Source organism: Schistocerca nitens, chromosome 1 (assembly GCF_023898315.1).
Source record: "Schistocerca nitens isolate TAMUIC-IGC-003100 chromosome 1, iqSchNite1.1, whole genome shotgun sequence".
NCBI classification, from domain to species: Eukaryota; Metazoa; Arthropoda; class Insecta; order Orthoptera; family Acrididae; genus Schistocerca; species Schistocerca nitens.
In genome coordinates, this window is record NC_064614.1 from 1253192737 (window position 1) to 1253264825 (window position 72089).

Genomic DNA, 72089 nt, shown 5'->3' on the forward strand with positions numbered 1-72089 from the left:
TTTCAGCATTTCGTATAATTACAGACCGCATTCGAAAATTAAAAATGCTGTCATATTGCATCTTTAGGAGGTATAATCATAGAGTGCAATACAGTAGGCCAAGTACTAGAGTTAGAAACTGAATATATTTCATGAGGCAACGTAGCTCATGGCGTGCAAATTACACAGACCATATTCGTCGATTATTCGAAAATTAGAGCACTGAACGACTTCCAAAAAACTTTACACATAATTGTAAATCTTTGCGAAAAATTTGTGGCTGACGCCTCTCACAAAGTAATAAGAACAAAGTTTATCGCTTAGTTTTTCGCTGCTCATGCAGTAAAACTTGAGCATTAGGTATGGCGTTGTAATATATTACTCCTTTACCACTAACATTATTTGCATCACATTTTGTTGACCCTGATAATATTTACATATATCACAGAATGTACCTTATCAATGTCCGACACGTAATTCACGAGATGTAACGTCATTAGTACTAATCTTCGTGAACCATTACCTTTTGGTAACAATGGAGCACAAATGATCGTACTGTACGTATCCAGTATTTTATAATGACAGCAGTTACGAGACTTCCAGAAAACTTCAAATACAATTTCAAACATTTACTCAACTTTCTCTCGCTTACATGCTCAACGACAAATATCTATCACAGTGACTCATTTGTAAACAAATGGGACGTGTGAATCGGTGGTGTGGGAGGAGGTAGTTTACTAATATATATCTGTTCAGCAGGTCTCGTGCGAGTGAAACTACGCACACTACAGTTCGTTCAGAGGCGTACGACTTATCATCCTTCTCACGCTGTCTGTAAATGGAACGCGCAGGTACCTAGTTGTATAGCCCAACTGAATCTACTCTCTGCCGCGCACCTTGCAGTGTTTCGCAAGGTGTAGGTGAAGAGACAACTTTGTTCAACGCAAACAATGATGATTGTTCCAATGCGTCATTACGCAGCAATATAAACGTAATTTAATCGTTAAAATATAAACAAAAATATATATAAAGCGCTTACCATAATGTCAGTACAGTTGTTAAGGTGGTTCCTGTAGGGTTCCCATTGTTACGTTATGTGAAAACGGCACTCTGCTGTTGCTAGGCAACATTCTTCTGCTCTAGCGCTCCGAAAGTACGCTTCCAGCACGGTGCGAAGATATCGTCTCAGGCAATTTGCAGAATTTCTTTTTCACTGCTGCGTATCGGACTCTACAAATAAAGGTACTGGACGCACTTCTTCTACTTTATACCTTATTAAATATATTACTGGCATTTTCGGACTGTAAGGCGCGAAATACCGCGTGTCAAAGGATACTTTCTTGGACGGGAGATATTTGCGTGTGAGAAGTCACTGGGATGTTCGAACTAGCACAGAAAGGGAAATACCAAACAATAATAGCTTCGATACCGAAAAAAAATGAGGCCGCATTGTATTGTGCGGAGAACATTTTGGTACATTCCCGAAATTTAGGGAAACATGATGCCTTTCTTCGAGTAATGGCATATGTTAAACGAATCAGTGGGTCAAAATGCGACATAGAACGTTATTTTGTCCTAATTTGGCATCATTCAGCTAACATTGTTTGTCTCTGAGCATCGTCTTCGTAATATTTCGAAGTGGTGTTGAAATTATACTCCGTCGTTTAAATACTATTGTAGCAACACTCCGGTACTAGCATTCACTGTGCGCTTTGTTTGTGTTTTGCACTACACATCCATTAATGTGATTGAATCTGCAACTTTCAAAATGTATCTCTTATAGTTTAATATCAAGATTCGGCAAGCCATAATCTCCCGAACGATGAGTGAGTGTGTGTGAGTGGCCCATGTGCTTGCGTTAGTATGTAAATGATCTATGTGCTCGCGTTCGTATGTGTGTGTGTGTCTGTGTGTGTGTGTGTGTGTGTGTGTGTGTGTGGGTGGGTGGGTTGGTGTGTGTGTGCGCGCGTGTGTGTGTGTGCGTGTGTGTGTGCGAGCGAACGTGTATGATTCAAAATTCGTTTGTGGCTGAACCTGGATTTTTTAATTTATTTTCATATCTCTATTTAATATAGTTGTCTCTCAGCTTGCGATATTTAGAAGAGGAATCGTATTAGTCAATAATTTCCCCATATTCCAGGTCTCGTTATGTTCGCACAGATCGCTTTTAAGAACGATACCTTTAGCGTAGCACGGTGGCTCAGTGGTTTTAGGGGTTCATATAAGAACATAACGTCGTTGAAACCAGGTCGAGAAAACTGAATTTCGCAGAGCTAGAGAAACAACTGGAGGGGAGACAAAAAAAAATGGTTCAAATGGCTCTGAGCACTATGGGACTCAACTGCTGAGGTCATAAGTCCCCTAGAACTTAGAACTACTTAAACCTAACTAACCTAAGGACAACACACACATCCATGCCAGAGGCAGGATTCGAACCTGCGACCGTAGCGGTCGCTCGGTTCCAGACTGTAGCGCCTAGAACCGCTCGGCCACCAGCGGCCGGCAGGAGGGGAGACAGGAGACCCCATAAAAACACAATAAAAAATTAAAAAACAGACAGGGAAAATTTAATAGCAGCGTGGCTCAACAATTTTATAGATCCATAGAAGGCCATAAAGCCGTTGAAGCCAGGTCGAGAAAAATGAATTTCGGCAAGTGCGAGAAGGGGAGGAAAAGAAGGGGAGGAGTGTGTAGGAATCACCATAAAAATAGAATAAAAAGTTAAAAAATAATAAATATACAGAGAGAAGTTATGTGCGACTTAAGGACCCAATGTGCTCCGGTTTCAACCCTGGTTGGTCCTATTATTTTTTTTATGTCTCTTGTCACTCTTTACACCTCTGGCAATGTTTGTCGATTGAAAAATGCCGTCCAGTACCATGGTTCGGAGTACACGTTGAACTGTAAACTGCAGGCCGCCTGTAATTGGCTGGCCAAGCCAATTCTAGAACATATCACCCCCGACAGGACCATACCTAGTTAAGCGCAATGTTGGTCAAACCAACATTTGGGTTGTTGTCAACTTTACATTACTTAACCTATTCTTCAGCAAACCTAGGCTGAGGATATGTCGGCAGTTATGGACCATGAGCCCTCAGTGATGCGCATATTCCTTCCATCAACTGCCGACTGCACGGTGGAGCTGAAGGCCTTCATTATTTTACAATATCGAGATGTGCCTTTCGAAATATTTTTAGTAGTATGGGGTATTGAAATGTGGCAATATACGGTGAGATTTTATATTTCTTTGAATTTTAGGTGCTATATTAGTCACTTTCACAATTTCAATAAACTGAATTTATGGATATGCTCCTGTATATTTTTGTCTTTCCTGCCTGTTATGGTGTTATTTTCTTGCGTGCATCACACTGTATGCTTAAAGAACATGGTACTCGACTATATGGTAGTCATTTGTATACCTTCCCTCTTGTTGCTTCGATTGTCCTCCTAATAGTATTCAGTTCACATTTATTTTAGGATATGTCTAATGATTTTGGTTCTTTTCTACAATTATTTTTCAGCCACCGGAAAGGTAAAGTTGCACAAACTGTTCTATCATGAAAATTATGTCAAGGAAGAACTGAAACTTCTGTACTTATCATGCAAAGTGTGTCACATGTCTATATTCTGAAAGTGCAATACCAGCAATAGAATAAGACAACCGCTGAATAATGTACACGCTTTTATATCTCCATGGCAAGCAAATCAGTATAATTGTGTTTAATGTGAGAAATACTTTAACAGACAACTGATTAACTGGACAACAATCAAGAAGGACAGAGAAACTCAGCCATAGAAACAGGAGGAATATCGGAGAAACTATCATGCATAGAACAGAACACTGCAACGTACAAGAAAAGAATGGACCCAAGGTTCCCAGACGTCTCAGAACGATTTCAGTAAACACCATATAAAATTTCTCATAACGAAAGCTCATGACATTCGATCAAAACTGGTATGAATAAAAAAGTCCGCCAGCTACGTGATCCTGCGAAGTGCATAACGCTACTGTAGATGGGACTCTCCTAAGAAATACGAACTTCATTTTATGATAACGGGCAGCATAATTTTAACAGCCTTATTGAAACACACAGAATAAGATAGTTCAGCAGGGCAAACTATGTTGCTACAGAAATTTCAATACTTGATCTGTAAACAGCATGATTAGTTTATGCAGCTGTGCGCGATTGGAAACTCACAAATTTTGAGTTACCGAGGCCAGTTTCTATTTAACGCGGTCATTGTTACAGGCAGAAGTTAGCAACGATCAAACCCGATATCATTTTCCACTCTCATCATTTGAAAGTTAAAATATCTTAAATGAAATTCCGAAGAAGGCTCAACAATAGCGCGATTGTTGTATGAGTTAGTCATTGGTGGTTACATTACTGCGTATTTACAGTTTACTTTGTGTGTGATGATTTTATATACGCATTTCCTGTATACTATATAGGGTAACTATTTGTTACCTACTGCTATAGATATGAAAGATATGTTTCTGAAACCGAGGGCACCTACTTTTACGATTAGAATTTTGCTGCCGTTACATACCGAAACTCGTTTACATATGTGTACTTTCAGTTGTTTATTTATTTATGGATTGATTTAGCCTTTCAAGACTATTCAGACTACACATCCTATAAAGTTTTGACACTAGACGCAGCACGTGTGCTGTACCTAATTGTAATAGTAACGACAGTAGGGATAGTTATGGATATGAATACATAGCATTATGGCAATGTCAGTTGTATTAACACTGCGTTAAGTAATTTTCTGCTAGTGTAACACTCCTGTCAGGTGGGAGTAGTACTCCTCTCGTTATATGAATGATGTCCTCTTACTCTCATACATTAAATCAGTGTTTCTGTCTGACTGCTAACACCGAACCAGCTTACTTCATCCCAATTTCATATTTGTATTTCTTTTTACCACGCCTGCCATTTTAAACAGACCAACTTCGTCCCTTTCCCATAGTAGTTAACTCGTAGGTGAAACAGTCAATCTCACTGCTGCTAAGCGTTTCTCGTACTACTCCCACTGTCCTCTCCCATGAACCATATACGTTGCCGCTGGTGGGGAGGCTTGCGTGCCTCAGAGATACAGATGGCCGTACCGTAGGCGCAACCACAACGGAGGGGTATCTGTTGAGAGGTCAGACAAACGTGTGGTTCCTGAAGAGGGGCAGCAGCATTTTCAGTAGTTGCAGGGGCAACAGTCTGGATGATTGACTGATCTGGCCTTGTAACACTAACCAAAACCGCCTTGCTGTGCTGGTACTGCGAACGGCTGATAGCAAGGGGAAACTACAGCTTTATTTTTTCCGAAGGCATGCAGCATTACTGTATCGTTAAATGATGTTGACATTCTCTTGGGTAAATATTCTGGAGGTAAAATAGTACCCCATTCGGATCTCCGGGCGGGAACCACTCAGAAGGACGTTGGTATCAGGAGAGAGGAAAAAAAAAAAAAACTGGCGTTCTACGGATCGGAGCGTGGAACGTCACATCCCTTAATCGGGCAGGGAGGTTAAAAAATTTAAAAAGGGAAATGGATAGGTTAATGTTAGATATAGTGGGAATTAGTGAAGTTCGGTGGCAGGAGGAACAAGACGTCTGGTCAGGTGAATACATGGTTATAAATACAAAATCAAATAGGGGGAATGCAGGAGTAAGTTTAATAATGAATAAAAAGTAGAAGCGCGGGTAGGCTGCTACGATAAGCATAGTGAACGCATTATTGTAGCTAAGATAGACACGAAGCACACACCCACCACAGTAGTACTAGTTTATATGTCAACTAGCTCCGCAGATGACGAAGAGATAGGAGAAACGTGTGACGAGATAAGAGAAATTATTCAGCTAGTAAAGGGAGATGAAAATTTAATAGTCATGGGTGACTGGAGTTCGGTATAAGGAAAAAGAAGAATGGGGGCAAGGAATGAAAGAGGAAGCAGCCTGGCAGAATCTTGCACAGAGTATAACTTAATCACAGATAACACTTGGTTTACGAATGATGAAAGAAGATTGTGTACGTGGTAGAAGCCTGGAGACACTGGAAAGTATTAGAGAGATTATATAATGGGAAGACAGATACTTAGGAACCAGGTTGTAAATTGTAAGAGATTTTCTGGGGGAGATGTGAACTCTGACTATAATCTATTGGTTATGAACTGCAGATTGAAACTGAAGAAACTGCAAAAAGCGGGGAGTTGAAGGAGATGGGACCTGGATAAATTGAAAGAACCAGAGATTGTGGAGAGTTTCAGAGACAGCATTAGAAAACGATTTACAAGAACATGGGAAAGAAATACAGTAGAAGAAGAATGGGTAGGTTTGAGTGATGAAACAGTGAAAGCAGCAGAGGATGAAGTAGGTAAAAAGACGGGGGCCAGTAGAAATCCTTGGGTGACGGGAGAGGTATTGAGTTGATTGGTGAAAAGAGATAACATAAAAATGCAGTAAATGAGGTAGGCGAAAAGGAATACAAACGTCTCAAACATGAAATCTACAGGAAGTGCAAAATCGCTAAGCAGGGATGGCTAGAGGACAAATGTACGGATATGGAGGCATTTATCTCAAAGGGTAAGGTAGATACTGCCTACAGGAAAATTAAAGGGACCTTTGGAGAGAAGAGAACGACTTGCATGAATATGAAGAGCTGAGATGGGAAACCTGTTCTAAGCAAAGAAGAGAAAGCAGAAAGGTGGAGGGAGTATATAGAGGGTCTATAAAAGGCCGATGTACTTGGGGGCAATATTGTGGAAATAAAAACGTAGATGAAGGGGAAGTGGGAGATATAATACTGCGTTAAGAATTTGAGAGCACCGAAACACCTAAGTCAAACAAAGCTAGAACTAATGATAACCTTGGGAGTGCCAGCCCACACAAAACTCTACCATCTGGTGAGCATGATGAATGGGACAGGCGAAATAGTCTCAAACTTAAAGAAGAATATGTAATAATTCCAATCCCAAAGAAAACATGTGTTGATAGGTGTACAAATTACCAAAGCACCAGTTTAATAAGTCATGGCTTTAAAATACTAACACGAACTCTTTACAGAGGAATGGAGGCGATACTGAACCTGGTCATGGTCAAAGAAGAGAGGATATACAGTGTAGATTGGCGATGGCAAGGAAGGTGAAGAAGAGCAACTTCTTGACATAGATTATAGATTTAAGTGTCAGGAAACCTTTTCTGAAACTATTTGTGTGGAAATGAAATATCGATGATAAATGGTTTAGACAAGAAGAGAATAGAAGCCTTCGAAATGGGGTGCTACAGAAGAATGCTGATGGTTGGATGGGTAGATCTCGCAACTAATGACTATAAGAAGGGATCGGTTGGTAGGACATGTTCTGAGGCATCAAGGGATCACCAATTTAGTATTGGAGGGCAGCGTGGAGGATAGAATAGTAGAGGGGGACCAAGAGATGAATACACTAAGCAGATTCAGAAGGATGTAGTTTGCAGTAGGTAGTAGGAGATGAGGAAGCTTGCACAGGATAGAGTAACTTGGAACCCAGTCTCTTGACTGAAGACTACAACAACAAAAGCAACAACACTCCCACTGTACAGGGGTGTTATACTAGCAAAATATTACATAACACACACTTAATAAAGCTGACGTTACCATGATACCATACATTCAATTCGTAACTATTGTTACTGTCTTTATTGTTATTATTATTGTTAGGTATATCACGCATCCTGCGTTCACTATCATAAGCGTAAAATGTATGACGGTAAAATGAACAGTCACGAGGTCGGATCTCGGCCGGACCACGGACCTTTCAGTCCATTTTAACCAAACCTCTGCCTCTCAACAATGTGCGGAGTCCGAGAAACCACAAATGGTTTGGGTTTCATGTTAAACTGTAGGTCCTCTTTCACCGGTTCGATGACTGGGGTGGATTAATGACACGCAAGTCGCCCAAGTGGTGACGCAAGTCGCCCAAGTGGTGTCCAACAGAAAGACTTCCAGCAGACCTTTGACCTACAACAAGTCATTATTATTATCACCATCTGTATACATAATTATGCTCATACGGAACACACAGAGCTGGAATCCTACGCACGACTGTACGTTTTCTTTTCTGTAATGGGACTGTAGACGTTTTCTCTGTCGCTTTGGAAAGAGTCTTCAAGGAGGACTTTGGCGACATAATATGCGGGGAGCTTGTTCAAATACTAACATGATAACACCACTACTTCTAGAAGCAGTATCAAAATAACACTACCACAAACCGTTCTCCAGCCATCAGCGGTAGCTGTCTCACAACCATATCAATCGTAAGAGAAAGCGTAATTAAGGTATAGTTTAGCGCGTTTACTTGTAGAAATTAAGACCGTCAGTTTCTGTTCTGTTGCTGTAGATATCACACAACTTTCTCAACAAGCTTTTCACACTACATAACACAGACAAAAAATGTGGATGTATTATCCGTTCATGGCGAATGTCGGTAAGTTGTCAAAGTAGCGGTCTGGTTGTGTGCTCAAAACCAGTATCCTGATCGTGTTAACACCTCACTATCTGCCTTTACAAATATTATTAAAAATTTAAGAAACTATAAGTTTTAAAAAGCGAAGTGCAACATCGAAAAAAAAAAAAAGAAAGAAGAATACTTGATCAGAGAAATGTAACTGCCGTTTTAGCAGCAGTAACACACAGCCCTTACTTCATTCGTAGCAGCTTGAATGTGCGAGTGAGATCAGCTAAACGGGTATTCTTAGACTCTGTTACATTCCAAACGCCTTTCATCCTATACACACTTCGCTCCATCAACAATTCTATGACAGTGACTTACAAACTCTCTTACACTTCCCCGACTAGTGTGTACGACGCAAAAAATTGGTGCCGCATGCTCATGAAAGATTTTAGATAAATGAATAAAAATAGACTTGGCATGTCAAAGTGTAGTGCGGTATTTTCAGTAATCGCATCAGTGGTCTCTGGTTTTTTGATTGCGCATTAAATAGCTACAAGTATACGGCATGATTCCGTGATGACACTACAAATTTTCGGGGTGATGGAGATGTGTAAATGTATAAATTTGTACACGGGATGTTCATTTACACTCGTAAAAGCAATAACAACAGTAGCTGCTGAGGGAATGTATACATAGGTTTGTTTGACCTGCGGGAGAAAGTCATGGACACGTCTACACAGTTGTGGAATCGAAGTAAGGACACTTCAATCGACGCGCTGCAGCTTTGCTGCCACGCTTTTCACGTATCGCGCTTTCGAAGACCGTGGTCCATTTCTTCGGCAGGGGACACTGGATGTCGAAAACTATGGTAGGCCTACGATTACGTTATAGCCCCAGTCCTTCGCACCTGAGCTTTTCTAGCGAACCAGCGCATATACTGGAGAGCGATCGCATTAAGACGTCAGTAAGCACCTGAGAAGGAAGAGCAGCTGTCTCGTTGAAATATTGTGCAGCTTTCACAGAATTATTCGAGATGACGCCCGTAAGCCATTGAAACAGTTATTACGTCGGAAAAGTCTCATACAGCATGCCAATCAGTGATAGAACATAAACTATGCAGAGCACCGTGTTTAATTTCACAGATAAACCAATGAGTGACGCTGTCTTATTAATGTTAGAGGAACTAAATTTTGCGCCCAATCCAAAGACTTTGCCCATCAAGGACACACATAAGTGAGTGTCTCAAGGCTGGCAGCTCCTCCCTCTTTCCTGTTCCTATTAACCGTTTCTTGGAGAGAACGAAAACATTTGTATGGCAAGGACGGGATTGAAACTTAAACATTTTTTTGGAGCGTATTGTTGTTTCAAGACCAGAAACATACCCAAAATCCGTGTCTAGGTTTCTGAATGAAAAGCTACGAACCATTCATGTTTATATTCTCGGTTGTGCGTATGAGACTTCGAATGGAATTAGATGGCTTTTGGTCTGCAGATGACCATACAGTCAAACGATGACCATCTACATCTGCCAAAACCCTTATCATCCGGTGTGGTCTGCTAGATTGTGGAAGGAGAGGTTTAAGATCTCCTCATCCACTTTCTACCCTTTTTGTTTCCTCTGTCGCTCCGTGGTAGTGATAGGCTTTTCGTGCGGTTTTTCTTCGCGGTCCCTGTCACTTGCGAATGCCTCCTATAATTAGTGGGCTGGAAGATGCGGAAACATGGCCTGGCACAGGTGTTGCCTTGCTTCCTTCCTGGCTTGTGAGAGGTGGTGCTCTAACACAACTGGAACTCGATGCACGTAAGAATACTGAGCCCAGCACACGAACCAACGACGAGTTGCACAAATATGTTGATAAAGGTTTTGCGTTTATCCAGAGAGGTAGTAATTTAAGTAGATAAATAATACATTGATTATGATTCAAGATATGAAAACGAAGTGTCCTTGCAGGTTCCGTTGTTGGCTGCCGAAATACAACGAGGCACATGTTTAAAGAGAAGTTGATATTGCTGTTACGATGTGCTAAGAAACCTGTTAGGCTGTACCGCGGTGGAAGTGTGTTTTATCAGCTCTACATATCGATAAACAACACAGTGCAGCATCTGTAAGTACCCCTCTGATCCTAATGTCTTGAGTGAATGATGCGTCTAACTGCCACAGTACACACAATTTCCCACATGTAAATTTACCTAATGGACTTATATTTACCATGTTGAACTCTGTTACTAATGATCTTGCGGTCTTGTGATCTTAATGATAAGTTGTGAGTAGCTAAGAACTGAATTCAAAATATTTTTGCCTCTGTCAGGTGATTATTTCTCCATTTTGTGAAACAGTTTACAAGTGTACTTTGCAAAGTTTTAAGTGGTTACAAATAATAGTGAGCTCCGTGGGAATGTGCCAACCCTTCATCCGTTCATTGTACAGGTAAACAGAAAGAATCTACACAGCAATGTGCCCGTTCATTATTTTAAACATTGTACATTATTCTCTTTTGTTATAAGATTTTGATGTTGTACTGTATTCCTGTGGGAGAAGTTAGGATGTGGATGTTCTTCCGTATGCTTTTTATAGACGAGGATTTCGTCTCATTCATTTTCAGGTTTAGTTTGGAAGAACGTGTTAAGTTTGCTTTGATACCTAAGTTATTCTTCGATGAAACGTTTTGCTCTTCTGCTTACTTGAGTTCTTCGTGTAGTCGTCAATCCTAGGATGTGCAACCTCTCCTTGTGGTGTCAGTTCTGTTCACTATTAATTTTTCATTGGAGAGCTATACTTGGAATCAAAATGAGATTTTCACTTTGCAGCAGAGTGTGCGCTGATATGAAACTTCCTGGCAGATTAAAACTGTGTGCCCGACCGAGACTCGAACTCGGGACCTTTGCCTTTCGCGGGCATGTGCTCTACCATCTGAGCTACCCAAGCACGACTCACGCCCCGTCCTCACAGCTTTACTTCTGCGAGGACCTCGCCTCCTACCTTCCAAACTTTACAGAAGCTCTGCCCGCGAAAGGCAAAGGTCCCGAGTTCGAGTCTCGGTCCGGCACACGGTTTTAATCTGCCAGGAACTTTTATACTTTGAATGTTCGCCTAACTTTTGTAACTAGTGCTGCACTGCTCTGCAGATGAGCTAACTCCATTTCCGGTTTAGAAGTATTTATTTCCTTTCCTTGCCTTCAAGGCATGACTCATAAACGTGAAATATTATTATGCGTTTTAAATTCTTACGTTGATTGAACCGTTTCCCTTGTCTATCTCTTTGTAAAATTTTCCTGATCTGTGAAAGTGAAATTATTGTGCACTGTTTTCTTACCTTTTCTTGATGATGAAGTTACGCTGAACAGGAAAATGTCGAAGATAAGTGACTGTTGGTTGGTATATGGTGACCTAGACCTAATTTGTTGTTGGTGTGATGAATAGCAGATAGCTCTAAACGAGGAAAAATGTAAGTTAATGCCGATGGGTAGAAGAAGAAAAAAATGTTCAAATGTGTGTGAAATCTTATGGGACTTAACTGCTAGCGTCATCAGTCCCTAAACTTACACACTACTTAACCTAAATTATCCTAAGGACAAACACACACACACATTCCCGAGGGAGGACTCGAACCTCCTCCGGGATCAGCCGCACAGTCCATGACTGCTGCGCCTTAGACCGCCGCTAAAGAAGAAGAAACCTGTAACATTCGGATACAGTATTACTAGTGTTCTATTTGACAGAGTCAAGCGGATTAAATATCTGCCATAACGTTGCGAAGCGACATGAGGTGGTAAGAGGATGTGAGAAATGTGGCGGGGAAGGCGAATGGTCGACTTCGGTTTATTGGGAGAATTTTACAGAAGTGTGATTCATCTCTAAAGGAGACCGCAAACAGGACACTGGTGCGACCTATTCTGGAGCACTGTTCGAGAGTTTGGCATCCGTACTAGGTCGGATTGAAAGGAGACATCGAAGAAATTCAGAGGATACCTGCTAGATGTGTTACCGGCAGGTTCAATAAGCATGCACGTGTTACGGATATGCTTCGGGCGTCCAAGTGGGAATCCCTGGAGGGAAGAAGACATTCATTGCGAAAAACATTACTGAGAAAGTTTAGAGAAGCGGCATTTAAAGCTGATTGTAGAACGAGCCCACAGCCGGCAAGATACTAGAAATTAAGGTTCATTCGGAGGGATATAGAGAGTCGTTCTTCCCTTGCTCTGTCTGCGAGTGTAAGCGGAAAGGAAACGACTAACTGTGGTACAGGGTAATCTCCGCACGCTTTTTACGGTGACTAGCGGAGTATTTATGCTGATGCAGATAATAGAGGTATCTACTAGTTTACATCGTAATCTGAGTGGTAGCCCAAGTTAGAACTGTAGTACTCCTTATCGCACTCTGGTCCTTCAGTACCGAAATTTCCGCCATGTTGATGCTCCTGTATTGTGTGTTAATGCAAAAAAAAAAAAAAAAAAAAAAACACTTCATTAAAGGGAGGCCACCATTTGCTGAATTTCATGTTGCGGAGACTATACGCAGAACCTTGCTAGGGCGCCACTGAAATCTTAAATTGTGTATTCTTTCTTTTGCCTGTTTGAATCGCCAATGTTTGCCTTATCGTAAAGACAAATTTTCCAGTACTTGTGCCTTTCTGTAATTCGTCTTGTTGTTAAATTTTCAGTTCTTAGCGGTATTCTAGTCTTCGAGTAAGTCGGTACAAACCGACCTCAGTGCTTGGTCTCGTGTCCTGTGCAGGTGAAGATCTTTAATGTCTTCTCTCTTGTAAAAGTTAAGATCACTTAATTTGCGTACAGAATGGGTGTCGACTTGTTGCAAAATGGGTGTCGACCTGTCCTGTGCTGTTGCTTTGCCTCTGTCAGTGTGTGACTTTCTGTTAAATAGCATTGTCACGCTCCGTTCTACGCGTATTTGGCGTTCCACTGTTGGAACGTGTGACCAGCATGTACTTCCCACAACGTCGCGTTAGCAACACAAGTGCGCCTTCCGCACGCCGCTGTCACAACATCAGCTATACAACAATAATTTCCCCGCTGCCGCCTCACACACCTTACTCACAAGCCTCCACCGCCGACCGCTCTCTCCAGTACTTCGCCTTATTCCCCTGCCTTCAGCACCGCACACTACTATATGTGTATTGCACTGAGTCCACTCTTTTCCACTCACGTGTGACCCGTCCCACATGTCACGCACAGTACCCCATACCCGCTAGTCTTGCTATCCGGCCATTGCGTTTTTTTGCAGCCGTCACCTCCATTCCTTGCTACTAACGTTCGCTTTTCCTCTCAGTCTGAAGTTCTCGCACATCAGAGGTGAGCAAGAATTCGGCTCGCGGACCGTGCATTGGCACGACGGCCACAGCGCTGAAACTGTCTCGCACATTTCTCCCACCGCCACGCCAAACTGTCTGAGCTTGAGGAAGGGAAAGACGGGTGGAAACGGCGAACGTGTCGCATTTAAACGACAACGCAGGCGGACTGCATACGACTTGGATTTATATTTCACTTTTCTCAGCTACGTAGATCAGGAACAAAAAATTATTCAAAAATTTCATTTAATCATATTCGGCGCACTGAAGACGTGTATTTTCATAATAACCATAAACATGGTCCGGAGTTGGCTGTAATGCGATGTTTACTTAATCACGTGATTAGCTAATTTCGACTGAGTGTCATGGTCAAGCATATTTGTAACATCTGTATTCCATATCAATTTCAAATCACACTTAATTACTATTAAAAAGTAGCCATATTCCGTCATCTTACGGATGGATCCACGCTACGATGACACCTTTTAAAATCTTCTTACGAACATTGCTCTATTTACAATGGTAACTGACTATATACAGTTCAATAGCTCTCGCTACTTTACAAGTGATGTTATTGTACTCATGCGCTGACACCTGAACGTGAAACTAGTGGATATTCCCCCTCAAATTAAATCCTGCTTGTAAATCACCTCAGAGTTATTGGTGCAAGTAAAGTCTCATTTCAATATTACATCTTTAAGCGCTAGAAATATTTCGACAATATTTTTGTTATCGTAGATTCCCATTAATAAAACTTGAGTCTGCTAAGTGCTGTGGTTCTTTCTAAACGTAAAGATATGAAACTTGCTACCAAAGAACACAATATCGCAATCCACTAACCACATCTAAGACACTGAGGACCAAACACAGAGATGAAACTGGAACCTTTCAAGCTATCTCCAAACTATTAAGCCCCTGGCTAAAGGAAAGAAATGCAAATTAGTAAGGCTAAGAGGGAACGTGAGAGAAAAGATCATACGTGATGACAGAGAGAGAAGAGGTTTGCTGACTGGACTCTGTCATAAGCGAGGAGCATACCTTGATAAAGATGAGTGTCAATAAAAAACTGCATTTCTTATACATAGGAAAGTAAGAAGAAGTGTGTTATGTTGAGTAAGAAGCACAAACTGTGAATACGAAATTTCTAATAACAAGCAAATAACCATATGGTTTTGTCACCATTGGGAAGATGCCACTAGTACACACAGTTACGGTTAAACAGCAGAATTCAGTTACCAAGTCAAACGGATGGTGCATCTTAAAACACACATACCAAACCTCTGGTACACTAACCCATTTCATACAAATTTACCCCAAAGTAACTTATATGCGAGTGTACAAGTTAATCTCCCACGCATTCGAAAGTGACAGGAGTATCTCTCACAATTCTCAACAGTTGTAATGCATGAAGGTCCAACTTGATCTTAATAACTTAGAAAACAGTGTTTAGACCTAAAATGGGTGACTTAAAACTATAAACGTTAGAGGATAATGCTTTTCATAGACAATCTTCAACAGAATCCAGATCATTAATGTACCTTGGTTAAAGGGGAAAACCCGAAAGTCTTCCACTCAAACTTTACCTTGAATTTTACTAGATCTTATGCGCAGTTACATTAACAGTTGGACATAACAAAACGAAAAAAAACACATGTGACTGCACGGTAATAAGAAGTCCCATTATTGGAGAATACTGTAACAATGTCTGCTTTTGATTTTTATTTTAATCAGTATTTTAAGATTTAATCGAAAAATGCCTTAAAAATGACGATCAATACGATTGGGTATCCAGAAAACAGGATAATTTTTTAAATCTACGTTTTCAAACTGCTTAAAAAACAACCTTCAAAATCTTCTTCATTACCAACAACTCATTTGTCCCAACGGTGCTTCCACTAATCGAACCATTTTTATAGCCATGTTTAAAAATAGCTCATATCTCCTCCATCATTTTTTTTTGTTGACTTCTTCATTGTTGTCGAATCGGTGTCCTTCCATGCTCCTTTTGATGTGTCGAAATGAGTAGGTAGCACGGAGCCAGGTCAGCGGAACCACGCCATTCTTAGCCAAAAACTGTCTAACAGACATGTATATCAGCGCAGATGCGTTGTTGTAGGGGAAAACTTACAAATCCGGTCTTTCTTGACGGATATTATTGCGCGGTCTTCTTAAAACGTCCAAATAAAAGGTTTGATTAAAGGTCTGAACGGAGGGAAAAAACTCTGAACTGATCTAAGCCCTTGGCATCAAAAAAGCAAATCAGCGTTGTTTTGATGTCTGATTTGAATTGACATTTATTGGATGGGGTGACGATGATTTCTTCCACTGGCTTGATGTTTGCTTTGTTTCTGTGTCGTAACCATAGCACCACGCCTCATCGCCAGTAATGACCTGTGACAGAATATGTGGATTACTTTTAAGCTGTTATTTCAAAGAACGACATGTTTCAACTCGACGTTCTTTTTGGTTGTCAGTCAGAACCCAAGCAACAAACTTGGCAGCAACCCTTTTCACACCCAAATCTTCCGTTAAAATACGTTGAACCGAGCTCCACGGTTACCCACTAATCTACGGCATTTAATCAATTATCTTTCGACGATCTGTGAGCACAACCTCTCGGATTTTTTCAATATTTTCGTCGATTCGGGTAGTTGGTGGACGTCCAGAATGAGGTTTGTCATCAGTCGATATGTCGCCGTTTTTAAATCGGGCAAAACACTTTTACACTTGAGTTTTTCCCGTAGCGTCATCTTGGTAAGCTGTTTACAACATCAAAACCGTTTCCGCTGTTGCTTCGCCTTTTTACCGAGTAGAATACAAAATTTCACAACTGCAAATTGCGCACTTAAAATGCTATCATAAAAATCGAAACAATAACAAATCAGTACCGGAAGAAACTATCACTGTGGAAGAACAGAACAAGCCAGGTCGACAACAAAGGCGGCACTAAATAGGCAATGAGTTACGCTACACACGTACAGCCACAGAAATGGTTACTACACAACCAGTTTTATTCCGTTTTATTGGGGGTGGTACACTTCCCGCCCCCCTTTCCCCCCAGTACATTTATTATGGTTAAATTCCTTGGATATATTATTTCATTTTGCTTAAAATTTGAATTGTTGTATACTATTTGATTTACCAATGACATTAGGGGCATGAATTAATTGCGAAGATCTGTTGGCAAATTTGAAGTACAACAACAAATACGCTTCTCACTTACATAAATCCTATTTTCTTACGGAGCCCTTACGTAGAATTAAACCCCATAGCTGGGTAAGCTGCTTTCCAAGGAAGTGTTGGAGCTCTTCTGCAAACACTGTGAGTCAACACTTCTTACAGAAGGGGGGGTCGTGAGTCAAGGAATATATAGGGGATTCGGTTTGAAAACTGTTCTTTCAAAAGCCCCAGCCACGTCTTTTGCAGATATTCTCCCAGCGTAGCTTCTGTCAAGCCTACGTTACCCACGCTGGCTGGGTTTCAGAACTGAGGCTGTTGTGTCTAGTTAAAGCCGCTGACAAGAGGAGGCTTCAGTCCTCTGCTGAATTTGCTGGCGGTCCCACCCCATCGGTTTAACCAACAGCGGGCCTTAGAGGCGGGTCAGTTATGTGCCCGTTGGGGGCAGGACACAGTTGTTTCGCCCTCCTCATATATAGCAGACGGAACAGACACTGTTGGAATGCAGACTTCAGACGGGGTGGACGGCCTAGCGCCCCCTCTCCCATTCCCTGTTCCGCTTTATTTAGGCCGTGATTCTGAGTCAGCCTTCGCATCTTCCTCAGATGGAGTACCTGTTTATACAGAGTGGTCCTTTGATAGTGACCGGTGGCAAATATCTCACGAAATAAGCATCAAACGAAGAAACCACAAAAGAACGAAACTCGTCTAGCTTGAGGGGGGAAACCATATGTCGCTATAGTTGGCCGGCTAAACAGCGCTGCCACAGGTCAAACGGATATCAACTGCCTTTATCTAAATAGGAACTCCCATTTTTATTACATATTCGTGTATTACGTAAAGAAATATGAATTAGTTGGACCACTTTTTTCGCTTTGTGATAAATGGCGCTGTAATACGCACGTTCACCGGATCTGACGTCCCCGGATTTCTTTCTGTAAAGAATGTTTAAGGATAATTGCTATCATGATCCACCGACAACGCCTGGCATCATTCGTCAGCGCATTGTCAATGCATGTGCGAACATTACGGAAGGCGAACTACTCGCTTTTGAGAGGAATGTCGTTACACGTATTGCCAAATTCATTGAGGTTGGCGGACGTCATTTTGAGCATTTATTGCACTAACGTGGTATTTACAGGTAATCACGCTATAACAGCATGCGTTCTCAGAAATATTAAGTTCACAAAGGTACGTGTACCACATCGGAACAACCAAAATAAAATGTTCAAACATACCTACGTTCTGTATTTTAATTTAAGAAACCTACCTCTTACCAATTGTTCGTCTAAAATTATGAGCCATATGTTTGGGACATCACAAAGCGAAAAAAGTGCTCGAACTAAAACGTACTACACGAATATGTAATAGAAAATGGAGGTTCCCATTTAAAAAAAAAACGCAGTTGATATCCGTTTGACCTATGGCAGCGCCGTCTAGCGGGCCAACCATAGCGCCATCTGTTTTCCCCCTTCAAGCTAGACAAGTTTCGTTCTTTGTAGTTTTTTTCGTTTGATGCCTATTTCGTTAGATATTTGTCCCGGTCACGATCAATGGACCACTATGTATACTGTTATTGAGTGTATGTTCCTAATTTTCTATGATTAAGTCCTTCATTGTGCAACCTCCCTTCCGGCACCCGCAACCCATCCTGCTGCCCATTTATTGTACTGCACTTAGAGATTTCCAATAAATTTTAGGCATAATTTTAAACCTTTTCGAATCTTTTATCTTCACCCTCCCTTCCCCTAATAAAAAAATGAAATGAAAATCAGTTAACTGTTTGTTACGTTTTCGGTTTTTATGCCTCAGCACGAGGTGTTATACACTCCTGGAAATTGAAATAAGAACACCGTGAATTCATTGTCCCAGGAAGGGGAAACTTTATAGACACATTCCTGGGGTCAGATACATCACATGAACACACTGACAGAACCACAGGCACATAGACACAGGCAACGGAGCATGCACAATGTCGGCACTAGTACAGTGTATATCCACCTTTCGCAGCAATGCAGGCTGCTATTCTCCCATGGAGACGATCGTAGAGATGCTGGATGTAGTCCTGTGGAACGGCTTGCCATGCCATTTCCACCTGGCGCCTCAGTTGGACCAGCGTTCGTGCTGGACGTGCAGACCGCGTGAGACGACGCTTCATCCAGTCCCAAACATGCTCAATGGGGGACAGATCCGGAGATCTTGCTGGCCAGGGTAGTTGACTTACACCTTCTAGAGCACGTTGGGTGGCACGGGATATATGCGGACGTGCATTGTCCTGTTGGAACAGCAAGTTCCCTTGCCGGTCTAGGAATGGTAGAACGATGGGTTCGATGACGGTTTGGATGTACCGTGCACTATTCAGTGTCCCCTCGACGATCACCAGTGGTGTACGGCCAGTGTAGGAGATCGCTCCCCACACCATGATGTCGGGTGTTGGCCCTGTGTGCCTCGGTCGTATGCAGTCCTGATTGTGGCGCTCACCTGCACGGCGCCAAACACGCATACGACCACCATTGGCACCAAGGCAGAAGCGACTCTCATCGCTGAAGACGACACGTCTCCATTCGTCCCTCCATTCACGCCTGTCGCGACACCACTGGAGGCGGGCTGCACGATGTTGGGGCGTGAGCGGAAGACGGCCTAACGGTGTGCGGGACCGTAGCCCAGCTTCATGGAGACGGTTGCGAATGGTCCTCGCCAATACCCCAGGAGCAACAGTGTCCCTAATTTGCTGGGAAGTGGCGGTGCGGTCCCCTACGGCACTGCGTAGGATCCTACGGTCTTGGCGTGCATACGTGCGTCGCTGCGGTCCGGTCCCAGGTCGACGGGCACGTTCACCTTCCGCCGACCACTGGCGACAACATCGATGTACTGTGGAGACCTCACGCCCCACGTGTTGAGCAATTCGGCGGTACGTCCACCCGGCCTCCCGCATGCCCACTATACGCCCTCGCTCAAAGTCCGTCAACTGCACATACGGTTCACGTCCACGCTGTCGCGGCATGCTACCAGTGTTAAAGACTGCGATGGAGCTCCGTATGCCACGGCAAACTGGCTGACACTGACGGCGGCGGTGCACAAATGCTGCGCAGCTAGCGCCATTCGACGGCCAACACCGCGGTTCCTGGTGTGTCCGCTGTGCCGTGCGTGGGATCATTGATTGTACAGCCCTCTCGCAGTGTCCGGAGCCAGTATGGTGGGTCTGACACACCGGTGTCAATGTGTTCTTTTTTCCATTTCCAGGAGTGTAATTTAAATTATTGCTTCTTTAGTACTAACACCATTTGCAACGCCTTTTGCAGGAAACATCCACATATTTCACTGGATGTACTTGCAAAATTATATCATTGTACAACATACGAGGTGTGGCTAGAAAAAATCGGACTAGTACTGGCGAAACAATAAAACGGCATCTGCCTCCTGCACTCAGTCTGCCCGTGGCGTCTGTTTTAAGTAGTTGACATTTTGTCTGTGCGTCGGAAAATGTTGAGTGTACAGAAAGAACAGCGTGTTAACATCAAATTTAGTTTCAAACTAGGAAAATCTGCAAGTGAAACGTTTGTAATGTTACAACAAGTGTACGGCGATGATTGTTTATCGCGAACACAAGTGTTTGAGTGGTTTAAACGATTTAAAGATGGCCGCGAAGACACCCGTGATGAAACTCGCACTGGCAGACCATTGTCAGCAAAAACTGATGCAAACATTGAAAAAGTCGGTAAACTTGTTCGACACTTTCCTTGTCAACTCCTGTTAACTCAGACACTGCTCTGATTGTTAAACGGCGATCTTGTCGAACAAGTTTACCGACTTTTTCAATGTTTGCATCAGTTTTTGCTGACAATGGTCTGCCACTGCGAGTGTCATCACTGGTGTCTTCGCGGCCATCTTTAAATCGTTTAAACCACTCAAACACTTGTGTTCGCGATGAACAATCATCGCCGTACACTTGTTGTAACATTACAAACGTTTCACTTGCAGATTTTCCTAGTTTGAAACAAAATTTGATGTTAACACGCTGTTCTTTCTGTACACTCAACATTTTCCGACGCACAGACAAAACGTCAACTACTTAAAACAGACGCCACGGGCAGACTGAGTGCAGGAGGCAGATGAAACTCGAGCAGTAGGCGGAGCGAGAGTCACGTGACAGGCCACGCGACTTTCAGCCTTATTGCATTCGTTTTATTGTTTCACCAGTACTAGTCCGGTTTTTTTCTAGCCACACCTCGTATTGTGCAGGAGGAATGACGTTTTGTAGATGGTCCTCGTCTTTTTAAAGAATCGGTTAGTGATTTGTAACTGATTTAAAATAAATTAGTGTTCCCCACAAGATACAGTCCGTCTGTTACATTAACATTTTAAATCCTCTGCCTGTCTGCTGCTCCATAAAAATTAGTGACACAGGAAGTGACACCTGAATTAAAAGAAACAGTTCGAATACAGTGTATCACTCTGTAACAGGATGAAGATTATATACACGTTTTCAAACGTTAGTGATGCGTTGTACAGTCTATGACGTGAACACAGCGTTATGAGTATTCCTTGATGCTGATTTCTGTGTATTCGTCAGTGACAGTACTGGGTAGACAACAGCCTGTGACGCGAGACACTTCACCAGAAGTACGCTTTCTGTGGTCGGGAAACTGCTTTTCCCGTAAGAACCTTAGATTAACGCCTTTGCACCTGCACTTCAGGCTACGAAGTTTTGGTAGCAGAACCTACTGGAGGCAAGAGGAGTGTCTGTAGCATGCTCTGGCACAGAGAAGCAGTAAATAGTAAATGGAAGACTGGCCACAAAAAAGAGAGCGTAATATGGAGATAACGGATTTAACTTCCGAACGCGAAGTTCGGGTAGAACAGTAATTGATTATCTTACATACGAAATCCGAGGTACGTTCAGTGTTCTGACTGATCATTAAATTCTACCTACTCGAGCAGAACCAAAAAATCAATATAAAGTGACGTCTGACCCTGCGAACTGTATATTAACGTATCCTTGAAACTGATTCGGAAACTAGCTTTTATCCGCAGTCAAGCTGGCAAAACAGTAAGTTTGATAACATCAGTGTTCGTAGGTATGTAAGTTATTGTACGTGCAGTAACGTCAGCTGCTCCCATGTGTCTCTCTGCTGGGATAAGCGCTGCAGGATGCACAAATGCGCCTCCATTCTCCATTTGCCCCAAACGCACGACGACGTGGCACTCACACAGCGTTGCTGCCCACCGCTGTACGCAGACGGGTGTGGACAAGTGCTTGTATATGAATCGTGCTACTGATGTAGCTATACATTATACAACAAAATTAATAATTTTTGACGTTGTTTATATTCACTGATGAAGTGCAATGTGTTACATCACACATTTCACACTATCAGGTGTCGACTGTTCTTCTATACTTTCTAAAGCATCCTAAGATCTTCCTCACGGTTTAGGCTATCTCCATACCAAATTTCATCGAAATTCCTTCAGAGATTTAGTCGTTAAAATTTATACGAAGTATTTTGGCATCTGTTGCATTATAGTATATAATTGTGGATGAAACGCGTTGAATATTGTACAAAGATCATATTTATTGCATTGAATCATATTATGTAGAATATACCAACCAGTAAAAGCATTTTTGTAAGTATAATAAAGTTGTAAAGTCGAAGAATAAATAGCTTTTTCCAATAATAAATATTTTCTACTAATTCATGTAATATTCTTCGGATTAATAAGGATCTTGTACTGCACACATTTTAAAGTAGCCTACGTTCTTTATCAGTGTTTCATCAAAATCGATTCAGCTGTTTATTCGTGAAAACGGAACAGAGGAAGTCACATTCGTATTTATGAAATTTTAAATTACTATATTTTATGCTTCCCTGATCCAATTATAATGAAATAAAGCCTGTATTTTGCCCCACACTACGCTCACTCTACCTGCGAAAACCCCCCGGAAATCCGTCTAGAAATTTTGGAGATAACCGTGTTCAAGCAGACACGCAGACAGACATAAAGATTTTAGATGAAATTTTAAATAACGATTTATTTTTTCCGGGATCTGATTTTGATGAAATAATACCTATACGTTGCCCCAATCTAACGCTGAAGTTACTTGTGAAAACCCTATGAAAATTCGTTTAATAGTTATGCAGATTAGCATACTCAGAGAGACACGCCAACTCGACTATCTTAAAGTTTTATTACTAGTACAGGTATAGATAGTTCTCATTGATTCAGTGTTCACTGAGAGATGGTACTACATAATTCACCAGCGGTCAGCAGAGTCCTCTGGTATGGACGAGCGGCTGTTGGCAGTCTAATTCCCCGCGAGGGGTCGGGGCTGCTCTATTTGGCGACCACTGTAGGCGTCGCATATTAAGCACCGCTGGAAGGCCCAAGAGGGTCGAGTCGAAGGCTCCCAGGGGACGCGTTTGCATGCGCAGAGCGCGGCGCGTAGCCTCACTAATGAAATATCTGCGCAGACCAGTCTGGGACCCGCCTCGGGATGAGCCGGCGTCGGCCCGTAGGGAGATCGGTAACAGCGGAAGGGGCGTGAGGCGTCAGCTATGGAAAAGCGGCAAAGACGCGTCTGTGAGCGAGGTCCCAGACCACTGTCATGTTTATTACCTGTTTTCAGTACCATGATCGCTAAACAGAGCTCTGCTCAGTAAATATAAAGCTGAAAGTGCAAAAGCTGGAAGGATAGCAAATGACAGTATTTGGTGGTGGTCTGGGTGTGTACAATGCGAAAATTTAGTACACGGAACAGCCACTCCTGGCAGCAACATGGGCTCCAACCCAGGTTGGCATTGTGTCGAAATGAGCTCCTAGGACAGGTTCAAGTGTGGCAGTCCATGCTGCCTCCCTCTATGGATGGGTTCATCAGTTTTAATGGAGTGCGATTGATGAGGTGCTAACAAACCATGGCCATATGTTCTCAGAGGGTGCTAGATCTGGAGCAAGGGCTGGCACGAATAAGAATAGAATACCTACTGTACAGAGACAGATCTGGGAAGCACGGGGAATATGTGGTCTAACTTTGTATTTTGAAAGATAACGTCACGGAACACTCCAAAATAGAACACTACCACCAGCCCAGACACTTGAGAAACGTAGCACCTGATGTTGAAAGTTAAAGATATGCGAACCAGAGCTGATCGTGTTGTGTATCCTGTGGCACCCCACACTATCACGTCTGGTGATGGATCTATGTGAGGTCGTGCGGTAGCGTTCTCGCTTCCCACGCCCGGGTTCCCGCGTTCGATTCCCGGCGGGGTCAGGGATTTTCTCTGCCTCGTGATGACTGGGTGTTGTGTGGTGTCCTTAGGTTAGTTAGGTTTAAGTAGTTCTAAGTTCTATGGGACTGATGACCATAGATGTTAAGTCCCATAGTACTCAGAGCCATTTGAACCATTTTGATCTATGTGAGGATGATCAATATAAGTGGCAACTGTCGTTCGTCTCGTAACCTCTACACATGCGTATTACCAGCATGATGCTGTACACAGAACCAGCACTTGTTTTGAAATATAAAGTGTTTACAGTCCCGTCTCCATTGCGTCTGTTCTGCAACGATAAATGCATCTGCAACAACTGCGCTGACACTCATTGGTGCCCCAAACGTCGTTCCACTGTCTTGTGCTGCGAAGACTTCAATGTCCTGACTGGAGTTAAGAGATGTGTCTGCTCGAATCCGCACAGCCTCCCATGTGCTCTCCAGGGCGTTAGGAGTGTGGGGACACCGAAATCGTGAATGAGGCTGAGAACAGATCTCCTGAACCCATCAAATCCACATACCCATCACAGTATTCGTATAGCGTCCATCGTCAGCGTTAATATCACTGAACAAGAAGCCAAAATTAATGTATCACTTCTAAATAAGAAACCCTCTCTGAAATTTTTTCTTATACAATGACGAGCATAAACTTCACAATCCCTCCTGGGGAGTTACGGGCATGTGAAGCAGCAAGGAAAGTACACAGGGTGTGACAGGAGCAATAGTCAATATTCAGGGATATTACAGGAATGAAAGCTCGAAGCTAAAACTCTAGTAATCTTGAGCTCTAAAATGCATACCTTAACAGCTGTACTTCATCTTCGATATCGCGGAATAAATCTCTTTTGCTGCTACCTCTTTACTTTCCATATTTTGTTAAGGTCTTAAGAACTATAAACACCGCTTCATCTTCGATACTGTGGAACAAATCTCTTCTACAGCAAGCTGTTTGCTTTCTATATTTTGGGAAGACGAAGTATGGACCAAATAAGAAAAATAAATGATTAGTAAACAATAGCTCTAAAATGCGTACCTTAAGAGCTATTAGCACTTGCTCACTAGAAGAGACGTGTTTCACAACAGCGAAGGTAAACGAGTGCTCATAACTCATGAGATGTGCACCTTAGAGCCCATGTTTACTGAACATTTTTTCTTGCTTTGGTGCATACTGCCACGTCTCAAAATACGGAAAGTAAAGGACTTGTAGTGAAAGAGACTTATTTCGAAGTATCTAAGAAATGCTCATTCGTCAAAAATTATTCATTTTAGAGCCCAAGCTTACCAGATATTTTTGTTTCAAATGATCGTTCGTATCATATCCCTGATAGCTGGCCAATCTTCCCGGGACAACCTGTGTAAGACGAACAGAGACCAATCGCGAGTCATTGTATCGACTACATGGGCTCCAAAAGGGCAAATCCACTGACACAAACGACTTTTATTCAAGGCAGACAGTTAGGTCTTGGAACGAAGATATCAGAAACGGTGAAGCTCATCGGCTGTTCAAGTGCTGCTGTCGTGAGCAGTTGTAGAAAACGGTTGAAGGACAGAGGAAGCATGAGTAGGCTAAAAAGTGTTGTACGTCAGTGCATCACTGAAGGTGGAGGTCGGAGCCTTGCCCTACCTGTAAGCTAAGAGAGGTACGGATTGGTGGGAGATGAGACGACAGAATACAATGCCGAAGCACGCACAAGTGTTTCAGAGCACGCCGTCCAGTGCACTTTATTCACTGAGGAGCTCTGCATTAGACGATCTTTACGTGTTCCCATGTTGACCCAACGAGATCACCAACTAATGTTACAGTGGGCACTGGGTCGTTGAGACCTAAGTGTGGATCCAGGGGAGCACGTCTACTGGTAGCATGAATTGCATTGACGTCGTCAGCCAAGGCGAATGGCTGATAAAAAATGTGCTGCGACACAATTTGGACCAGCGGGGATAGTAATGGGATATAAGAAGCATTCACCTGCTTTTCAGTGGGCCAGTGACATTAAGCATCAAGACCACTATAGACTACGTGAATATTATTGAGCACCACTTGCACCCCTTTCATGTTTGATCGTTCTCTGACGGCGATTACGTTATCCAGCAGGATAACTGCCTACTTTAACACTGTCGGAGTCGCACTACAGCTGGTTAAGAAGCATGGCAGTAAATGCACGTTGATGGCTTGTCCGTATAACTCTCCTAATCTCAACCAAGTAGCACAAATCTGCCTCGCAATCGGTCGCCACTTTCACACTGGTGCACAATTTGTGAGAATTGCGATTGACTGCTACATAGGTATATTGTGCCACATACTTCCACAAACGTACCACCCTATTTTTTCGAATCCATCCCAAGTACAGTCGCTGAAAGCGGACCAACAGGCTGTTAATCAGGAGGTCAGAATGTTTCGGTCCATTAGTATGTACAAACTGCAGAAGGCATTACTCCCACCTAATACGTAGGTTACACTTGTAGCACTTAGCCACTAGGGTCCCAGGATAACAGGGTCCACATAAGAAGAACCTGCAAATGCCGACAGGCACAGTTTAACTGAGGAGTTTGTTTTACTCTGAAAGTATTATTCCGCTTAAAGAATGGCCGATACCTGTCAGTCCCAGACACGTGAGGTTGCTTGAGTAAAACGCTTGTATTTTTGTTTTGCCTTTATCCCTTACTTACATAGGATCGGCAGCGTCACTTTCGAATTTGGCGTAGTTAATGTTAGAGGGTGGTCGGATGCCCTTCCTGTCGCCGATCTTTTATCACTCGGGCGGGAGCTGTGTAACCCAACTGTCTGTGTTTGGTGTTATCCATGTGAAATTGTGCGAACGTTTTAAAATTTTTGCTACTCATGCAACTGAAGTCGACGTGAGTATGAGGCCGGTGGCATGAGGGACACCACCTACAAAACACATCTAGACTGGCAATGCTGCGGCCACATGACACCAGACGAGACTGACACATCATACTGAAACTGTATCAACTGCATATGTCGGCAGATAACGCCGAATCAGTCAAGTGGTGATATAAAACGGTCAGCTCATCCACTACCCACGTCCTCCTACTTGCTCAAGTCCTAAGTTATGTTTATGGCAGATCAAACTGGTCCTGAAATTACACAAGCTATTCGAGCCTGTGTAGACGGAAAACTACTCACCGTAAGTGTACCCAGATATTTTGGAGTGATGTTCAGGCTTCTTGCTGCAGGATTTGCCTTGCTAGTCGTGTTTGTGTCATGACGTGCCGTTAGGCGCCGGTACTGGTACGGCGACGTCGGTTTGAAACATAAGAATCAGTGTGCATTAGACGTAGCCGACGGTCGACATGGATGTGGACAAGGTGAGCAAGGCTCTACTCATGAGGCAGTTTTATCAAAACGACTGCTACAGTGCAGCTGTCGTTCACGAGTATTGGCGCATTACAGGAATACGAAAAGGCCACCTTTCAGCATCGAGGCTGATTCGGAAGTTCGAATTAACTGGCTATTTGGGAACTGCTCCTTGTAGACGCCGACGGCCATTTGCGCCACAAACTGTTGAAGATGTTGGTGTGGTTGAGGATGTTGTAAACAGTGTACGATCTTGGAGCAATGCAAGAGCTGTGTAACGACAGTTGAACGTTATACATTATTCATTACAGATAAAAGTATCGTATCTAATCATACATTGTAGATAAACGTATGATCTGTAAGCAATCTGAAAAATGGTTCAAATGGCTCTGAGCACTATGGGACTCAACTGCTGAGATCATTAGTCCCCTAGAACTTAGAACTAGTTAAACCTAACTAACCTAAGGACATCACAAACATCCATGCCCGAGGCAGGATTGGAACCTGCGACCGTAGCGGTCTTGCGGTTCCAGACTGCAGCGCCTTTAACCGCACGGCCACTTCGGCCGGCAAGCAATCTGAAGCTATTATTGATACTGACTCTCATCTCATTAGCTTACATCAAGAGCAAGAGTAACAATACTCTCTACTGAACCACACCTGAAGTAATTTTTACATTTATCTATTAACTCTCCTTCCAAGGTAAGATACTGCGTTCTCCCTATCCTGAAATACTTCGGCAAAACATAAAATTTCTTTTGATATATAGAGGTGATCTCAATTTTGTCAATAACTGTTGTTGCGATGTTTCTACGATAGTAGTACTAGTGTAGCTAGACATGATTACTTCCTACATCCGTTGAATTCGACTTATTTTGCTTACTGATCAGGGTGACTTCAACTACCTAGCAATCAAAAAATCCAAGTAACGTTCCAGACTGCCTGCAGCACACACGATGAAGAGAAAGACATAGATATCTGGGCTTTCAAAAGGGAAGCTGTGTCTCTTCGTAACGATTTACCCTGTCGACAACGAATGCGGGTAAGTGGCCAGATGCAGGACAACGAGTTAATTGCCCAGTCGTAGCGTCTGCTCCCCCTGTGTAGTGTTTTGTTCCGGCTGTTAACATGGCAGCTGTGTCACTGTAGCGTGTAACTTCGGTTCTTCATCAAACTGAATATTTATATCTTCATTTGGCTTTACTCAACAAACCAGGAAGTCATAATGTGCAACATAATGATGGGCCAAAATGTCATTTCAGACACCATATACACGCAATCGTGCACATTAAGGCGGAACGACAGGGGACACTCGAAAGAACTCGAAGTTTTTTTCATTCTATATATTGAAGAATTACTCCCTAAAATAATATACGCGGACTACGAAAAGTAACGATTCTGTTAGCATTTGAAGCCTAACGTGCACAACATAAACGCCATTGCCACAAGTTATCGGTGCCATTACCCCTATTTACCGGTATACTGATCTAAATAACCATGATTTGCAAGAGCGTTGTTTGGGCGGCTTTTCTCAAAATTTAAACGTAAGTCTAAACAGTCAGATACGCTCCAAAACTAACATCCAGTCGAAGTGAAACTATCAACATTGCTTCAAATGTAGGGCATACAGCATTAATGCACGTGGCGAATGTGCTTCGAATCAAAATCGGCGATGATATGTGCCGATTCTATAAAGAAAGAGACGCCAGCGTCGATGAGCATAGCGACGATAAAGGCCTTGGCGACGAAAATGAGCGCTTGTCATGTCAAAGTAGCAGAAAGAGGCCATCCACTAGCCGCGGCGATAGTTTTTATGGAACAAACATCGATGGTGTCCCATCAGCTTCAAGCGTTGTCCCCTTTTTATGTGATGGACGCTTGTCAGACTTTAAACCCGTTTTTCTCAAAACCATGTTTTTCGGCATAATTGTCGGCGCCCACGTTACAATTTTCGTCTGATTTTAATGATTTTTTGTCTCCCCTGACACAAACTGAATTCTCTTCAGTTCTTCGTATCCAAGTTTTTTATGTTGATATTTAGTACTTTTTCGGCCAAAAAAGAGGGATCCAAAAATGGCCGTTCCTTTCAAAAATCTATTATTTCACCAAAAACATTTTTTTGCAAAACCATACGATGAACTGAAATTAAATATTTAAGGATCCGGGTGATAGGTTAATTTCATGTTCCAGATAACCACAACCGCAGTTACAGCGACAACTGTCGATCTACCTCCTCTCGGAGCTGCCTCGCGAAAATCCCAATTACTCGGTGAAGATGTTAATATTTTTCAATGAAAAAATTCCAATAATAACGCCAATTTATGCTTTATTCATTGCACCAAACCCCATATGTCTACCAGATCCGAACATGGAGAGCACAATCCTGAGTTTTAGCTATATATTAGTCCGTCACCATGTCGTTCGCCGTTAACGCGACATAGTTACTATGAAATATTCGAAATCAACCACAAACAAATCTAAATAACAGATATCAAGGTTAAATAGGTTGAGATGCCTAATTTTTTCACTTATAATCACTTTTAAACCGTTAAAGACATTCATAACCTGTTTTCATCTCTTGTCTCGACATCACGGTTTTTTGTGACTTAAACGCGACGTATCTACAGCCTCTGTGGATCAAGTTTCCTACGAGAGTTGTCTAATGAAACGGATGGTGGGCCATTCGACGGCTGCAACCACAGCACCAAAATCTGTATATTCATTGTACTTTTGCTTCGAGTTTTCTTATCATTGAATTTGTCTCACAATCAAAAAGAACTCCTCAATTTCTGAGAAGACCCTCCTCCAAAGGTGAGCGATGGACAGCGTGCGTTGGACGTGTTGTCAGCACAGTGTTTCCCACTGGAGAGATCCGGGAGCCGAACGACGTACTGATGGTACGCGCCGTCAGCTTAATATAGTTCAAGAGATCTGGAGACAGAATAGTCATCTGATGACACCAATATGCGTTCCGAAAGTAACGATCCTGTGGACTTTGCTCTATTGGTCCACGATACCCAGAAATATGCTTGCACCCGGGTAACTGCCGCTTTCCTTGACTTCCAGAGTGCATTCGATAATCCTCTGCGCGGCCATCTAATAAACAAAATAGCAACGTACTGATTATCACATTAGGTGTGTCACTGCATTGAAAAGTTTCTAGTACACAGAATGTAACAAGTCATTCTCAACGGAAGGAAATCTTAAGAAGTAAAAGTAATTTCGGACGTACCCGGCAAGACTGTTATTACATCATTATTTTTTCGCAAAAAAAAAAAAAAAAAAATATATATATATATATATATATATATATATATATATATATATATATATATATATATATCTGTGTGTGTGTATGTATGTATGTATATAGAGCCGGATGTTCCATGAAGCTTTCCGCGCTTGATGCTATTGTGAAGAGTTAAGGTGCCACGCTAGAAAACTGTACCAAAATGAAGGAAGGCCTGCAGATGATTAATGCTTGCTTCAGCGATTTGCAGTAGATCCTCAACATAAACAAATGTAACGTACTGAGCACAAGTAGACAGCAAGACACACTATTGTATGATTAGGCGATTGCAGCAGAAGCAGTCACGTCCATAAAATACCTAGGAGTATGCGTACAGGCCGATATAAAGAGGAACTGCCATATACAACTGCCATATAAAACTAATCATGACAGATTCATTGCCGGCCGGTGTGGCCGTGCGGTTCTAGGCGCTTCAGTCTGGAACCGCGAGACCGCTACGGTCGCAGGTTCGAATCCTGCCTCGGGCATGGATGTGTGTGATGTCCTTAGGTTAGTTAGGTTTGAGTATTTCTAAGTTCTAGGGGACTGATGAACTCAGATCTTAAGTCCCATAGTGCTCAGAGCCATTTGACCAATTTCTGACCAGTTTCACTGGAAGACTGCTCAGGCAGAGTAGACATCTACATCTACATCTACATTTATACTCCGCAAGCCACCCAACGGTGTGTGGCGGATGGCACTTTACGTGCCACGGTCATTACCTCCCTTTTCTGTTCCAGGTGCGTATGGTTCGCGGGAAGAACGACTGTCTCAAAGCCGCCGTGCGCGCTCGAATCCCTTTAATTTTACATTCTTGATCTCCTCGGGAGGTATAAGTAGGGGGAAGCAATATATTCGATACCTCATCCAGAAACGCAACCTCTCGAAACCTGGCGAGCAAGCTACACCGCGATGCAGAGCGCCTCTCTTGCAGAGTCTGCCACTTGAGTTTGCTAAACCTCTGTAACGCTATCACGGTTACCAAATAACCCAGTGACGAAACGCGCCGCTCTTCTTTGGATCTTCTCTATCTCCTCCGTCAACCCGATCTGGTACGGATCCCACACTGATGAGCAATACTCAAGTATAGGTCGTACGAGTGTTTTGTAAGCCACCTCCTTTGTTGATGGACTACATTTTCTAAGGACTCTCCCAATGAATCTCAACCTGGCACCTGCCTTACCAACAATTAATTTTATATGATCATTCCACTTCAAATCGTTCCGCACGCATACTCCCAGATATTTTACAGAAGTAACTGCTACCAGTGTTTGTTCCGCTATCTTATAATCATACAGTAAAGGATCCTTCTTTCTATGTATTCGCAATACATTACATTTGTCTATCTTAAGGGTCAGTAGCCACTCCCTGCACCAAGTGCCTATCCGCTGCAGATCTTCCTGCATTTCGCTACAATTTTCTAATGCTGCAACGTCTCTGTATACGACAGCATCATCCGCGAAAAGCTGGATGGAACTTCCGACACTATATACTAGGTCATTTATATATATTGTGAAAAGCAATGGTCCCATAACACTCCCCCGTGGTACGCCAGAGGTTACTTTAACGTCTGTAGACGTCTCCCCATTGATAATAACATGCTGTGTTCTGTTTGCTAAAAACTCTTCAATCCAGCCACACAGCTGGTCTGATATTCCGTAGGCTCTTACTTTGTTTATCAGGCGACAGTGCGGAACTGTATCGAAAGCCTTCCGGAAGTCAAGGAAACTGGCTTCTATCTGGGAGCCTGTATGTAATATTTTCTGGGTCTCATGAACAAATAAAGCGAGTTGGGTCTCACACGATCGCTGTTTCCGGAATCCATGTTGATTCCTACAGAGTAGATTCTGGGTTTCCAAAAACGACATGATACGCGAGCAAAAAACATGTTCTAAAATTCTACAACAGATTGACGTCAGAGACCATCCGACCCTCGTTCACTCATTCGACCAGTACTTCACTGTTCCTTATAAGTTTATTGCCCGTGCCAGCCACGATTGGTAGAGGAAATGGACAAGATCCGGCCCTGCAAGAGTGTCGATCTGCATCACGTTGTGGTTTGCTTTTAAAATTCCGAAACCGGACGTTCCTGTAGGAATCAGCCAGTATTCTGATTCATCCCAGGTATATCTTGTGAAAAGACCAAAAATGTAAAACAAAAAAGACTCGAGCTAACGCAGAGGTTTGACAACAGCCGTTCGTCCCTCGAACCATTCGTGAAAGGAAAAGTAAAGGATGAAAATGACAGCGGTTCACAAAGTACCCTGCACCTCACACCGTAACGTTCCTAGAAAAGTGCTGGTATTATGTAGAGATAGATGTAGAATAAGACTATGATGAACTAGTTCGTGAGCACTGGACTTTGTCGCGACCTAATGCCTTCTGCTCTAGGATAAGACATCCGTTCGCTACGTCTGCGCCTATTTCAGAAACATAACGTGGGCACTAACTTTGTTAGATGTGTGAGTACTTTGCAGCCAATCAAGAGCACTCAGATCTGTGCAATATATTTTAGACGCGCCACGACCCGTTAGCCAGTCGCAGCAGGGGTGTCCTCCAGGTAACGCAACGCTGTGAAAACGGTTGTGGGGTAAGAGGTTGCGAGAGAGTACAATAACTTGCCGCTCTCGCGAGATTTTAGTGGCTTTTGAAACAATCGAGCAGGAAATTGCCACCCTAGAACGAGGAATGAAATGGACAAGGATTTCCCGAAAAGAATCGAATTTTGTCTGCGGCAAATATTCGACTAGCCAATGATGAGAGGATGAACTTCAGCCCTCTGGGCGTATAAAGGGAAAAGCATGTGGATCAAAGCTCAAGCCTTGGTGTGAAGAGAGTGTTTTATAACTGGCTTTCGTATGGAGAATTCATATCTAGACTTCATACAACCCCCTCGGATGGAGACTTCATCTCGGAAAATTTCGTGTTCAAGGTTTGTGCTAATTCGATCCGGGGCTGATTTCAGTCCATTCATGCTGATTTGATTGCCAGTCTATGCTACATTCCATTTTAGTGTGATGCACATTTTCTTGGGAGTTCGATTTTGCTTCCCTTTCAGAAGTCAGTGTTCTCGCTATGACCTTGATTCCACTATTTCTGTCTAATTCCAGCACAGATTAGAAATCTGATTGTGTGTTATGGATAGGTTTACTGTTGGAAGATTGGCTTATATGCGTCTTGTGTATTCCCTCGCCGAATACAACGTCTCTATGCTGGGCTCTTACCTTGTAAGTACACTACTGGCCATTAGAATTGCTACACCAACAACAAATGCAGGTGATAAACGGGTATTCATTGGACAAATATATTATACTAGAACTGACATGTGATTACATTTTCAGCCCGCATCTCGTGGTCGTGCGGTAGCCTTCTCGCTTCCCACGCCCGGGTTCCCGGGTTCGATTCCCGGCGGGGTCAGGGATTTTCTCTGCCTCGTGATGGCTGGGTGTTGTGTGATGTCCTTAGGTTAGTTAGGTTTAAGTAGTTCTAAGTTCTAGGGGACTGATGACCATAGATGTTAAGTCCCATAGTGCTCAGAGCCATTTGAACCAGCCATTTGATTACATTTTCACGCAATTTGGGTGCATAGATCCTGAGAAATCAGTACCCAGAACAACCACCTCTGGCCGTAATAACGGCCGTGATACGCCTGGGCATTGAGTCAAACAGAGCTTGGATGGCGTGTACAGGTACAGCACCCCATGCAGACTCAACACGATACCACAGTTCATCAAGAGTAGTGACTGGCGTATTGTGACAAGTCAATTGCTCGGACACAATTGACCATACGTTTATAATTGGTGAGAGATCTGGAGAATGTGCTGGCCAGGGCAGCAGTCGAAAATTTTCTGTATCCAGAAAGGCGAACACAGGACCTGCAATAAGCGGTCGTGCCTTACCCTGTTGAAATGTAGGGTTTCGCAGGGATCGAATGAAGGGTAATGCCACGGGTCGTAACACATCTGGAATGTAACGTTCACTGTTCAAAGTGCCGTCAATGCGAACAAAAGGTGACCGAGACGTGTAACCAATGGCACCCCATACCATCACGCCGCGTGATACGCCAGTATGGCGATGACGAATACACGCTTCAAATGTGGGTTCACCGCGATGTCGCCAAACACGGATGCGACCATCATGATGCTATAAACAGAAGCGGGATTTATCCGAAAAAAGGATGTTTTGCCATTCCTACGCCCAGGTTCGTCGTTGAGTACATCATCGCAGGCGCTCCTGTCTGTGATACAGCGTAAATGGTAACCGCAGCCATGGTCTCCGCGCTAATAATCCCTGCTGCTGCAAACGTCGTCGAACTGTCCGTGCGGATGGTTGTTGTCTTACAAACGGCCCCATCTGCTGGCTCAGGGATCGAGACGTGGCTGCACGATCAGATACAGCCATGCGGATAAGATGCCTGTCATCTCGACTGCTAACGATACGAGGCCGTTGGGATCCAGCACGGCGTTCCGTATAACCCTCCCGAACCCACCGATTCCATATTCTGCTAACAGTCATTGGATCGCGACCAACGCGAGCAGCAATGTTGCGATACGATAAACCGCAATCGCGATAGGTTACAATCCGAACTTTTTCAAAGTCGGAAACGTGTTGGTACGCATTTTTCCTACTTACACTAGGCATCACAACAACGTTTCACCAGGCAACGCCGGTCAACTGCTGTTTGTGTATGAGAAATCGACTTGAAACTTTCCTCATATCAGCATGTTGTAGGTGTCACCACCGGCGCTAACCTTGTGTGAATGCTATGAAAATCCAATCATTTGCATATCATAGCATCTTCTTCCTGTCGGTTAAATTTCGCGTCTGTAGCACGTCATCTTCGTGGTGTGGCAATTTTATTTGCCAGTAGTGTATTTCGTATCAGAATTGTTTCACTACTGTGTGTTGTGTGTGATATGGTTTGATGATTACACAGTACAGTCTTTCTCACCGTCCGAACATATTATCACAGAAATAAAGGTAACTGGGGTAACTAATTGAAGGAATCATATTTATATTACTGCTCTGTAGCGTGCCACAGAAATTGAAGGGTCCCTCATGACAAAATACTCATAAAGTGTACCTGAACCACTTCCGAAAGTTTGTCGATTGAGTTCGGGTTAACCCTGTAGAATACACTGTTTTTGTTAGGTAATTCTGTGAATATTATAGTGCTTCACTGAGCCTTTCATGCAAGCTAAGCCGTACGTTCCATCACCGCATTTTAGTATCGGTCGCTTCTGAGAAGAGAACAGTCTGGTAGCAGGGTGGGACATGAGATAACGGGCCATTCTCTCGCGTCAGACAGTGGTGAGATATGCCTCCCGGAGACAATGGCGCCTCATGTGCCACCAGCAGCCAGACGTAAGTACGCTACCCATTGTGCTGAATCACTGTGATGACGGTTTTGATCAACAGGTGTGACTGACTCCTTGACTGTTTCCAGCCAACCTCGAAAAGTAACTGTGAACTGTTACGTTGATTGTAATTCTTCATTCTTGCAATTTAGGTTATTGCTCTGCGTGTTGCCTAAACCGCTCTTCACCCCTTAAGTCTGGTTACTACAGTTGTCACTTTGTCCAGTCAGCCTGTACGAATATTGGTAGCGCCAGAAATTTTTCGATCCATTATTTTCGTGGCAAGTGGAAGATAAGTCGTTTAGCTCCACTCAGTGATTTCCAAATACTGTCGAATGTCTAGCTCGTGTTACAGAAGCAACATGTCCTCCAGATCACTACTTTAGCTTGCGTGAATAAACACTCGATGGTGTAGTTATATGATTTGAGTCAAATATGTCAGGTTAAATCCGAACTATGCCGCTATCTGTAATGGACTGAGATCATCTAATCACCTCTGTGGTGATTCGTTTGTCAGATGAGGACCTAAGCTCAGTTTATCCCTTCACAATACTCAGGAGGATTCAGATATGAGTGTATGTAATTTTTGAAACTTTTTCTTTGTTTCACTTCGTACTCACTCATAAAATCATGAAGAAAAGTTTACTTACACAAAGTCCAGAAATATTTTCTGTTTTAGCTTTCAACACAGGATAAGGTTTCAGCGTCTTTGAATGTCATAATCATCCTCATCATTATTACCTTCATCTTCATTTTAACTTTCAGCCGACTCTTATCCATTGCTAGAGAAAGACCTTCTCTAAATATATCCATCAATTACGGTCGTCAGGTGTACACATTGAGTTTTTTTTCCGTATCTTATCTAACTTCATCCACCCATTTTCCGTCTGGTCCGGATCTCGGTTTCTTCATATCTCTTGAAGTCCAGCATCGAGCTTCGTTCGTCCATCTGACATCCACTCTCCTGCTCAGTTCATCACAGTCGCCTTTACGTCTACCATTAAAATCTCCTCCCTGACGAACTATTTTCTTATACTGCCTCGCCTAGTGATTCCTGACAAACATCTCTGTAGTGCACTCTGAACAAGACACTTTTGAATGGTTTTCGCATTTCAGGTCCATATCTTACTGTTTTATGGTTGTACACCCTAACTATACGCTTATTTATTCGTTTTGGAAATCGAGCATTATTTCCCAGAAACCCTCGTGGTCGATTTTACCCTTCTGCTTACTTGTTTTGTCGATAACCGACTGTTGTCGTCATTTGTTCTAATAACAACAATTATGGAACTTTTTAGGTGACTAACTTGTACAATTTTCTTATCGATATGTTGGTTCTACATTCTCCTAGTATTCCTATAATATTTGAAGCATACTTCCTAACTTGCTCTACTATGTTATCAAATTCATTGAGGTGTATAATTCTAGTAAGGCAAAATTCATGTGGCCCCAATCTCCATTGTTGCCAGATGTATCCAAGATGGTAGCAATGACGTAATCCAAAATGGTGGTCTGAAGACTTGGTAACAGAGAATAACGTCATCCAAAATGGCGACCTTTCATCAGCTGATGACATCATCCAAGATGGCGAATTTTGGCAGGAAGATAGGTGAATTGGGCTACCCCCACTAACCTGAACCACCCCCTTCACTTACCCTCCCCCAGAAATTGGTGGGAAGTACAAATGCCATCAGAATAATGCAACACACGACGGCTTCCTATACCAACCTAAGGAAATGGAGGCAAAGGAAGGGTACTTGGGCTACTTCCACTAACCTAAGTTTCCTGACCGTCACCTCTTCCAAGGAATTGGTGGATAAAGGACATGGCCTGTGCTGGACTAAGTCTTTCTTTTCAGTCTTTATTCAAACAATTAGAGGCAGCAAAGTAGATCACTATGGCTACCTCCTCTAATCTAAGTCACCTGATTGCACCTTTTCCTAGGAACTGGAGGGGAACTAGGAATTAACAGGAAAAGGACTTGGCGTGTGCTGGACACAAGTCTTCATTTGTAGTATTTATTTGAACAATTACAGGCAGTACCACCATCAATTGTGTTCGCCACAAGGTCCAGGCCTAGCACACAGTACTGCTACCTGAGAGCACTGTCATCCCTTCTGTGACGAAGTCCGAGATGACTGCCTGGAGTGCAAAATGGCTTAGATTGTACTGGGCTGCTGGAGAGAGGAAGGAGTTTATTTATTTTTGAACAATTTGTTTAGGGATGAATTTGAGATAGTACATTTGTCCCACTGATACAAAACACACACTTAAACATGCTTGGGGTCACACCACACAGCCTACAGATCCATAAACTACTAGCAAATTACCGAAATAATGCACTAAAGACATGCAAACTACTCCTAAATAATGCATTACACTCATGTGCAGACACAAAATCAACTCGTTAATTGTCAAAATAATGCAGTACACGGCATACAGACCAGCAAGCTCATTGTATATCACTGTAGGTATGCATATATAACGGCCTGCCAACACGATCCCTACACTTAAACAGGAGGAAGTAATGTAGCTCACAAACACTCACTGCGTGTAAAAACGGTTTCGATCTATCGTCAATATTACAGAGGCACCAACGACCTTTGCAGGGCCAGCCAGACACAAGTCAGCGCCGGAGCGCTAGCCATTTACCCTAGCGAGGCTGCCGATGGCATTTGAAAGTCACCTCTAGAGGTAACACTTGTTCGAGTGTTATACTGACGTCACATTTCTATCTAAATAAGCGCCAAGTCATCCTCTGGGTCATGTGTGCGTGTTCACCAATGCCCGCATGATCCCTCTCTGGTTCAAATGGCTCTGAGCACTATGGGACTCAACTGCTGAGGTCATTAGTCCCCTAGAACTTAGAACTAGTTAAACCTAACTAACCTAAGGACATCACAAACATCCATGCCCGAGGCAGGATTCGAACCTGCGACCGTAGCGGTCTTGCGGTTCCAGACTGCAGCGCCTTTAACCGCACGGCCACTTCGGCCGGCTATCCCTCTCTCTACCTGCAGTACAGCAAAGACCTAATTGCCGAGCGACTCACCCTCGCAGACGCTGCAGAATTCTGTTCCAGAATAGCACAGGATGCACTGTTCCTCGCGATCCTAAAGGGACATTTGAGCTGCATATAGCCGTGCTTACCTGTCCCAGCATGATTGACACATACGGTGAAATGCACGCGTGGAGCTACACAACATCGAAACACATCTAAAAGGTTCCATATGTTATACTGATGTGATATGGCTGTGTAAAATATGAACCAAGTCGGCCTCTCGAAAATTCTATAGATCATCAAATACATACAAGACTCACAAGAATATTGTGAACCAGGAACATATTTACCAGCCTTACTACAATTAAATATTACGATTGCTGCTGCAGTCTGACTCCAGTCGATTTACAAGTAATGTCTCCTCTTGACTGCTGTGGTTCTGGAACGAATCTCACTATCTATAGCGCACATAATTTTCCACGTAAAAATCTCTCTCATCTCCTCTCAGTTACCACTGCACTGAATCTATACGTCCCTCATGATAGGACACAAACTTATTTTCTCTGGTCATGCCACAACATAAGCCACAGTAACATTACATTGCAAAATACACACATTTTACACGAACAATTCAGCTATCTTTCGTATCTGTACAGTGCCCGGAAAAGTTACGCTATACCTACACTCACACCGGATATATGTCTCGGTTCTCCTCAGTCCTAGGAAATTATCTGACAAAGTCTTCGAAACAGTGCTCCTGGTTGGTGCTGCATCCTCCTGACATTCTCTCAAACATGTGTTATGAAGGAGAGGGGTGCAGAACTAGTGTGATAATGAATACCACACCTGTGGACGTAATGCTTGGAAAGACATCACGTACACAGTTTGGTGTATTGTAATCAACATCACTATCGATAGAATAACAAGGAAAATGCGAGGGTACGCATAGTGGTACCGATGAGGGGATGTATTATTACAGCCATATTGCCTGTCTTGATTGTACAGTATAGCAGGTCCAGTTCAACACCTGTATTGCTATATTGTGCAGCTGTTTTTACATTATTCACACTAGATATATCCTGCAAGGTCGGGCAGTCATTCACTCCCAAAGCGTGACCAGAGCGTCCTCAGTGGATCGAAGTCACTCTCAGAACAGCTGTGCAAAGATTGGCCCGTTTCCCCCTTGGTACAAACGCATTACTGTTTCTTGTCTGGACCTGCTTACTTGCTAACTTGCTCTGTGATTACAAGAATATGTGTAATTTCGCATGGTTTGCCAGAAAATCATAGCATTTTCGCAATACTTCTCGATATCAAGCACATAGTAGTATCTTACCAAGCGTTCGTGCAACATACTTCCTAATATATTGACCGGAAATTATTTCTCTACAAACCCGAAACTTAAGCCAGGTGGTGCCTGCAGTAAACCATTGAGTAACTAGAAACATATCCTGTCTATGAAGATCTTTACATGGAAACACACACATAAAAAAGAACTGACATTTCCACTCGTGAACACCGTTGTCGGTGATGTAAGAGATTCCAAATCATACTTATAATTTACAAAGCCAACTGATGTTTTTCTCTTGTCTAGAGAACAAGAAAACCTTTCTTCCACAAGTCTTTCACCTGCTAGATGCACACACCACAATCGATGTTGCCTCAACTAAATGAAGACGCGAAATGTGCAGAAGCAGTCAACCGAGCAATCTACATTTAAGGGAATAATGGTCCAGCACAAACACATGTCCCCATTCAACCTTCTCAAATTTCCACGCGATCACGAAAGCTGCCCAACACATACTAAGTGTTAGTACGCTATTCTGCCATCTAGAGGACGACACAGTTAACTCAGCTACATTCCTGCATTCTAACATGCCTACCCATTCGGACGGCTCCTGCCTTTAATGGGAAACGTGAATCAGGCCCACCGCAAGCCTCGCATAGACAGAATCATCCTACGAAATCGTTCCCGTATATATTTGATCGCTATACTTTGAATTAAATGCTAGGATCTCCGTTTCAGTTGAATGACATTCAACAATGAGCGAAGTTTCGGAAATACACCCTGCTGTGGCTCTTGAAATAGAAATATCTCTACGATTCTTATGACTTAACATATTCCTCCGTTCGCCATCGCAGCATTCCACATCAAATCCATAAATTTCTTTGCACATGTCGGAACACAAACACATACCTTATAAGCCTGATGCTCAAGGCGAACCTATCACACACCCCCTACTACTAAGCATAATACTTCGTCAATAACTGATTGCTGGCGATACGAAATAATACTGAGCGAAAATCAACGATGAGTGTATATGTCTAAAGTTTTCTTGCGAGTGGTACCATAGTGTCCCAGAAAGAGAGGCGTAATCGTCTTACAAACAGCGAGATGTAAAAAAAAAAGAGCATATTACCATCACAAGCGGTTTAGGTTCTACAGGTGCATACAAGTATCCATGTTAAAAACAATACCCGCTTTACAAATACAGGTATGACATTACCTCTGAATGAGGTGGGTTTTTTGTCCAGACAAATACCGTGACGGTGATGGCTGGAGTCCTTTAATGATTACAGCCACTAGTGAGACATACTTCTGGCAATCCCATATCTTGAAACGAGTTACCTCCCCCGAACCTATCTGCTACACTAAAATTCCAGCCCCGTTTTAGGTAGTCCCTATGCATCCTGCAACAGCCCTCTCAGACTCTGTGCTACCATCCCTGCAGCTTTGCGCATGTTACTGTTCCAATGTAAGTCAGAAATGAGTAGAAGCCAGAGGAAACTATACATACCACCTTCTGCATACATTTTGAAAACAGTCTAAGCTGCGACAGGACTGCGTTTTGGCCATTCGATGGAAATGGGTACTGAGAGAATTAGGAGGATTTTTGCTACTGCACTGTGGTGCACCCCCGAACTACATACAACTACTACAGGTCCACGTCTATTCACATCTGTCCCCCCAACATGCTGTCTTCGTTATTCTGTACCATCCATCAGAGAAAAACTGTCATCTATAAAATCTCAACTAACTTCATCCGATAGAGAGCTAGAAAAGATTTTGACCACATGTCTCTCCTCCCATATATCTAAAACAAATACCACATGCGTGCAGGCATCGAGCACATGTGACGAACCTATTAAATACACAGGTATTGATCAAGTGCACAGACCAGTTTAAAGTTCCGTCACCTGTACTCTAGGAGGATGATCGTATACCACCGACTGTACTGTAAGTCGCAAGCGATACCCTCTGTGGCCCTGTCTTATTGTTTAAACATTATTTTTTTCTGCTCTAACACACTTTATCAACTGCCAAACATTTTGTTTTTCTGCTTCGAGGTCTGTGTCAGGTTCTAAACTGACGTTAAGACGTTCTGATACACTGCCTCTCACAGACATCAAGGACATCACCCCAAAGTCCGTTATCCAAGACATCGTACAGTGACCCAATTGACGTCATTCAAGATGGCTGCTGTGACATGAGCTGACAACTAGATTGACGTCATTCATTCGGATGTTCTGATCCATGGCCTCTCACAGATATCACCCAAGAGTACCGTTATCCAAGATGTCACACTGTGACACTATTGATGTCATTCAAGATGGCTGCTGTGATGTCAGCTGATGACAGGATTGACATCATTGAAGATGGCTGGTGGCCGAGCGGTTCTGGCGCTACAGTCTGGAACCGCGCGACCGCTACGGTCGCAGGTTCGAATCCTGCCTCGGGCATGGATGTGTGTGTTGTCCTTAGGTTAGTTAGGTTTAAGTAGTTCTAAGTTCTAGGGGACTTATGACCTCAGCAGTTGAGTCCCATAGTGCTCAGAGCCATTTGAACCATTTGAAGATGGCTGCCTTGCATCAGCTGATGATGGCGCGAGTACTGTTACCCTAGACAGCTGGAAACTGCCACACACACACCCCCCCCTGCCAAGCCAACATGGCAGAATGTTTGTATTTTGTAGTGAAGATAGGTGAATTGGCCTACCTCTATGCGTCACACGATGTAAATCATATCGCTTCTGCTGTTACCATAACACATCACACACGCTGGATGATTTTAAATTAAAGTAATTTACAACATAAATAAATTCTAAGAGTTTTACAGCTTGGCGTGGGTTTCCAAACTACATTTAAACTCATCTATCACGTTCACGGAATAGCTGATGGCTCTACATTCCATTTCGCATGATTCCTCATATTGGAGTCATGTATGCGATTACTGTTTCGGTGCAAACCATCCCCAGAGCGTGTCACCCCTCCAAAAAACTCTTTCTCCAAGTCAAACAAGCGGTGTCAGTCAATTATTATGTCACAACCTACAGTGTGCAATTCGACGTATTGGATGGAAAGGACACCGCCGATGTAATGAAATAATAAGCATCACAGTTGATACTGTGACCATTTTTAGCAATTTTACAGTAATTTCACCACCAACCAATGATGTGACAGCACGTATCCCAGTTTCAGCAATATAGCTAAACCACCCCTTCTCCACTTTGCGAGTTTCATTGCGAATGTGGACAGATGACTATGCGGTATGTCTGTTAATTATTAATTCTCAAAAACATATATCTTCAAAGCACATCAGACAGTGCTTACACACCTCGAGCATATTGCTCAATTTACGATCTATCTCTATGCTGATGGGAGTCACAGAGCATTCTCGCCATCTTAGGGTAAAGTTAGAGACTGAAAGAACTCCCTCACATTGTCATTGACCAATCCACCCTGCAACACGATTGTTGATCTATTATGCAACCGACCAGAAGTAGAGCACTACATTACACGTCTCGTGAATGAATGGAGCTTGCTGAGTCCTCACCCATCAAAAGTGCACAAGATTTCTCGAGACGCTCCATGTCGAGGAGGTTGGCACTTCTTATCGATGTACAGTAACAGATTTCAAAGTGTTGTGATGTAATAGCAGATGGTTAGTAAGAACTAGAAATGCTTGATTTTTATGTGTGATGGAGCTCCTAAGGCTACAACGTTTGGCAACTAAAACGGGCTATAATGTTAGATCGCTTACGTTTCTGACTTATCAGTCATATGGAATGTAGTGCTGTTAATATTCCAGTGTAAGAAATATATTTCAAGCCCAATACATACATCCTTCTTCCCGGTTTCTCTACGATAAGGTATGTTATTGAACCGTAAAACGACAAAACTACTGCCTTAAAACATTGGCTATGTGCGATATGAGCGCAATGTAGTTTTCTGGAGATGTATAGCGTCCACTGTTCACATCCGATCATGGTTCAGAAATTATACTATACTTGCCCCAGACCTATATAAAATAAATGTTGGTAACGGGGAATATCCCTTACAAGGAAACAGATAAACACGGAGCAGCATCCGACATGTGAAAATTACAAATCATTCCGCTACTAACTCTGTAAACAACATGTCTGTGAGGTAAGTGTATAAACGGGGTTTGCAGTGTCTCACAATCATTTATCGCTGACTTAGTTATGAAGCGAAAGTCTCGATTTTACACCTAAGATGCAACAGGGGGATGGAGTACATCGCATAAATCAAAATTCGTTTAGAGGAATATGTCAGGTTTCATCACATATGAGATATAAGTCCTCTGATGACTGACAGATTTACCGTTAAAGATCGCAAGTAGACAGTACTTTAAATCACATACAGAACACGTGGCTGTATGTGAGTCGAGCACAGGCTATGTCACGTGACTGATGCATCCTGGCAGAACAATGGAAAAATTTTCCTGCAGCACTTGTCCCTCTCTATAATACATAATCTGTCTACCATAAATCGTACCTAGTTACAGCTCCATTCAATCGATCACCCCTCCGCTCTCTGTTGTCTTTAACACAGGCGGATGGTTCTCTTAATTCCCGAAAAGCATCAAATACATTAGTCAACTCGTCTATATCACTGGCCCCTCAATAGACATGTACTATAATGCTGCCTCAATGGAGAAAAATTGATTGTTTCCCAGATTCCATTCGGTTTCAAGTCGACGTATTCTCGGATTCTTCTTCCTGCCACATACTTGTTCCACATGTACGAATTGTTCTGTGCGAACACTTGTTTGACAGAATCTCTGGAGGATGCAGCACCTGCCAGAAGCGCTGACTCGAGGACCTTGTCATATAATTTCCTAGGACCGAGTACAATCGAGACATATAGCTGGCTTGTGTCGGGCTAGCCCTGCAAAGCGCGTTGGATCCTGTGTTACGTTGACGATAATTCCAAAGTGTTCTTACATGCAATGAGTGTTTGTGGGGTACATCATTTCTGTCTGTTTAATCGTAGTGAGCGTGTTGGCAGAGCGTTATGTATGCATTATTTCAGTGATTTACGAAAAGTTTGCAGGTCTGCACATCAGTGTACCGAACTATTTCGGTGATTTAGAAGTAGTTTGCAGCTCTGTGTGCTGTCTACTGCATTATTTTGACAATTTACGAGTAGATTTCGTGTCTGCACATCAGTGTAATGCAGTCCACCTCCATTAACTGAGTGGTAAGTGTGGTGGAATGGCATGCCAAAGATACTGGGTTCAAATCCCGGCTGGGGCAAGAGATTTTCTCCGCTCAGGGACTGGGTGTTGTGATGCCTCATCATAATTACATCCCAATGTCCGACACGCAAGTTACCCAAAATGGTGTCTACTCCAATAAGTACCTGCCCGTGGTGGCTGAACTTCCTTGAATGGGGAATCCCAGCCCACAATGCCGTACCATCATTTCCAGTGTATTGCATTATTTAGGAGTAGTTTCCATGTCTGTAGTGCATTATTTCGGTAATTTGCGAGTAGTGCACAAATCTGTAGGCTGTGCGGAGTGACCTCAAGCATGTTGGAGTGTGTGTTTTGTATTAGTGTGGTAAATATACTATCACAAATTCATCCCTAAATAAATTGTTCAAAAATAAATAAAGTAAACTCCTTCCTCTCTCCAGCAGCCCAGTGCAGGCTGACTCATTTTCCCCTCCATCCTGTCACCTTGGATTACATCACACAAGGGGTGACAGTGCCCTCTAGTGGCAGTACTGTGTGCTAGGCCTGGACCTTGTGGTGAACACAATTGATGGTGCTACTGTCTCTAATTGTTTGAATAAGGACTGCAAGTAAAGACTTGTGTGCAGCACAAGCTGAGCCCTTTTCATGCTAATTCCTAGATCCCCTCCCCCCAGTTCCTAGGAAGAGGTGGCGGTCAGGTGACTTAGGTTAGTGGAGGTAGCCCAAATGACCTACTTTACTGCCTCTACTTCTTTAAATAAAGAATGAAAATATAGTCCTATGTCCAGCACAGGCCGAGCCCTTTTTCCACGAATTTCTAGGAATAGGGTACGGTCGGATGACTTAGGTTATTGGAGGTAGACCAAGTGGCCTTTCTTTCGCGCCATTTTCTTAGATTAGTAAATGAAGCCGTGGTGTGTTGCGTTATCCTGATGGAATATGAACTTCCCGTCAATTTCTGGGAGAGGGGAGTGGATGGAGGTTGCCGCCAATATCCGTCATCTTGGATGATGTAATGGAAGCCATTTTGGATACATCTGGCAACAATGGAGAGTGAGGCCACATGAAGGTTGCCCTACTACTTATAATCACTAGCCGTTATTGCTATTATGTATCAAGTTACAAGAAGATCGTTATGTTATATAATACATATTCTTTCTTCGTTTTTTAAGATAAAATCCTGAAAACTTCCTATAGAACAAAAGTAATTAGTTTCAGTGTTACAGAACTCCTTCAATGTATTTCTCACTTTCTTGGTGAGGTATAAAGGGAGCTGCAGCATTGACGTATATATTATTTAGTGTACTATCAAACGATGAAGCAGAGCTCTGTTTCTCAAGGTTTGGTGGAACAGATTTAGTTCTTTCGAGTGGAAAGCTTTACCGCAATTTACGTATCCCACACAAAATGATAATTCATATACAGAAAATATGCAAAATAGTGTGAACACCTGTACTTAGTTGGAAATGGTTTATTAGTAAGTGGTGGGACTCGTGTTTGCCTGTCATACTGCTGCGATTCATCTTCTTCTAACTGCTGTTGCGAGGCGGGAGGCGGAAATCTGCTCCAGAGTCTGCACTCCAGTACCGCCCAGAAGGGTTAGATAATATTAAAGTCTGGGCACTGTGCTGGCCAGGGAAGACGCTGCAGTTTACTTGCATGCTCCTCAGACCACGATTGTACTGTCGTGGCTATGTGAATGGGTGCATTATCGTCCTGAAATATAGCATCATTTTTGGAAAAGAACATTTGAATCATGGAGAGCAGCTGCTCACCTAAAAAAGTTCACACAATCATTGTTTGTAACACAGCCTTTGAGAGTAATTGCGGGACCAGCACAGTATCATGATATGTCTAACCACACCATGAACTTCATCCTCCATGCTTAACTGCTGGAATCAAGCAGTCATGATTATAGGCGTCCTCCAAACGTTAACCTCGCCCGATGTTGGAAATAACGAAGACGTTGATTCGTCAGACCATATGACGTGTTTCCACTGATCATCCGTCCAGGTTTTAGGTTCCTGACACCATGTTTTACACTTTTTGCTTTGGTTGTCGTCAATAATGGTTTCGGTATAGTAGATCGTCCATGAATATTCGTTTTATGGAGTTCTGGGCGGACAATGTTGATGAAACGTGGTCTCAAAGATGGCTATTTCTCTCAGCAGCCACTTTAGACACCGTGGTTTCTACACAATGCGTTTTAGCGTACAACGGTATCTGTCATTTAGTTTTCACTTCCGCCCACTATTACGTTTACATGGTGATGTCTTTTCTTGTTTTGTGTAGGTTGTCATTACTGTTGAATTAGTTGTTCTTGAAACATTTAAGGAGTTGGCTGTCTTGGTTATTGATGCTCCAGATAATCGGGCTCCCACAATCTGCCCTCGTTGGAACTCTGTTCGGTCTTTCATTCCACGTCGACCTCGGCCTCTGAATGAAATACGAAGTATGGACTAGTCGTAAACCACCTGTACTGATGCCTAGTCCGTGCTGAACACGCACAGTCTAGCGCGGCACGTGCCTTACCTGCGTTATTGACCATCAAATACAACCATCCCATTACTACCACTGTACACGTCATTTTGCTTATCTCCTGTATGTTACTCTGTTCGATAACTTTATTCGCTGCTTCAAATGGTCCAGCGCTGTACACATTACGAAAAGGATTTTCGTCCTTTTTCCTGATTAAACTGTTATATTTTTCATTTGTGGTTGACAGTAATGATAGTGAATATCTTGTACAAGGAACATATGACTTTTCTTCCCTTTTCTGTCACAGCACACACTTACTGTGTTACTGTGCCATGTGCCATCATTAGCGGTGAAATGATACAACGAATCATTGCGTCTTCGTATTATTACTGTTGTTTTCAACTGTTTTACTTACTATCATTGTGTCTAGTCATGTCTCTTGAAAATCATTTCTGAATAATTTTTCTATATTCAGAATGTCCAATCGCGGTTGTGTTACTGTTTTCTTTAGCCCCCGGCATTGTCTTTGATGGCTAATAGGTACCTTCATCTGTGTATATGACTAGTAAGGGAACTATCGTCTGCTTGAGCACACAGATGACATGTCTCACAATCCACAGGCACAACATGAGGCAACAAACACCACAAGAAAAGAAATAATCATGTCTTCTGAAGAGATAGACAGTGATATGATATCTTAATCACAATGAAGAGTGTCATCGGTACCTTAATACGGGTCTTAATGATAAAGTTTAAATTTTCTCTCCTGGATGGGTTTACATCTCATTAAATTGGAACTAAGCACAATCCGTGATATACTTACGTCGCGTACATACGTACACGTTCGAGGGTAAAATAATGGCATGTATAATCTATATATTGCGTTAATTTTAGCATCCTGGTTACAAGAATGCGAATGTTAAAATTTCGGACAGTTCACTAAAGAGTTTTCGGTGACTACTTGAGAAACTAATGGCAGTTTCTTGTCTAATGGAACGATAAATCGTTTTGGAAGAAAATTCTCTTGCAAGTTCCTCAGAGATTGGTCCTGGGCTCTCTTCTGTCAAACTTCTCCTTCACCCATTAGTCCCACCAACTGTATAACGCTCCTGAAAAATCTGAGAGGTTGTACAACTCTTCGTACAGGAAAAGCAACTTACAGCACGCACTTCGTAAATGGCGAAAGCAGTGCTTTCGGGGAACATAGTGGTTTGCTTCCAACCAGTGTAGACGAATGGATGTATAACGACTGGACGCTAAACAGCGTGGCTATCAGCGCCTATTCTAAGGTCGTGGTACTGCTTAATAAGTAGTTGCTCTTGTGAAAACTAAAAGTAAAGGTCATGTAACTACGACAAGAATAACAAAAAATTTCACATACCATTGCAGTATGTCTATTCACAGCGTCTTCACACTTGAGGATAATTAAGAAAACAGTGAAAGACAGTAAGATGATTGGTTGATTGAAAATTTAATAGAATGAGTCAGCCGCTCAGAGACATCTTAAAAGTTCCTTTCAGTTGTTGCATTGAGTTCTGACGCCACACTAAGCGCCAATATTTTTCTTGGTAATGCGTCGTCAATGTCTAAAGTTGTGGGGTGAGTTCTCGGTAGACCAAAAGCCTCCCTTCAATCGGCATTCAAAACAGAGGACTTTAAAACAAGGTGTGCCGGAAACATGGTGCTACAAACACTGCATCACGGTGGTGTTTCGTGCCGCTGGAGATAAGTGTGCGTCATCGGGCAGTGTCCGATAGGAAGGCGAGGAGTACCCTTCCCAGAATTCGAAAGGAAGCACGCCATGGATTAAAAAGTGTTGTTGGTCACTAGTGAACGTAAAAAAAAAACGAATTCAGTTACCTACACACTGTAACACTAGCCAACAATGAAAATATAACAGGGATGAAATAAACATTTGTTAACTGTATCGACCACACTGATAACGAAAACGATACTGAAATCTCGAATCAGTTCTCGTTTCCAAGTTAAAGGGGAGTGAGTTCTTTAATTGTAATTATACTTTATTAACATTGGCTGTCAATCCCTTCCCCTATAGACTTCGAAATCTCGCTAATGATGGACCGATGGATGAAGTTTATCGCTATTTTGCTATTTTTAGTCCGGCCTCGAAGCATCCAGGTGAAGAGAAAGAGGAAGGGAGAACCGGAATATGTTTCATTTAAGCGTAGTTTTTGTAGTGGACTGACAAGGTAGCCAGTCCACAGAGACGGGTAGCCGAAAGGGCACGCGTACACACACGCCGACTGGCGCGAAGTCTGGAACAGGATTCGTAATGCATGTGATAAAGAAAAGAACGTAGCTACTAGAACACTTAACTTTTATATCGTCCTTTGGTATACAGCATTCTGGATGATACAAGTGAGACTCTATCTGGAGGTACATGCAACGTTACAAATGGTTAATGGCGCCTTGCTAGGTCGTAGCCATTAACTTAGCTGATGGCTATTCTATCTGCTCGGCAAATGAGCGAAAGGCTTCGTCAGTGTAGTCGCTAGCAAAGTCGTCGTACAACTGGGGCGAGTGCTAGTACGTCTCTCCAGACCTGCCTTGTGGTGGCGCTCGGTCTGCGATCCTGACAGTGGCGACACGCGGGTCCGACATGTACTAATGGACCGCGGCCGATTTAAGCTACCACCTAGCAAGTGTGGTGTCTGGCGGTGACACCACAGTTTTAGTCTGTTAAAATCTGATTTATTCGTCTATTGGAAGAAAGTGTTACTGAAGTGCAGTTAGCGCTTGTGGTTATTGTAATTCCCGTGATTCAAAATACGCGGCAAATGCGTAAAAAGTGCTGGCAATTGCAGACAGGCAATTGCAGACAGGCTACACTGAAATCGCAAATCAGGCCAGCAACGTTGTATTTTAGAAAGGCTTATAGAGTAGTAATTGCCTGTGTAATCGTGAACTAGGGCAAGCCATCGACTCCTCATACATCTTGCATATCTTTCTTCCCGAGTCTTCGTTGTTGGTGGAACCCTATAAGATCTAGCTTTTCTGTACCAATGATCTCGCGAGAACCATCAAACTATGTGAATGATTGCTGCTTCTGTGTAACAACTCCATTAATATATCGTATTTCCAAGAGGAAAAGATCTTCTTTCTCATATTCTAACGTATTGGTGGCCATGCGATCAGTGGTTACGGAGACTGCTGTCCCACCTGGCTGAGATGGTGACGAGGGCGGAAGAGAAACTAGTGCTGCGCCGTGATTCACGAAATAACACATTGTGAACTTTACGACCTAGTGATAGATCTGGAATTGCCAAAGGGTAAGGCTGATGTATTGGTGTCTAGTCTAACCTGGTTTATTGCCGTGATAAGAAGGTGAATGTGAAAGCGTCCGGTAACCGTCATACGCCATTCCTCCCATTTTTAGAAAGTAAAAAGAAATTTGTTTTGTAGTGATGTACAGGACTAACGGCAGATGCATTGACAGTTAAAGTGACAGTGGAGGTTGTTTCTAGACTCCCCCCAACGTAACTGTCAAGTGCGTGTAACTGCAAAGCCGGCCGTGGTGGCCGAGCTGTTCGAGGCGCTTCAGTCTGGAACCGCACTACCGCTACGGTCACAGGTTCGAATCCTGATTCGGTCATGGATGTGTGTGATGTCCTTAGGTTAGTAAGGTTTAAGTGGTTCTAAGTTCCAGGGGAATGGATGACCTCAGATGTTAAGTTCCATAGTGCTCAGAGCTATTTGAACCATTTTATAACTGCATAATTGCAACGTTTTAGCATCGATTTTGATTGAGCATGCACCTCACATGAAAGAAACGTATGATAACATAAAACTACTGTTACTGCGATTGAACTACAACAAGTTTAAATGGCTTATTTCCCTGGAAATGAAAGTCATAAGCGTAGTACTTGGGCTACGATACGGCCTCACCAAATTCTGTTCCTTTTTCTGCCCTTCGCATAGTCGCTCCAAAGTAGTTCATTATAGAAAGAAAGGTTAACCCAAGTGCAAATGGCCTGAACCAGGATCTCACAGGGTTATGCCCGAAACACTTGTCCCATCCAAGAACGTAATTCTCCCTTCCCTTCACATAAAATTGGACCTGACGAAAAGCTTCGTTAAAACCTCGGCTTAGTGAGGCGAAAATAAAAGAGAGGAATTTCGTGCGTCGCCAGATACGCAAACTGTACATCATCCTGACAGATGAATGGCAATTGGCTTGGAGTGCCTCTGTTCAAATGTGAACAAAGTTTGTAGGAAATACGAGGGCAGAAAACTATAAGGATTTCGTGCCAAATCTTGTGCATTGCTACAATAGGCCGGGAGGCTACGTGTCTTTAAAGATTCAAATTTGGACTCATTCCATGACAAACGTGGCGCTGTAACCAACGAATACTAAAAACGATGTCACCAACAAATATGGGACATGGAAATTAGATACCAGGGAAAATGGAGGGCATTAATGTAAGCCGACTGCTGATGGACACTCAAAAGGGAATCACCACCAGAAAACTACAGACGCCAGGAAAAGCGGTTGCACCTTCAATGACCTTCGTCCGAGGGATACACCGATGTAAGTACACACATAAGCTTCATTTTAATTGAAGACTTTGAAATTTCTCGAAAAATAAACATCGGGTAAAAAACTATATAGGTCCAATTTCTTTGCTCTGGGATGGACTTCCAGTGATACCACACTCTATTCCCCCACCACACTCCTTGCTTTGGTAGAGGGGGACAACTTTGAAATCTTCGATGAGAAAATCCGTTTTTTATTGCAGATTACGATACTACGGCAAAACCTACGTAAGTTTTGTCTGAAGTACTTTGTTTGTTTCACCACAGATGGCACCATTGTAAGCGGAGAAATAGAAACGGCTACACAGTCGTAATTTAGGACATGCTTCTCAATGGTCCTAGATTATCCAGTGGCACTTGGAACCCAACCTACACGGTGCGAGGCTAGGACAGGACAGTATTTCATAACTTCTAATTCGAAACCCAATACGGAACGTAGTATTCCTCTGACATATCATAAAGGAACTACTCGACGCGCTCCTGTGTCGCTCGAGTCGAACGGTACTCTACTTTTCCAATTAGAGTAAGTGTCCAAACGTAGTACCGCCAACGTCAACACACTTAGTGACTCGCTTTACAATCGACCGTACACATGACAGATGCATATCTGCTGGAATGTCAGCACAGGAGTTTCTGATGCGGTCGCCCATGTCTTCACGGCCCGTTGGCACTTGCTGGTCCACATTATCTTTTAACTATCCGTACAGAAAGAAATCCGGCGACTTCAAATCCGGCAACCTAGCAGGTCAATTAACTCTGACGATCCACCAACCAGTGTAAACAAGGTCTAATAGCTCTCGTAATTCAGTTAGGTAATGTACTGTGCAACCGTCATCCTGACACCACGTAAGTTGTCGAACGTCCAGTGAAACATTCTGCAGTAGTACCATGGTTCCTGTTACAAAAACGTTCGATATTTGCATCCATCGAACATGACGTCCATAAAATATAATCAATGAGTTTCTTCCCCATGATGCCACACAATACGTTAACCGACTAAGGACGTTGACGCTCAACTTCCTGTAACCTTTGGGAAGTGTCTACAGTCCTGTAATGCATGTTGTTTGTTGTTGTTGGTTTGTGAATGCTGATTCATTTGAAATAGAACTTTGGCGAAGAACGTTGTGTTCGTTTGGATTTGTTGACTTGTACATTCACAAAACATTACCTGGCTATGACAATCAGTGCCATGTAGTTTTTGATGCAGTGACACTTGGAAGGGATGGTACTTACAACGATGTAGTATCATGACAATACTACACACGGACACACCGTAGTCGCGGTGTAATTGCCGATTACTTGTCCGTGGGTTGTGATGCACTGCCGCTAGTTCAGCTGTTTCATTAAGATCTCCTGTAAAATGTATGCTTCACGTCCTTTTGCCTGTCTGTACCCTGCCATCAGACGTAAAGGCAGTCACAACCTTGTAAACGAGCAAAATCTCGGCATACAACTGCAGTCTCAACATTTCTCCAACATTATGCGTCAGAATCATTTCAGTTTTGTCTTATACAGTTGCAACGCTCATCGGCCACTTCCACGTCTGTTCTCCAGATGATACGTAGGTATGCAGACAGTAAACCCTGCGCAAGTATTGTAATGTTTAGAGCCGCTATCTGATGTACGTCTGCACGATGCTTGAGCTCCTGTCGAATGTTATGATACGTCGTAGTTCGCTACACGGACACTATGGCGCGTCACGTACTCCCCTGTTCGATTTGTCGGCGGAATACAAATTTGCGAATGTTATTTCGAATTAGAACTTATGAAATACTGGGATGTCCTACACTAGCAGCATGAAGGTAGGGTCCCACGTGCCCATGAGTAGCATGTCGTAAAATTCAATTGTGTATCTATTTGTATTTCTCTAATTACAGCGACATCTGTGGCGAAACGAAAAAGAGCCTTCAAACAAAACGTGTTTCCCATTGAACATTTCAAAGTTACCCCGCCACCCATGCACAGGGTATGGTGGCGGGTTGTGTGTGGTACCGGTGGATGTCCCCTCCGAGACAAACCAACTGAATTTACAATTTTTTTTAATTCGATGTACAGTTTTCGAGATAATTCAATGTTCTTACATAAATGAACTCCCTGTATAGGCAATAATGTAAATTTATCATAAATTCAAAACCGAATCTAACCTTCCATTTCCTTACCACCGCACCCAGAAATATGAAGGTTAGCTAGTTTCGTGTTAGTTACACGGAAAAAATACGAATTTTGTTGGCTAGTGCAATTGTATCGCATTCGTACAAGTTTTTCCTGAGTAACGTACATTTAAATATTAACAAACAGCCGTTATTTTCCGAATAGGCCTCGTAACATTCTTCACAGTGCACCTCTTGTGGCTTAAGATTTAGATCACAAACATCCAAAATAGATATAGAAGGCGTTATGATACTCCTGGCTTCTGCTTGCCGACAGTCAGCTATATGTTTCAGAGCTAACACCCAAAGCATAGTGTCTTATGCTGAAATTCTTACAATGGAGGATTTAGTCAGAGCTTCTGTCTGCGTTCAACGAGAGGTAATTTATAACTAACCATTTAAATTAATCAACATTATGAAATGTTTAACAGAAATATGTTTTCCAATTTTTGAGTAAGCTTTTAAACGGAAGGAGACGTGGTAGGAAATCCCACTCCTACAGCCGAAGAACGCAGCGCGATCTTCTATCGCTGCCCCGTAATCTCATCGGGCGTGATTGACGACCAGGCCAATGTGCTGTGAAGCGAGAAACATATTGAAAGATAAAGGGCATTGAGATTCCTCTTGGGACCGGGGGGCAGACGACGCCTCCAGCGGCAGGTCGTATTACAAAAGAAGGAAGACATGCCAGCTGGGTCGTGGCGTCAGTCGATAAAAGCGATAAAGCGGGCGTCGCTAACAAAGGAAGGCCGCTACGTCCTCTCGGACGAAAGAGAGATCCTATCGCGTAACTGTTACAAGGCAAATCGTCGGCACATAGAGCACTTCGGAATGGGATGCACCTTACATTTCATTAGAAATTCACTGGTATGCAAAAGTTACGGACAAAAGTAACTTTCGCGTGGGGCATCACCGACGAGTAACTCAGCTCGGTGGAACGTGTGCCATACGCAGAAGGTAACTGAAAGACATACGCAATGAGACAAAAATAAAAGAAATTTTTATTCAAAGACAAAAATTGTACTGAAGTTACGGCTATTTATGGAAGTTCTTGCGCAGTACAAAATGCGGGACAAATTTCTTGATAGGCTGTCTGATCACCAAGAGCAGCAGTTTATGCTGTGCATCATGGCCCATTCCTGGCTACAAGGTTGGTAAATTGTTGAAGACTTCATGTGATAGACCGTTCCATACCTTCACCAGCTGGGCTGACGACTGCTGCATGGGCGCTGGTGCATGTGGATGTGCCGCAGTACATCTTCCCAACGTATCCCACTCCTTCTCGATGGGATTTAAGTCCAGGGAATGGTCCATTGCTGACTACAAGGCTGGTGAATTGGTGATGAGTTTATGTGGTAGAGCGTTCCATTCCTTCACCAGATGGGCTGACGACTGCTGCATGGGCGCTGGTGCATATGGATGTGCCGCAGTACATCTTCCCAACGTATCCCACTCCTTCTCGATGGGATTTAAGTCCAGGGAATGGTCCATTGCTGACTACAAGGCTGGTGAATTGGTGATGACTTTATGTGGTAGAGCGTTCCATTACTTCCCCAGATGGGCTAACGACTGCTGGATGGTCGATGATGTATGTGGATGTGCTGCAGTACATCTTCCCAACGTATCTCACTCCTTCTCGATGGGATTTAAGTCCAGGGAATGGATAGGCCAGTCCATTCTCCACATTTCGTCTCGTTCGAACATCCTTTCCACCTGCGCTGATCGGTGCGGTCGCGCACTGATATTCACAGATATTAAGTCAGGGCCCAATGCATCCCTGCAAACTGGACATGGGGAAGAAGGACAGTGTCACAATAACGTCGATCGGCGGCTGTACCGTGTTGAAAGATTTAGAGGTCAGTACGCCCATGAAACATTATGTCTCCACACATCGTGACACCTGCACTAACAATATAAGTGATTTACACTACTGGTTATTAAAATTGCTGCACCACGAAATTGACGTGCTACAGACGCGAAATTTAACCGACAGGAAGACGATGCCGTGATATGCAAATGATTACCTTTTCAGAGCATTCACACAAGTTTGGCGCCGGTGGCAACACCTACAATATGCTGACATGAGGAAGGTTTTTTAACCAATTTCTCATACACGAATAGCAGTGACCGGCGTTGCCTGATGAAACGTTGTTATGATGCCTCGTGTAAGGAGAAGAAATGCGTACCATCACGTTTCCGACTTTGATAAAGGTCGGATTTTAGCCTATCGCCCTTGCGGTTTATCGTATAGCGACATTGCTGCTCGCGTTGGTCGAAATCCAATGACTGTTAGCAGAATATAAGAATCGGTGGGTTCAGGAGGGCAATACGGAACGCTGTGCTGGATCCCAACGGCCTCGTATCACTGGCAGTCGAGATGGCAGGCATCTTATCCGCATGGCAGTAACGGATCGTGCAGCCACGTCTCGATCCCTGAGTCAACAGACGGGGACGTTTGCAAGACAACAACCATCTGCACGAACAGTTCGACGACGTTTGCAGCAGCATGCACTATCATCTCGGAGACTATGGCTGCCGTTACCCTTGACGCTGCATCACAGACAGGAGCGCCTGCGATGGTCTACTCAACGATGAACCTGGGTGCACGAGTGGCAAAACGTCATATTTTCGGATGAATCTAGGTTCTGTTCACAGCATCATGATGGCCGCATCCGTGTTTGGCGACATCGCAGTGAACGCACATTGGAAGCGTGTACTCGTCATCGCCATACTGGCGTATCACGCGGCGTGATGGTATGGGGTGCCATTGGTTACGCCTCTCGGTCACCTCTTGTTCGCATTGACGGCACTTTGAACAGTGGTCGTTACATTTCAGATGTGTTACGACCAGTGGTTCCACCGTTCATTCGATCCCTGCGAAACCCTATAGCTGGATAATGCACGACCGCATGTAGCAGGTTCTATACGGGCCTTTCTGGATACAGAAAATATTCGACTGCTGCCGTGGCCAGCACATTCTCGAGATCTCTCGCCAATTGAAAATGTCTGGTCAATTCGCCAGTTACTACTCTTGGTGAACTGTGGTATCGCGTTGAAGCTGCATGAGCAGGTATACCTGTACACGCCATCCAAGCTCTGTTTGACTCAGTGGCCAGGTGCATCAAGGCCGTTATTACGGCCAGAGGTGGTTGTTCTGGGTACTGGCCGGTCGGTGTGGCCATGCGGTTGTAGCCGCTACAGTCTGGAACCGCGCGACCGCCACGGCGCAGGTTCGAATCCTGCCTCGGGCATGGATGGGTGTGGTGTCCTTAGGTTGGTTATGTTTAGGTAGTTCTAAGTTCTAGGGGACTGATGACCTCAGTAATTATGTCCCATAGTGCTCAGAGCCATTTGAACCATTTGTTCTGAGTACTAATTTCTCAGGATCTATACACCCAAATTGCGTGAAGAAAATAATCACATGTCAGTTCTAGTACAATATATTTTTCCAATGAATACCCGTTTATCATCTGCATTTCTACTTGGTGTAGCAATTTTAATGGCCAGTAGTGTACGTGTTCCCACTGCTCGGTATATGAGCGTACGCCCAGAATCAGCACTCCGACCGGTTGTCCAGGATAGGGTTTGACAAGCACGAAGACAAGCTGTAGGAACTCACGTTTTTTCGGGCGAGCATTTTCTTCAATTTATGTAAGGGCAACAAAACGGAGTGTAGAATGTTTTCGACATACCTCTGCGCTATAAGGGTGCCACGGATGATAAACAAAGGAAACCTGCTATGAAAAGAAATGACACTCCAGCCCATTATTTCCGGTTGAAGTGTGGTATGGCAGGCGGCAGGTTGGTATCCCCCGTTGTCGGTCGTGTCTCCAGACACGTCTTTGCTTGTCAGCACTGTTCGATGAGGGACTCATATCACTGAAGACAGTTCTACTCCATTTAATGAGATTCCAGGCCGAAGATCTGTATGGAGACCACCCGGACAGTGGTGGTACACCAACATGACAGTTGCCCGCCATACGGCCCGACAACCAGACGTGATTGTTGGGGTTTGCAATTCTCTTCATAGCTTTGGTTATCATTCTCGCCGTTCTTACAGCACCGCGGTACGCCGAAGATATTCTATTCACCGTTTGTTTGTCCATCATACGAAGCCATCTTCGGCTTACATTTCAGCAGACGGCGAGAGTTTCCACTGATTGTCTTCGTGTTTGTCAACCCCACCTTCGCCACCAAGTTTGCCGCATTTCATCCAATTCGGAACGATTGGAAAATTATGGGCAGAGCTCTGCTACCAACTTGGGATTTCGACGATCTAATGCGCCAATTGTACAGAATGTGGCACAATATCTCTCGTGAGGGCATTCAACAACGCTATTAATCAATGTGTTGTGTACATAGTTCCACGTAGTCAGCGCGTACACAACTTTCCCACTAGAGCGCGCCCTGCTAAGCACAACAGAGCAGGCGCAGCGCTCGTCTGTCTCCGCACTAGGAGCTGGCGCTGTCTTAGAGACGGAATAAATTCTACTTCGGCCGATCCGCGTATTAATATGTAACACAGCCAATGAGATTGCTGCTAACATAGAACCTTTTCTCCTCGCGGATCACTCTCGCGCAGTGATGGCAGAACGCGTGAGGTATTATAACGAGTGTACAGACCTCCGATTAGTCAGTCTGCATCAGTCTGCATCAGTCTATAGTCAAGTTTCAGTCTGTGCCTAATAAGATTATCATATTCCGGTACATTGCCATGAAGATAAATGAATAGCCACTTTGTCAAGTGTCAGAGATATGTGAGAATAATATTAACGTACATAGACCAAAGGAACTTGAGATTGTCAATTGTAAATAGCATCCAGAACCAAGTTAAGTGATTTTTATGCTTGTTATTATTTTAATAAATGTGTGTGAAAATGAATCAAGTTCTGTTTAAAGTTGGTCACAGTCAATCTGCTACTCTAAGCGTGCAAGTGGCATTTCTATCGTCTGACCTAACGGCAGAAGATAAACACGCCACGCTAAGACCACGAGACATATTCCTGACACTCGCCTACTTCGCTAGAGCGACAAGTCAAATAATCTGATGGTGTGTGTACCGAAGGTCTTATAGTACGCACACCACATAATGCCAAGCCGAATAACTACTTGCATAGGGGCCAGAGATGGATTAACGCATTTTTGATGTGCTCCGTTTGTGAAGCTCCTTCTCTTGAATAAATCATCCTTATATTCAGATATTGTAATCATTTGTTTGTGTGTACATGTACAGTCTTAGACAATAAAACTGACCGCCGGCCGGCCGCCACAGAGACTAAGTCCGAGTCATTCACTTAAGGTGGCCAATAAAACTGACCGCCCGTGACAACTCTAAGTCCGGCAATCTGCACAATCTGGCAACACTGTAAGATGCGGAAGTGTCAGGAGGAAGTGTTATCTACTTCCGAGACGTTGTTGGACGATGTGAGCCCGTGGTCTAGTGGCGCCGGCACGGTAGCTCAGCGTGTTCGGTCAGAGGGTTAGCAGCCCTCTGTAATAAAAAAAAAAAGCTAATCGATCAACAACGAACTTAACCGGATGTCTTACAATGTCCGCCCCGAGCAGATGCAACGAACAAAAGTGAACAAAATAAGAATTAAAAAAAAAAAAAGTGGCAAGCGTCGTGCGTTCTAAACTTATAGTCGCCTGTTCGTGTCCAACTGTTTTTTTTTTTTTTTTACCACAGTCGGTCTAAAGTTATGAGTCTGAGTGAACATCCAAAATAATTCGCTTAACATTCTAGCCACCAGCAATAACAAGTATTCCAGAAACAATTCCGCAGGACAGCTCGTGGCTGCGCCGCGATCATAACAGCTTACGCTCGAGAGTTTCCTCGCGCTGCAGCGGCTACCGGCCACCGGCCAGACGCCACCCGCCGCCTGAAATCCGGCGCCGCCCAGGTGAACGCGTCGCGACGCTATCAGCGTGTGTCTCAACTGTCGTTTTCGAATTTGAAATTCTAGGTATTATCTGGCAGTTAAGGAATGGATTTTGCAAACTTGAAAATCATGAACTACAGTTAAGCATTGTAAAAATGAGTCGCAAGTGGAAATAGGTGTAACATCTGCAACACAACTTTTCCTTGTGGTATAACAGAGGGGTGAATGCAGAGGAGGCAGCTAGAAAGATTTGAATTGTGTGTGGAGCGAGTGCTTTTGGGAAAAATACGCCAGAAAAATATAATCTTGTTTCAACAAAGATCGTTCTGGCATGAATGATTTTCCACATTAAGGAAGTCTCGACTACTGATATATGTGATAGATTACCATTTTACCATCATGCGACATTTGCATTCAACAGGCAAAGTTCAGAAGTCTGGTGTAGGAGTACTGCATGCTCTAATTCGAAACAACAAAAATCAACGGAGTGACTATTATTGAACGTCATCAGGTCGCTCACTGAGCATTCGTATGCAGTACTGTTACTGGTGACGTGTTATGATGCCTTTATCGTTAACTTCCTAAGAAGAAATGAAAGGCTGAGCCCCTCCAAAAGACATAAACTCGAGGAAAGAGTAGTGTGAACATAATATTTTACATCTGATAGCTCCAAAAGTGTGTTTTGGGCTACCAATTCTGCCCCAAGGGCTGTGTGCAATACAGCTGGAATTTGTTGCCAACAACTGAGACACCTTTCGATCGCAGCGTAAGAAAGTCGAGCAACATCACATATGCTACTGCATGATAACGCACTTCTTGATTTGAGAAACAAAACTATCCAGGAGATTGAAATTAAAGACGTCTCTTAGGCACTTGTATTGATAGAGAAGTCCTCTCTCAAGCACTTGTCCCTCTTGTCATATATTGGTAAAGTTTTACCTTTCCCGCTCTTGATCGATCAACCGTCAACGCAATTCATTTCTAGACGAAAATACTCTTAAAACTACTCTGGTATAATGATATCGTGGGATCCAGTAGGTTTCTACTGGCGTAGAATTTGTAAACAACTGTAGCATTGTCAGATCGTTTTAGATATCGTGAAAGAAAATTCTTTTGCTGATTAATTTCTCTTTGATGATTACTGTTGCGTTTAATAAACTAATGGAAAATCCAATTAAAATATTCACTGTACTAATACAAATTAAATTCGGCTTACTACAGAAACATCACGACGGCAGACTATCTTAATAAAGCATTAAGTATCTGTAAGACGATTGAGCCTATTTTAACACGAATTAGTAGGACATTACCGACTTTTGACTTCGAAAAGATCTGTATTTACTTCATTTCCTGTATCATTCGCAATTATTATGAAAATGTGGCATTTCACAGATAAAATTATGTATTCACAACAACAAAAAATATGTCGTTATTATGAATTTGGCAGTACCGTAAGGTTTTCGCTCTGACACTAAGGGTTACTGAAAGTAGCAAGGCGCATTTTGCTCGAGCGTTGTCTTACGATTCCCTTATTGCGTTTGTATCTGCCTGCTTGTAGCTCTGCTACAAAAGTATTAAAAATCTGGCTTCCAGCGAGTCTCGAAAGGCGAACGAAAGCAGCTTGCATCTGGTAGCCAAACATGTTTCTTGGGAACAGGCTACTTCCTAAAGTGGGAAGACATTCTTTTGTGGTTGAATTGTTGGCAAATATCAGTCAGACGTGTGCCGTTGGTCTAAGCGTTTCGGTGTGTTGAATTTGTACCAATGATTTTTCTACAGGTTTTTTCTGTCCCAAATAGAGAGTTGAAGTCTCCCATTAGTATTTTCACGTCATCTTGGTGAATTTTGCTCATAGTATTTTCGAGTGTATATCTTTTATAGGGGCTCTGAATGAGCATAGTCATAAGTCGATTGTTGATGGATGGCCGGCCGCGGTGGTCTCGCGGTTCTAGGCGCGCAGTCCGGAACCGTGCGACTGCTACGGTCGCAGGTTCGAATCCTGCCTCGGGCATGGCTGTGTGTGATGTCCTTTGGTTAGTTAGGTTTAAGTAGTTCTAAGTTCTAGGGGACTGATGACCACAGCAGTTGAGTCCCATAGTGCTCAGAGCCATTTGAACCATTTTTTTTTTTTTTTTTTTTTGTTGATGGATGCGATTTCTTTGACAGAGTTGATGATATATCTGTGTTCGAGAAATGCAGTGCCGAAGATTGGTACGCCTTTCGCTATCTTTTGTTGTATTTTACTCTTGAAGATGGCATGGTTTCCGTAATGCAAGTTTTAACTGTCGATTAGTCGTGGTTCTTGAAGAACAAGGACGAGAATTTTTTGGCGGACGATTTCTTTCGTGAGATTATTGAGGTTTCTTGTTTGCATCAATGTATCGATATTTAGTTTTTAAATGAATGTTTTCTGCTTGTAGAGAAATTTACCAGAGATCTTCGATATTCTCTGCCGTGCTAACCTGGACTCCCCAGAGTGCGAAAATCCAACTTCCGCCTATCGGTGGCCAAGTTGTGTACCACCTGGGGTAAAGTTACCTTTGCTTGCATAGTTCATGTTTTCTTGTGTTTCATTGGTTTGGCCTGGGTGATACCAGGACCGGACAGGACCAGAGAGTGTTGAAGCCTTTGGAAGCAAATATTTTCAGCCAAGCTCATTGAGCCAACAGACGGTGACCAGAGTAGCGGTGATTTTCACTCAGATGTGTCTGGATTTTGGGTTCAACGGATTGAGTAGCCGTTCAGGATTGTGTTAGTATTTGGTTCACCCCAAGTATTTGATTTCCTCGGTACCACCCACATGGGGGAGGGTTTCCCCTATTGGCCACACGGGATTTTTTTTATTATTATGTCATCAGCAAATCTGATATGGAGTATCTTCCCTCCACTGAAATACACTCCTGGAAATGGAAAAAAGAACACATTGACACCGGTGTGTCAGACCCACCATACTTGTTCCGGACACTGCGAGAGGGCTGTACAAGCAATGATCACACGCACGGCACAGCGGACACACCAGGAACCGCGGTGTTGGCCGTCGAATGGCGCTAGCTGCGCAGCATTTGTGCACCGCCGCCGTCAGTGTCAGCCAGTTTGCCGTGGCATGCGGAGCTCCATCGCAGTCTTTAACACTGGTAGCATGCCGCGACAGCGTGGACGTGAACCGTATGTGCAGTTGACGGACTTTGAGCGAGGGCGTATAGTGGGCATGCGGGAGGCCGGGTGGACGTACCGCCGAATTGCTCAACACGTGGGGCGTGAGGTCTCCACAGTACATCGAAGTTGTCGCCAGTGGTCGGCGGAAGGTGCACGTGCCCGTCGACCTGGGACCGGACCGCAGCGACACACGGATGCACGCCAAGACCGTACGATCCTACGCAGTGCCGTAGGGGACCCCACCGCCACTTCCCAGCAAATTAGGGACACTGTTGCTTCTGGGGTATCGGCGAGGATCATTCGCAAACCGTCTCCATGAAGCTGGGCTACGGTCCCGCACACCGTTAGGCCGTCTTCCGCTCACGCCCCAACATCGTGCAGCCCGCCTCCAGTGGTGTCGCGACAGGCGTGAATGGAGGGACGAATGGAGACGTGTCGTCTTCAGCGATGAGAGTCTCTTCTGCCTTGGTGCCAATGATGGTCGTATGCGTGTTTGGCGCCGTGCAGGTGAGCGCCACAATCAGGACTGCATACGACCGAGGCACACAGGGCCAACACCCGGCATCATGGTGTGGGGAGCGATCTCCTACACTGGCCGTACACCACTGGTGATCGTCGAGGGGACACTGAATAGTGCACGGTACATCCAAACCGTCATCGAACCCATCGTTCTACCATTCCTAGACCGGCCAGGGAACTTGCTGTTCCAACAGGACAATGCACGACCGCATGTATCCCGTGCCACCCAACGTGCTCTAGAAGGTGTAAGTCAACTACCCTGGCCAGCAAGATCTCCGGATCTGTCCCCCATTGAGCATGTTTGGGACTGGATGAAGCGTCGTCTAACGCGGTCTGCACGTCCAGCACGAACGCTGGTCCAACTGAGGCGCCAGGTGGAAATGGCATGGCAAGCCGTTCCACAGGACTACATCCAGCATCTCTACGACCGTCTCCATGGGAGAATAGCAGCCTGCATTGCTCCGAAAGGTGGATATACAATGTACTAGTGCAGACATTGTGCATGCTCTGTTGCCTGTGTCTATGTGCCTGTGGTTCTGTCAGTGTGATCATGTGATGTATCTGACCCCAGGAATGTGTCAATAAAGTTTCCTCTTCCTGGGACAATGAATTCACGGTGTTCTTATTTCAATTTCCAGGAGTGTAGATGTGTATTGTTCGATTCAATATTTCCATCAGATAAATATGGGTTATAATTACGTTACATTGCTGCTAGTCGACATATTTCTCACGTTTTCTTAGACAGTTGCTAGCTGCTACTCCATCATAGGAATTTATGTGCGCAGCATTGTTGCAATACAGACGTTCAAATTATCCGATTTCTGTAATTTCATTTCGATACAAGATCGTCCTAATGGGATTCAGCCAGTCAGTCTTAATGTGGATATCCGACTGCGACTCTCATCATATGATAGACTGGGTGAACCACATTCTTAATCGGACTGTTGAATTCAGATCACTTACCTATGACAGGGAATGAATTCTTAAACACTGTGGAAAATAATAATCCAATGTGCTTATTGCAAATACGTTATTTAAATACAAATAAATGAACTAACGAGATAACAGTTTATTTACAGGAGCAGAGACCCATCCATCATAGCAGGGCAGTGCGAGATTGGTTTCAGGGCCAAGAGAGAATAAAGCTGTTGCCGTTTGTTCCACGATCACCGAACATCAACCAGATAGAGAATATGTGGGCAGAGGTAACAAGGTCATTGCCATGTGTCCCTACAAATGCAAGCGACCTTTGGACGAATATAGAAAACGTATGGTGGGAAGTAAACCATCACGCTACACTGTCGACGACTTAATGAAATCAATTCCCCTACGCCCTCGAGAAATCTTACGTAATGATCGTGGGTGGATTGGTTACTAAAAGTATACTCGTCCACAAAGCCCATGTGGACAATTATCTGATAATCGGTCAAGCTTTGTTTTGTCGCAGCTCTTTAGCATACAACAAGTCCATTTACTTTCAGTCCCCTCCCTACAATTCTTGCAACGCAAGGTAATTGAAAAATCTCATCCACTCGATGCCAACTGAGGAACTGACTGGTGCATTTGTTGTTCAACACACAGTAGTTGTCACCCTCACTGGAATCAATGACTGTTTGCGTGCGTGTGTGTGTGTGTGTGTGTGTGTTTCTGTGTTAACGCACAATCTGAATCAATACTATTAACATTAGAGAGACAACCAACAATAAATATTGCATCACTCTTTCCTCGAGTTTATGTCTTTTGGAGGGGCTCAGCCTTTCATTTCTTCTTAGGAAGTTAACGATAAAGGCATCATAACACGTCACCAGTAACAGTACTGCATACGAATGCTCAGTGAGCGGCCTGATGACGTTCAATAATAGTCACTCCGTTGATTTTTGTTGTTTCGAATTAGAGCATGCATTACTCCTACACCAGACTTCTGAACTTTGCCTGTTGAATGCAAATGTCGCATGATGGTAAAATGGTAATCTATCACATATATCAGTAGTCGAGACTTCCTTAATGTGGAAAATCATTCATGCCAGAACGATCTTTGTTGAAACAAGATTATATTTTTCTGGCGTATTTTTCCCAAAAGCACTCGCTCCACACACAATTCAAATCTTTCTAGCTGCCTCCTCTGCATTCACCCCTCTGTTATACCACAAGGAAACGTTGTGTTGCAGATGTTACACCTATTTCCACTTGCGACTCAATTTTACAATGCTTAACTGTAGTTCATGATTTTCAAGTTTGCAAAATCCATTCCTTAACTGCCAGATAATACCTAGAATTTCAAATTCGAAAATGACAGTTGAGACACACGCTGATAGCGTCGTGACGCGTTCACCTGGGCGGCGCCGGATTTCAGGCGGCGGGTGGCGTCTGGCCGGTGGCCGGTAGCCGCTGCAGCGCGAGGAAACTCTCGAGCGTAAGCTGTTATGATCGCGGCGCAGCCACGAGCTGTCCTGCGGAATTGTTTCTGGAATACTTGTTATTGCTGGTGGGTAGAATGTTAAGCGAATTATTTTGGATGTTCACTCAGACTCATAACTTTAGACCGACTGTGGTAAAAAAAAAAAAAAAAAAACAGTTGGACACGAACAGGCGACTATAAGTTTAGAACACACGACGCTTGCCACTAGACCACGGGCTCACATCGTCCAACAACGTCTCGGAAGTAGATAACACTTCCTCCTGACACTTCCGCATCTTACAGTGTTGCCAGATTGTGCTGATTGCCGGACTTAGAGTTGTCAGGGGCGGTCAGTTTTATTGGCCACCTTAAGTGAATGACTCGGACTTAGTCTCTGTGGCGGCCGGCCGGCGGTCAGTTTTATTGTCTAAGACTGTAAATCATATCCACCGATTTCTATCTCATCCGAATAATTTCTTTGTAGTGTGTCGCTTTTTCTTTTTCTTTTCTTTTTTGTGTTTGTAGTATCGAAAACAGACATGGGTGAAAGCATACATTATCTGTAACACAATCAAACGTGTTCTAGCAACATGGGACGCAAACAAACTGTTTGAGACATCACTGAGAATGTTTATTTACAAGCCGCCTCTGATGTCAGTATAAAATATATCCTCATTAGTCAAAACGTATTTTAAATGTACACCTTCTGATTAAGTCCACTTATAACTGGGCAAATTTTTTTCATACATTGGACATGTTACACCTATGTGGTACATACCTTATGAGGCAGCGGGAGATATTGCTGCTGACGAAAGACATCCAAGACGCCTACACTATGCAATCAAACGTATCTGGGCACCCCCAAAAACCTATGTTGGGCTTTGTGCTGTCACCTACTGCCAGGTACTCCACATCAGCGACCTCAGTAATCATTAGACATCGTGAGTGGGCAGAATAGGGTGCTCCACGGAACTCAAGGACCTCGAACGTGTTCAGGTGATAGGGTGTCACTTGTGTCATACGTCTGTATGCGAGATTTCCACTTTCCGAAACATCCCTAGGTAAACAGTTTCCGAAATGAAAGTGAAATGGAGACGTAATGGACATGCACACCATAAAAGCGCACAGGCCGACCTCGTCTGTTGACTGACAGACACCACCGACAGTTGAAGAGGGTCGTAGTGTGTAGTAGACAGACGTCTATCCTGACCACCACACATGAATACCCAAATGCATCAGCATCCACTGCAAGTACGATGACAATTAGGCGGGAGATGACAAAACTTGGATTTGATAGTCGATTGGGTGTTCATAAGCCACACGTCACGCCGGTAAATGCCAAACGAGGCCTCGCTTTGTGTGAGGAGAGTAAACAATGGACGATTGAACACTGGAAAAATCCCTATGTGGTGTGTCGAATCACGGTACACAATGTGGCGATCCGATAGCAGTGTGTGGGTATGGCGAATGATCGTGAACGTCATCTGCCAGCGTGTGTGGTGTCAACAGTAAAATTCGGAGGCGGCGGTGTTATGATGTGGTCGTGTTTTCCATGGAGGGGACTTGTACCCCTTGTTGTTTTGCGTGGCTCTATCACAGGTCAGGCCTACATTGATGTTTTAAGCACCTTCTTGCTTCCCACTCTGGAAGAGCATTTCGTGGATGGCAGTTACATCTCTCAACACGATCGAGCACCTGTTGATAATGCAAGGCCTATGGCGGATTGGTTACAAAACAATAACATCGCAGTAATGGACTGGCCTGCACAGAGTCCTGACCTGAATCGTATAGACCACCATTTGGGATGTTTTGGAACGCCGACATCGATGCCTCTCCTCAGTTCAGCACTCCGTGAAGAATGGGCTGCCATACCGCAAGAAAACTTCCAGCACCTGTTTGAACGTATGCCTGCCAGAGTGGAAACTGCCATCAAGGCTAATTGTGAGCCAACTCAATACGGAATTCAGGCATTACCGTTGGATTGCGCCATGAACTTGTAAGTCATTTTCAGCCAGGTGTCCGGATACTTTTCATCACATAGTGTATATGGTACAAGTTGAGTGGCTGTAGCTGGACCGGTGCCTTGGTCTCCAATATTACCTGTCCCGAATTCTGTCTCAGGACATCTCAGTATTGGAATGTACCATGCTCCCGTCGATGTCGTTGAAAAACTGGAGCGTTAAATACTACAGTCGTGTCGTGACTTACATGATTATCCGAGACATTAGAAATAATTCGTAACTCAGTTAACAGACAAGTGGCATATTGTGTCTAGATTTCCGTGTGACACGTGGAACACGCCTTATACATGTACGAATATCCAGTAAATTGTAACGCGTAAAGCGCTGGTGAAGTGTTGTTATTCTTGTTATTATCACACATGGGTGACATTAGAGTCTAGGCAGATGGCGACTTATTCTGAAAGATTACGTGCCAAATACATATGAACTAACCACAAGAACATTTCGTGCTTAACTCACTGGTGGCTCGTAAACACAGCTTCAGAAATATAAAGCAATCGACACATTTACTGGGAAATTTTTGCTAAACTTTTTACCCTGTAGACACTATCTGATCAAAAGTATCAAGACAATCGAATTTAATGCGGAACTGACCGACCCCCGGTAATGCGAAATTGACCAGCTTCGGCCGCTATAAAAGTAATGGGGCATATAATGCTGCCATTAGAGAGGGCGTGGGTACCAATAGAACACCTCCGCCTCGATATGTCATTCACGGTGTCAGCGAAACTAGACTAAATATTGCATATCACCTAACTAACAAATACATGACGGGCATTTCAACACTTGTAAAGTTATGCCCATCCGATGTTCGTGATGTGACTATGAACTAGAAAGACGAAGGACCAACGACTGGTAAACCAAGCACACCTCATGTATTGATGGACAGGGTCCATCGGACATTGCGAAGGGTAGTCAAAAAGGAATTGACTGGAACAGTGGAAGGAATTACTCGAGAGATCAAACGTACTTCAACATTCTAGCTATCACAGCGATTGTGCGCATAGAGTTAAAACAGTAGAGGTACAATGGTCGGTTCCTCATCTGGCACACATTTCTATGGTCCATAATAAGCGATACTGGAGGTGCTGTGAAAAATGACGCCACTGGACACTGGATGACTGGAATCCACTGATTTGGAGTGATGAATCACGTTGTTCTCCGTGCCAGTGCGATTGAAGAGTATGATACTGGCGAATAGCTGGGCAGCATTACCTGTCATGATGTCCAGGCCAAAGAAGGAGATAGTGTCTCTGTAAAGGGATGTTTTTCGTGGTTAGGTTGTGGTCTCCCTAATGCGTTTACGAAAATGCTAAATGCGGAAGGCTGTGACAAATTTTACAGCACTATGTTCTGTGTACAATTGAGGGTCAGTTGGAACACGATGATTATATCAGCATGACGACACACCCTGTCACAAAGCAGCGTATGTGAGGCAAGTTATGTGGACAATAACATTCCTGCAAGGAGTTTCCTGTCCAGAGTACCAAACTGAACGCAATGGGACATCCATGAGAGGAATTAGAATGTCGACTTCACTAAACATACCACCGAAATTACCACTCATTGTTGCCTCTAGTTTCGACTCATGAGGAAAAATGGGCTGCCATTCCTCTATAGACATTTAGACACCTCACAACAAGTTTGCCGCTCGGGGTAGCCGTGCGGTCTGGGCGCCTTGCCACCGTTCGCGCAGCTACCTCTGTCGGAGGTTCGATGGATAACGACGTTGCTTGGGAATGGATTTACATCAGAGATAATGAGGAGGAATGTTATTCGCCGCATCACCCACATTTATAAAGCAGAAATTTGGAAGGTACTTAGTGCAGTGAAACAATATGGTGCGCGATGGATGTCCAACATTAACGTGAGAGTACCGTACGCCATTAGCACTGAAGTGGGCGCTAAAGTTCACAGCACTGGTGTGCTCTCCTCGCGCCGACGCAGGGCATTTAATGGCGCAGAATGACGTCAGCCCACGCGGTGGCGTCGTGCACGCACTCCCGTGTCCGGTGGCCCCTGATGAGGCAAACGAGTAGGCCACGCATGGAAACTCTACGCCGTACAGCCCATGAGCTGTGAAAGTAGGAGGGTGAGTCAGGGCGAGCTGCAGAGGTTCACTTTTAACGATCGACTGCATTGTTCATTGATGGTGAGTAACCTTTGCAAAATGGTTTTATATTTAATAACTCCTCTTTCCACGTGATATGCTACTACACTACTGGCCATTAATATTCCTACACCAAGAAGAGATGCAGGTGATAAATGGGTATTCATTGGACAAATATATCTTACTAGAACTGACATATGATTAATTTTCACGCAATTTTGGTGCATAGATCCTGAGAAATCAGTACCCAGAACAACCACCTCTGGCCGTAATAACGGCCTTGATACGCCTGGGCATTCAGTCAAACAGAGCTGGGATGGCGTGTACAGGTACAGCTGGCCATGCAGCTTCAACCCGATACCACAATTCATCAAAAGTAGTGACTGGTGTATTGTGACGAACCAGTTGCTAGGGCACCATTGACCAGACGTATTCAATTGGTGAGAGATCTGTAGAATGTGATGGCCAGGGCAGCAGTCGAACATTTCTCTATCCAGAAACGCCCGTACACGACCTGCAACATGCGGTTGTGCGTTATCCTTGCTGAAATGTAGGGTTCCTCAAGGATCGAATGAAGGGTAGAGCCACGGGTCGTAACATATCTGAAATGTAACGTCCACTGTTCAAAGTGCAGTCATTGCGAACAAGAGGTGAGCGAGACGTGTCACCGATGGCAACCCATACCATCACGCCGCGTGATACGCCAGTATGGCGATGACGAATACATGCTTCCAATGTGCGTTCACCTCGAAGTCACCAAATACGGATGCGAGCATCATGATGCTGTAAACAGAACCCTGATTCACCGAAAAAATGAGGTTTGGCCATTCGTGCACCCAGGTTCGTCGTTGATTACACCACCACAGGCGCTCCTGTCTGTGATGCAGCGTCAAGGGTAACCGCAGCCATGATATCCGAGATGATAGTGCATGCTGCTGCAAACGTCGTCGAACTGTTCGTGCAGATGGTTGTTGTCTTGCAAAAGTCCCCGTCTGTTGACTCAGGGATCGAGACGTGGCTGCACGATCCGTTACTGCCATGCGGATAAAATGCCTGTCATCTCGGCTACTAGTGATACGAGGTCGTTGGCATGTAGCACAGCGTTCCGTATTGCTCTCCTGAACCCACCGATTCTTATATTCTGCTAACAGTCATTGGATCTCGACCAGCGCGAGCAGCAATGTCGCGATACGATAAATTGCAATAGC